Source organism: Ictidomys tridecemlineatus, chromosome 2 (genome assembly GCF_052094955.1).
Source record: "Ictidomys tridecemlineatus isolate mIctTri1 chromosome 2, mIctTri1.hap1, whole genome shotgun sequence".
Lineage (NCBI taxonomy): Eukaryota > Metazoa > Chordata > Mammalia > Rodentia > Sciuridae > Ictidomys > Ictidomys tridecemlineatus.
Genome location: NC_135478.1, coordinates 74,919,976 through 74,992,064, shown reverse-complemented (window position 1 = coordinate 74,992,064; position 72,089 = coordinate 74,919,976). Strand labels below are relative to the sequence as shown.

General features: G+C 45.6%; 1 long non-coding RNA gene and 3 pseudogenes across 1 annotated transcript; 1 reads left to right on the top strand and 3 right to left on the bottom strand.

Annotated features, from left to right (window-relative positions):
* Nucleotides 1–17,444: 17,444 nt before the first annotated feature.
* LOC120891706 (uncharacterized) lies at nucleotides 17,445–23,176 on the bottom strand. Its single transcript, XR_013434654.1, has 5 exons — nucleotides 22,702–23,176; nucleotides 20,163–22,583; nucleotides 19,752–19,837; nucleotides 18,860–19,108; nucleotides 17,445–18,762 (listed from the first exon to the last, which is right to left on the bottom strand). It is a non-coding gene; the product is annotated as an uncharacterized LOC120891706 (long non-coding RNA).
* Nucleotides 23,177–24,234: 1,058 nt separating this feature from the next.
* Nucleotides 24,235–27,602, top strand: LOC101978001 (carnosine N-methyltransferase-like; annotated as a pseudogene).
* A 39,083-nt stretch (nucleotides 27,603–66,685) lies between these two features.
* Nucleotides 66,686–68,205, bottom strand: LOC144368223 (chondroitin sulfate synthase 1 pseudogene; annotated as a pseudogene).
* Nucleotides 68,206–68,235: 30 nt separating this feature from the next.
* On the bottom strand, nucleotides 68,236–68,768 carry LOC144368220 (chondroitin sulfate synthase 1 pseudogene; annotated as a pseudogene).
* Nucleotides 68,769–72,089: the final 3,321 nt, after the last annotated feature.

Sequence of the window (72,089 nt, the reverse complement as noted above, 5' to 3'; positions counted from 1 at the left end):
GAGCACCCACATAAAGAGGGAGTGAGAAGCTTGGTTAATGGACAGCTCTTGGTGTTGCTTTCTAATTTTCTTTCTTTTAGGAGTTATTTTATTTCTACCCCTCCTCCCACCACGAGGCTCCACCAGCAAAGTCATGTCCTTGGGTTGTGTAGGGTTAGAGCCTTACACAGGCTATGCCACTTGGAGTTCTTGCTCAGAGTCAAGAAGAAAATGGAAGCTATTGGGAGCATGACGTGTTCACGTCATGTGCAAGAAAACCAGTAACTCAACTGATTAATATTTTCATGGAATATTGTTTCCATTCTCTTGCTTTCATTCTAACTGCGCCATTGAATTTAAAGTAAGTCTCCTGCCAGCAACAGATAGTCGGGCTGTGATTTCCTACCACTGTGCTGATCTCTGTTATCTCTGATGCATGTATCATTGCAGGTCCTTGTTGCTATGCCAGCCTTTGACTCTGACATTTTATCACTTGTTTCCTGGATCTCATCTCTGTTTTTGCTTTTCTTGATTCCCTATGGGGTACTGGGACATATTCTAGGATCCCATCTTGATATATTTTCAGCATTTTGGAGATTCTGTCTATGGTGGCATAGTTGTTTCTAGATGTCAACACACACACACACACACACACACACACACACACACTACTACAGCAGCCTACTGGTGTCCACAGTCTGCCTCTCCAGGTGAAATGGGGAAACTTTAGTTCCATTTTGGTTTGGGGAATGGAAGTCTTGGCTATGATCATATAAACCCCTTTCTCTTCCCCATGTTTAAATGTCCTTGACTTGGATATCAGAAGGAATTGTGATTTTTGTTCAATCATCAAACATAAGTTGTAGAAATCTCCTGAGGAAAAGGGTATTCCATCACATGTACCCATTTCCCAGATTCTTTCTGTTGTTTCTTCATTCTCCACTATGTTCCGAGGGTCCTTTTATCTTTTCCTCTCCATTTGAAGAATTTCCTTCTGTCAGTCGTAAAGCTAGAAAAAATTATTTTAGTTTTCCCTCATCTCAAAATGTTTTATTTCTTCCTTATTCCCGAAGGGTAGTTTCCCTGGACTACATCCAACAAATTCTGAAATTTGTTCTCAGCAATTCTTTTCTCTATATCCACAAGGGATTGGTTCCAGGACCTCCTGCCCCTGGGGTACCAGATTCTATGAACACCCAAGTTCTTTTTGCAAACTGGTGCAGTATTTGTATATAAGGACACAATCCTCCCAGACACTTTGAATCATCTCTAGGTTACAAACAATATCTAAGGCCAGATGAATACTATATAAACATTTGTCACACTGTATTGTCTAGGGAAAAATGACAAGAAAGAAGACCATCCAGGAATTCAACATATTCAGAATAAAACTGCACTGGCTTGGTTGGTTTGATCCAAGGATTCAGAACCTGGGACATGAAGCCTACTTGTGCTGGCCAGTTCCTCCTGGTCCCCCTGGTTTCTGATGCAAAGTCAGCTGCCATTCACCTTGATGTGTCCCTATAAGCAACGCTGTTTCTAGTTACTACATTTTTTCTGTTCCATATTTTCTATGTGGTTCTTTTTTTATGACTTCTATTTCTTTGCTGAGATAGCTCCATTTTTTCATGTGTTTCAAGAACTTGTGATTGTTGCTGTGCTGGTGTGACAGTCACCAAACGTCCTTGTTGCAGGATCCCAGCACCTCATTCCTCTTGGCATCAGCATTCCTTGATTGTCTTTTCCCATTCAGCTTTTGGTTTCCATAGTTCTTGGTCTGACTGGTGATCGTGAAGAGCACATCCTAAACACGGTGCCTGTGATTGCCAGAGACTCTGGTCTGACTTCAGTCTTTTATCTTTGCAGTGGCCATCCCAGTTAGCCATCTGGTGAGTTTTCCTCTGTGGACTTTGGATCTAGTGCCAGTTGAACTCTCAGAGCACACACAGTGCAGTTTGTGTTCTTGGCTTATCCAGAGCCAGGGGACCTCTAGCTGACCCCTACTTGGACGACCTAAGGGGACAGAAAGGGTTTCCCCAGGCAGGACCTCCGGTGCTTCTCAGTGGTGAGGCCTGTGGTGGAAGGTCTTACAGTTGTCCCCTGGCTGCCACAGAAGCTCACAGTGAGAGAGGAGAATCCTGGACCCACAAGGAAAACGAGGCTCCCAGGACAGGCTGGGGTCCCCTTTACTGGGTCTCCCCCTCCAGTTCCTCCTGCCTTCCTCAGCATTTTCCAATAAAAAGGAATGTTCCAGGCCTGGTGGTGAAGGAGATGGGGTTTTCTGATGTTCTCTGAGGGACCCCCACTCAACACAGGGTGGAATGGACCTGGATGGCCGCTTCCCTTGCTGAGTTGGAGGTTGGGAGTGCTGTGTCTGGGTGGCTTTCCTCTGTTGAGTGGACGTTTCAGGGGACATGAAGTGCTCATCCAGTCTGGGGGTCCCAGATTAGCTTGTCTTCTCTTCATCACCTTTCATAGTTCTCCTTTGTTTATTACTCAGGGTTCTCCCCAGGAACACAACCCACTCTGTGTGTGTGTGAGTGTGTGTGTGTGTGTGTGTGTGTGTGTAAAACAGATGGTCTTCACATTACAATGGCTGGACTTGTGAGTTTTCAGCTTTATATTGGTGTGAAAACACCCACACAAGTTGTTCTTCACTTTTAGTAGAGTGTTCAGTAACTTACATGAGACAGTCAACACTTTATTATGAAATAGGCTTTTTGTGAGATCATTTTGCCCAACCTAGGCTAGTGTAAGAGTCCTGAGCACATGTTAGGTAGGTGGCTAAGCTTTGGTGGGCAGGTGAGGTGCACTTGCAACTTTGATGTATGCAGCTTACGGTGGGGTTATGAGGACACAGTCCATCTTAAGTCGAGAATCATCAACACAGTGAGAGAGAGAAGGGGGCAGAGAGAGAGAGGGAGAGGGAGGGAGGGAAGGTATTTATTTTAAGTACTGAATGCATGCTGTTTAGAGGCTTTGCAAGTCCAAACTCTAGGGTTGGTTCAAAACCCAGGGCAGCTTCAGTTCAAGTCCGAATCTCTTGTTCAGAAACCTCATTACTCCCTTCTGTCCTACATGTGGATGGCCTGAGAGGTGCTTAGCTGTCCAGGGAGGATCCCAGCCATACGTCAGGATCAGAGGCTTTCTCAAAGGGGACCAGGAATTATGCCTGAGGATGGGAGAGAAAAATCAGTCAGGAGAGCAGTCATGGGGCCTGTGTGATAATGAAATCGGGGACCTTGTCGGAAGACAAGGATCGGGAGGCCCCGAGTTGGGCTCTGTGGAGTGCAGAGTGTCGCATTCCCTGGGTCTGGTGGCTACCGGTGAAAGGCCTGCCCACATTATTACCATTGCAAGTTTATTGACAGGTCTGTAATGGCCTCCTCGCCCCAATCCACAGCTTCTATTTCCATGTGGCCCCATTGAATGCACCATAAGAATTTTAAAATATCTTCAACTTTGAACCCGGGGCTATTGGATTTCTGGTGACTCCAAAGCCAATATCAATTGCTCTTCTCAAGAGAAACCATACATGGGAAAATATTCCCAGACCAGTTGGGTCCTTATATCCAGACTTGCTTTTCGATGAGGTGAAAAACGGTAGGAACTGGAGCCCTTAGACTGCATTTGGCAGTTGAACCTTTTACATTTCGGCTTAAAACACCAATGGGAAAAATGGGGGCAGGCAGGGGGGAACAGATGTCTTTCTCAGAGGAGGAGCGAGAGAAAGCACACCACTCTAACCTCAACTTTATTTGCATTTTATACGTTTTCTATATTTTATTTTATAAAAATAGTCAAGCCCCAACCGCAAGATTTCACAGATAAGAAGAAAAAGCCGAACTGTGCTTAATTCAATATTTTAGAGAAATGCTCTTATGAGAAGTCGGTGCATGGCGTCCCGGCCAGACCAGGGCTGCCGAGGGCTCTGAAAAATGCGGCAGCGATTCACTCTGGGACACCACATCCCATAACACGCCGCGTGCAAGAGCCTGTAATTACAAAATGTTTGCACTAAGTAACCTGGGTGCCCAGATGCAGATGTTCCTGGTTGACACTAATTGGACCTGACTGGCTCTGGCTGGCCTCGCAGCAGTTGCCAGGACCTGCAGCCTCCTGGGCGCGTGTCTCCAAAGGCCTCTGTTTCATATCGCCTTTACTATGGGGCGGGGGTGGTGGTGGGGACCAGGACTGCACATTAGCACTGCGCCCTTGTTGTCCCTGAGCTTGGTGAAAAATGCCTTCCTTCCTGTCGGAGGGGCATACCTCTCGGGGGTGCTGGCCACGGGCTTTCATTCAGCTCTTTCTCATTTCATGGTGCAGGGAAGGCTGTCCCCAGTGAAGAATGAGAGGTGTCCCTTGCTTCCATGCTGTTTTTTAATGTGTTCAAGATGTGCAGCCCCCCACCCCCACCAAAAAAGAAAAAAAAAAACCACAAAGGAGACTCCTTCTGCTGTCTCTGAAGCTCCGGTCACTAGCCCTGACCTCCCCTCTGCCACCTGCCCTGGGGGTCCCCACGCCAAGGCTGCCGCAGCAGAGGAGCCAGCCACCCGCTGGCTGCACATCTACTACACCCGCGTTCTGCTGGCCACAGAAAACTGAGCCAGACACTCAGGGGCGTCTGTTGCCCTGAGGGTAGGCGCTTGTTTCCTGCCATTCAGAGGGAGAAGAGGCCGGGGATGAAGATCTCGGTCCAGGAGGTGTCTGGAAAGGTTTCCAGGGGGAAGTGGGACGGCAGGGGTTAGAAGGGTGGGCTGTGGAGTCGCGCTGCTGGGTCACCCCATGTAACCCCTGGGACATGTGACCTCAGCAGCCTGACCCCCCATTTCCTTGTCTGTAATAGGAACTCTAACAGCAGCAGCACAAAAGGATTGGGGGGGGGCAGATGTGGAAAAGCGGATGCATGAAAAGCCCTTCCTGCCCAGCTCCAGAGCCACAGGAAACACGGCTCCCAACAAGTGTGGACCTCGAAGAGTCACCCCCAAACCACTGTCTTTCTGCCTGTGCTCCTCTGTGTCTGTCCATCTGTCCTTCAGTCTCTTGTGCCTGATTTCATCACCCACTCCTTTTTGTATTTAAAATCAATGGGACACTAGATTAAAAGGAGATTCTATTCAAGGTCACACAAAGACACAGTTTTATAGAGCAAATAAACCAAGACGTTAATAGCATCAGAAAGAAATCCAAAGGTCACATGGCATGCAGTGAAAATAGGAACTGGGCCATGAGGGAAGGTGAGGCCCAGCTGTACTGGGCCTGGGGATTGATTTCTGAGACCAGAGATCTCTCTTCTCTTCTCTTCTCTCTCTCTCTCTCTCTCTCTCTCTCTCTCTCTCTCTCTCTCTCTCTCTCTCTCCTCTTCCTTCCCTCCTCCCTCCCTCTTCCCTTCCTTCTTTCCTTTTCTCTCCTTCCCTCCCCCCTTTCTTCCTTTTTTCCTTCCTTTTGATGAAGTCTTGCTGTGTCATCCTGGCTGCCCTCAGATGAGTGGGCTCAAGGGATCCATTTCCCCTCGGCCTCCTTAGTAGCTGGGGCCTGGGGCCTGGGCCCATGCCTCCACAGCCCATCCAGTAGCAATATGTCTTTTGAATGTCCTGCAGTCCTGCCTTCCTTCTGCTTCATTATCTGTTTTCCAGTAACAAACCACCCTAAACCTGATGCCCTGTGACATCGGCAATCATCTGCTCGGATCCAAGCCTGCAGTTCAGGGGCTGGGGCAGCTTGGAGGTGGGGACAGAGTACCAGGAGGCTGGATATTGGGAGCTGCTGGAGACTCTCTCACTGTCCTGTGCCATTGTTGGTCCAGGCCTGTCCTTGTGGTGGCTTCACTTTCTCATGCCATCACCTTTGAGCTCTGGCCGTGAGCACCACCACAGAAAAGGGCAGCACGTGGCATTCTATACCCAGCCCTAAGAGCCACCTGATGCAAGACCCACCATGCTCTCGGCTGAGACACCCAAAGGCATCCCCGGGCTCAAGAGGATGGAGCACAGACTGCACACCAATGATAAAACTGCAATGGCACCTTTGAGAAAGTGCCTGAGGACGGGCTCTTTTGAAAATACAAATTGAATGGATGGGCAGAGAATCGAGGGGATAGAAGTATCTTAAAAATGCACTTTTCTCAATTTGGAAGAACTTTTTTTTTTTTCAATCCCAAGTCTTTAGACCTGAATCTGCCCACGGTTTCAGAGCATTCGCATTCTGATTTCTTTTTAATAAGCATCAATTGGCAATCTTTGTCTTGAGATGTTTACAGTCTAGTGAGAGAGGCGGACAGAGAAGGGGATACCAAGTAATTTGCCCGAAAGAAGCAGGAGAAGCCCCAGCCTGGCCAGAGAGAGGGAAAGTTCCTGGGCAGAGGAGTCTCCAAGATGAGTATCTTAGAATAAAAAGAGAAGATTGGTGGTGGTGGTGGTTAATTTTATGTGTTGATTAACTAGGTCACTTTACCTAGATATTTGGCCAAACACCAATCTAGATGTTGCCATGAAGCATTTTTTTTTAGATGAGATGAACATTTAACTACCAGTGGACTGTGAGCCAAGGAGACAAGCTTCCCCAGTGTGGGTGGGTCTGGTCTGATCAGATGAGAGCCTTATGAGAACAGCACTGAGCTCCTTGGAGAAAGAGAGACTTCTCCAGCTGCCTTCGAAATGGAACTTGAAGTACAGCACAGCTCTCCCCTGGGTCTCCAACCTGCCCAAGTGCCCTTCCAAGTTCGTACCCACCAGCTCCCACAGTCTCACGAACTAACTCCTTAAAATAAATCTGTGTGTGTCTCTCTGCTCCTCTTGGTATTCACAGCATGACACCCAGGAGCACTCAGGAGCACCCCCCCCCTGAGAACCATGGGGGAGGGAGAGGAGGGTTTGCTCTAGGTGGAAGCAGCATGGAGAGAGGGTGGGGAGGGAGACCATGGAGCCCCCGGCACAGGAGCCGGCCGTGTCCTGTAAGATCCTGGGTGAGGGTCTCCCTGCCAGACAGGTGCAAGTGGCAGAAGTGCCACTCAGCTAATTCGGGTCACCACAGCTCCTGTGGAGCAGGGGCAGGATTCAGAAGCCCAGCCCAGCCCAGCGGGTTCTGATTTTTTCTGTTTTGGAGATCTCCAGTCCTTCCATTCTCTCAGATGCTCCATCTGATGCCACTAGGCTAATTTAAAGGAATTAGTTACCTTTATTTTTTTTTCCTGATCATTTTTCAATTCCCCTCAGAAACTAAATCAGTAAATATTTCTGTGTACCTACTATGTGCAGAGCATGGTGCTTGTTTATTTGAGGAGATAAAGAAGAATAAGACAAGTCCCTGCCTTCAAATTGATCACAGCCCAGAAAATGGAGCTGGTAGACTTTGGCCCTCTGTTGTGAGTGAGCCTTCATGCAGGGCTTGACCAAGGTTTTTTCTTACCACCCTCACCTGTCACTGAGTGCCAGACATTGATGGCAGAGTGGGACAGGGGGCACGGAGGGTGTGTGGGTTGATGGATGGTGATTGGATGGAAGAAAGACTGTGTGGATGGATGAATGGAGGAGCGTATGGTGAGAGGGATGGAGTCTCTGAAGGACCGAGATGTGGCCATCTTGCTCTTTAGAGACAAAGAAACCCAGGCAGAAAGAACCCAGAGAGCAGGAGTGAAGAACTCCTTCAGCAGAGGACCCATGAATTCAGCTTCCCGTGTGTTGTTCATTGCAGCCCCTGAAGCAGGTATTGTCTTCCTTATTTTACCAGGGGAGGGACGGCTCTTGCAGCAGGTGGCGCTTCCTAGCTGGTCCTCTGAAGAGGTCCACCCAGTGGGGAAGGTGCCGCAGAGAACGTCAGCTGTATCTCCATAAGATGTGCAAGTTCTGCAGGATTTGGTGGGGGAGGTGGCTTTCTGTGGAGACTGACAATTTTCAACTATCCCTAATCAAACTGGAGGATTTATTGGCTGTCAAGGGCAGCCGTGCATCACAGAAGAGCCTCCCAGGGGTAGGTGATATTTGAAGGGTGCCTAGAGGAATGAAAGGAATTGATCCAGGGAGCGCGGTGGTGGGGTACCACAGGCAGAGTGGGAGTCCTACAGTTGAGGAACAACTTTCTTGAAGAACTTGGGTTTAATCTGTCTGGCAGACAGGAGGGAGAGAGGGCCAAGCTATGTGATGCAGGCTCATGAATGGCATGGTGGGGTCCACCCCAGGGGAAGCAGGAGGCAAAGGCTGTTGAGAGCCACAGCCGAAGGGGCCCCAGCAAACTTCCAGCTGATTGGCTCACCGTGGCCCCAGCAAATTTCCAGCTGCCAGTTAATTGGCTCCTCTGTGGTGATGCTCATTGGGCTGTTTCCCCGCCCTTTCAGACCATGGAGCTGCTCATTGGGGGACTCTTTTTGCTCCGCCCACATGACCCAGCCAATTGGCCTCAAGAGCAGGAGGAGTGGGGGAGTTGAGAGGCTTGTGAGAAGCCCCTGGTGGCAGTTGGGCTCTGAGGGAATTCCTGAAGAGCTGTGTGGTGCAGAGTGTGTGTTCTAAAAATAAAGTTTGTTTGTGCTTAATAAGTGGCTCCTGAATTGTGCCCAGACAGATTGTGGCAGAAGGCAGCAGTGAAGAGAGTTTTTCAAAGTAAGTGAGGTCAGCTGTGCCTCCATGCGATGACACCAGTGTGGGGGTCAGCGCGGACAAAATCAGGAAGGAACCAGGGACAAGGGGCTCAAACTGAAGAGGGGTATTTAAAGAAATGTGATCATCTTAATTCCCCACTTTCCCTTCTCCATGTCTACACAACAGAGAAGGACTTCACAATCCAGTTCAATTGATGATGGGTGGGAGGGTGGATGGGTGTATTGAACCAACCCTCCCAAATTGCTTAACATAAAGTTAGCAAGACTTTCTGACTTGTGGGTGGTTAAACTTAGCCCTGATTGAACTGGTATTTTATTGACTTTTTGGCAAAGCCTGGCCTCATATTTTTGCGGGAAAAACAGGCCTCACGACTTTCACATGAAATCGGATTTTTTGGCCATCAAATCCTTGGTTTTCTTGAGTTTCAAAATTTTTATGTAATGGAATCAAAAACAGTTAAATCAAATTTCCTTTTGAGGAGACACAAACCTTCAAAGGATGGGAAAAGTAGATTGTCGAAGTATTGAAAGGGACTTGGTGGACTAGAATTATTTAGGGAGAAAATAGGTATTTTCAGGAGTTCCTAGTAAAAGCAAAACCCGAGTGCACCCAAATCACAACCCATAGGCCTAGAAGCAGCCAGCAGCCAACACAGGCCTTGAAGTGCAAGTCATTTGAATCCCAGAGGCTAGTATAATGGGTCCATTCATTTGAAAATGATTTTTCTCACCTGTTCTCCTCTGAGGTTAGCAAACAAGCAAAATCCATTTTGTGAGACACCCCCCCCCCCCCGTGGCTGGCAGCCTCTCACATGGTTCCCAGGGCTGCCCACCCCTTGGTATTCTCAACCTCCTGGGGCCTCCACCCAACCATGCCCTGGTTCGCCCCGTGACCAAAGGCATCTGGCAGGGTCAACACGTGGTTTCAGAGCTCCACAGAGTGTGGCCTCCCTCTTGAGGTCTGGTCTCTGTCCCTCAGACTCTCTAGAGAAGCCAGGCTGTGAGCACACCTGTGCAGAGGCCCAGTCAGTGTCCAACAGCCAGGGAGGACACTCAGAACCTGAAGTCGATCCTGAGCTCCAGGTGAGCCTCTGCTGGCTGCACCCAGATGACAGCTTCGTGGCAACCTCAGGAGTAACCCCCACGGAACTGCAGGCCCAGGCCCCTGCAACAACTCCCACCTACCCAGAGCCAGGGCTCCTTGGTTTAAGATGCTGAGCTGCGAGGCGGTTTGCTGTGCAGTGGGGCAATGATCAGGTCTCTGTTAGGGAGATTCTCTTACTCATTAGCATAGTCTGAGTTCCTCCAGAGCAATTGTGATCTCTTTCAGAGTTAGTGTCTTTTCTTTGTTCAAGTTTAATTGAATGCAGGGCTGACTGACAATGTGTCAGTTTTTCAAAAATACTTTTGCAGAGCGCTTGCCTAGCACGTGTGAGGCACTGGGTTCCATGAAGAGCACTGCATCAAAGTAGATAAATAAAATAAAGGTATTCTGTCAGCTCCAACTAAATGCATACAGTAACTACTACTACAACTATTATGCATATAGAATTTTTTTGGATTATATGTAAGTGTGTGTGTATATATATATGTGTATGTATATATGTATACACACACACACACACACATATGAAAGTTGTGAGGCCTATTTTTCTCAAAAATATGAAGTCATGCTTTGCCAAAAAAGTCAGTTTCCTCCTAGGTGTCACTCTAGGTACAGTCCCCATATTTCAGGATTGCTTTCATTCTCTTATGAATATTTAGTAATGTTCATGATAACTTCTTCTTTGACAGATTGTTTGCAATGGTTTTTGTGAGTTTCTAAAAGTGTGAGATACACATGAAGAATCACCTTGTTGCTTTTTGTTTTGAGCTGCACTGTGCTGTGGTTAGAGGATGTCATTTCTATGGTAGTGACCCCTCCGTGTTTGTTGGGGCTCCCCCGAGGCCCACTACTGCTCAGTAGCTGTCAATATTCCAGGCACAGGTGAATGACACATGCCTGCTGCTTGCAGGGACCAGGTTCCCTGTATGTCCACCAGTTTGAGTTTGTGTGCTCAGGCCGATCAGATCTCCTGTATTCTTTTTATTCTTCTGAGGAGTATTGAAATCTCTATGATGGTGTAAACTAACTAATTTCAAACTGAATTTCCAAAGATATTTTTCCCTAATTGGGCAACTATATATTCATTCATTTAAAGGTGGCCAAGTACCCTGTCCTACTGACTGACACAGTTACACATTAGACTGGAAAGAATCCAGGACAGGACTGAGATTTATTGTAGGGGAAAACCAAACAGAAATAGAATCACCTCCCTCTCAAGATCTTCTGGAGACTGCGCCCATCCTTCCTGCCCACTGCAAGTCCTGACACATACATAGACATCAGTTTCTTACCCTGCTCTCATCCACCTTGTGGAAGTAAATGTTAATTGATTTGCATCAAATAATGATCGAATATTTGGAACAAGGATCTGGAGGTTCTGGAAGAATAATGATCGTCATTGTATTTTAAATAGTGGATTTTACACAAAACAACCAAAAAGTGAGTTAATGAAAATCCCATTCCCTATTCCCCCAGGGCACAGTGTAAAACAAATATACCAACAAAATCAATTTTCAGGTCCTAGAAGTTGACCTATAGGGACGAGTAGATCCTACAGATCTGTGAACCAAGGTTCTGGACAGCAAGTTCTGATTGAGGATCAGGTTTGCCACTGTCATTGAATGCTCACTTGAACAGAATCTGGCTCATCATGTTTCCTTGTCATGCTGATTTTGTCATTGTTGACTGCTATGATTGAGCCTAGGAAGGGGGATGATGGACTCTGAGGGCTTGTTTTCTGAACACACATCTCTGTTTCTGAAGTTCTCTCTCTTTCCAGGTGGGTGAAGCTTGTGTCCTTTGTCGGTCTTCACAGTTACCATCTCTGGTCTCCATAGCCCTGCACCCTGCAAGGGGGCTGTGCTCCTGTCCACTCAGCCACTGAGAGAGTGAGGTTCACACTCAGACCCTCCCTGACCACTGGGGCCAGTTTCTGCAATGTTCCTGCCCAGACACCTGCAGTACCTCTGTCCAGGTGTCCGGGCCTCACCGAGGGCTGCCAGGAGAGTCTGCACCAGGCCTGGCAGGCAAGGGCAGGAGAAAGCAGAAAAGGTTGTTCCAAGTCAGGAAAGTGAAGCTCTATCTGGAAATGAGTCGTCTCACAGGGAAAGGTTAGTGATCACCCTCAAATAAGAAGCCTTCTCTCTAGGCCTCTAATTTGCCAGCCCATAACATAATCCGGTTCTTTAGGGTCCTTGAAAAGATGCTTTGTTCACCTAGGGTGACATAACCCCAAGGGAAGGGCCCATGGGATGAGCCAAAGCCATTAGAAATCAAAGGACCTCAGCAGAGCAGGACGCTCACAGAGCCTCTGGAATTCACCAGAGGTGTCATCCCCCAGGAGCCTGGGAGTCTTCAGAGCCTCCTTCTCAGTGTGGGGAGCTGCTCTCTCTCCTGGCAGCTTCCTCGTACCCCACACCTGGACACACCTGGCCTGGGACTGGCTGCCCGAGGCTAGCTCACCGTCTGCTGCAAGCAGGCAGACACACCGAAGGTAACTTCAGCCATCAAGCCGACAGGCCCCTCTTGGGGACATAAACTCGTGATAAGCAACCTGGACTCTCGACTTAGAACTGGGCTCCTCCAAGCCGGCCTCTGCTGGCCAGCAATCCTAGAAAGAACTACATTGTCTTCCTGCTCCACGGTTTTCTCAATTTTAAGTCAGGAAGAACAGGGGAAGCAATCTCACTTAGTGCCAGGAAGGTGCGGGGCCTGCTACGCACCCCTTCGCACACACAGGATAGGAGTGAGCCGCGGGCAGGCTGAGACAGCCAGTGCCTGCTCAGTTCCTCCCTGCTCTTCCAGAGGCCTCCCAGGAAGGAAGTAGAGGAGAAGGGACCCTGGCCCCTCCTAGACAAGAGGTGTCATGCACCTGTGAACCATTGGAACAGCTCAGTGAAGAGTTTCTGGGATCCCACCAACTGGAGGCCCTGAACAGTAGCCACAGTTTAAAGGGCTTGGACCCAGGACATAAGAATCTTCTGGCCAGAGACCAAGGACAAGGACAAAGAGAAAGAACGGGGCCAGTCCCATTGCCTGACTCTGTACTTTGCTGGTCGTACCACTGTGAGCAAGACAGCACTCCTCTCTGAGCCTCAGTTTTCTCATCCATAGAAAGGGCACAATGAGGGGCTGGGGATGTGGCTCAAGTGGTAGCGCGCTCGCCTGGCACACGTGTGGCCCGGGTTCGATCTTCAGCACCACATACAAACAAAGATGTTGTGTCCACTGAAAACTAAAAAATAAATATTAAAATTCTCTCTCTCTCTCTCTTTTTTTTTTTTAAAAAAAAAAGAAAAGAAAGGGCACAATGACATGGACCTCTTGGTTTGATATACTTGCCGCAGTCTGGCTGGGCACAAAATCATGAGCCACTTAAGAAGGAACAAACTTTATTTTTGAAACTCCCCACCAATGCCCCATATGCTGGGGAGTTGGGGGAATGCCAACCGACACACGTGGTGTTCTCCCAGACCCTCCAACAGGAAATCCCTCCTCCGGAATTCCCTCCTACCACACTTCCCCAACCAATGGGAACTCTCCAATAGTCCCAAAGCAGGTCCAGGTGGACAGCAGGTGTCTAATAGCCATATGAATGCAGATCTTAACATAATCATATCATCTCAATGGCTTGCTGGCGTCACCTTTCAACCAAAAATGCCATGCATCATACTACTTGGCTATGGCTCTTAGCAGGTACTGGACAAGGTAATGGTTGGGAAAGCCCACCACAGTTTCTGAAGCAGAATAAGAACCAATAAGCATGGAATCCCACCAGGAAGCACCCATGGCTGTGCACCCAGATCCCCCTCAAGACTGGGTTAATAGGAAGTCGGACCCTGCAGGCTGCCCTTGAGTGCCAGGCGCCCTAGCACAGCTTGGGGGCTCAGGAAGCCACCTTCCCAGCCACCAAGTGGTTCTCTCCCGTTACGTGGGCCTCTCCTTCTCTACGTGGGCCTCTTCTTCTCTGCCTGGTCCTCAGTCCCCCTGTCTTGGGAGGTGGTGACCTCTGAGAGGACTTCTCAGTTCTGAGTACCTTGACCCAGTGACTTGACTGGTCTGTGGTGGGAGGGACACACAGTCATGATGTGCCTGTTATGAAATTCAGCAGGGAAGTGTCCATCTGAACTACCACAGAGAGCAATTCTGTTCCCCTAAGACTTAGATCTTGGAGTCGGATAATGCCTGGGTTCTAAGGGGAGCCTTGGAGACCCACATTCTCTCTGGAGCTCTGTAGGGAAAGGGAAGGGGTAAATCTGGGCAGGCGTTTGAGGATCTGTTAGAATTTTGCAAAATGCAAATCAGACTGTCACTGTCTAAGTTCCCAAATCAAGTCACAATGGTGCCTACGCTCTCTCAGGACAGCCAGGACACGGACCTCCTGTGGCAACTGTCTTCGGAGAAACCTCAACAACCGAGCCTCTCCCCCGGACAGATGGCGGTGGCTGCCACTCCTACTTCTTGACACACACTGCTGTACCTTTGAAGTGCTCACGGCCCCATGCTTGGTTGCTCCAAGTCCTCCAAGAAGCTTAAGGTTCAGGGTGACAGGATTTGTCAGGCTCCTGTTGAGGGCTGAGGGAGTGGGTGATAGGAGTTGAGGAAGGAGACCCGCTACAGACATTCTACAGAGAGTCACCTCTTTAAATGTGGTTATTCTAGGTGCCTCACCTAAGTGAAGTCAGATGCCATCTGCCCTTGCGTGCCGGGCTTGGTTCCCCTTCCTCCACGTCCACTCACCTTGCAGCGTAAGAATTCCCTCCCTTTTAAAGGCTGAATAATATTCCCTTGCATGTGCCTGGCACTTTGGTTTGGCCATCTGTCCACTGATGGCCACCTGGGTTGCTTCCCAGCTTCTGTGAGGAACTCTGGGACGAGCTGCGTATTCTGATGTGTCTCGGAGGCTCTCGTATCAACTCTTTTGTGAACTTGCCCAGGAGTGACATCAATCCTGAACCATGCTGAGGCAATACCTGTACCATTTGGCTGCACCCTTTGGACCCCACCAGCAGAGCTGGGGGATCCTATTCCTCCGCCTTTGCCAACACTTGTTATTTTCTGGTTTTGTAGTTTTTAAAAATCGCCGTCCAAATGGCATCTCCAAGAGTTCACAGCATTTTAAGCACTCTGGCAGTCCTCAAAAGCCACTCTCAGCCGCTGCCCAGCAAGTGTCCCTTGAGTGCAGAGGGCTCTCGGAGGCCCTCTGCCCTAGGGCTGGCGGCCCATCTGCCACCTTTAAAGCGCACCATGCTGCCCCTCTTCTGTAAGTGTGGGGGCACTGGGCAAGTATCGGTTCCCTAGAAACACCCCGTCGAACAGCCTCAAGCCGAGGCTCAGGGCTTCTTGAGAGGGGGCTGCAGGGGGAGCAGCAACCCGTGTCCAAAAATCTTCATTCAGAATGGTCCTTCCGGGTTGGCCCCTCACCGATCCTCTCACCCAGGCAGCTACGGGCGTGCACAGGCCACTTGGGGCCTGCAAAGGCCCCAGTGCCCTTCCCTGGAGCCAAGCCCATGCAGCCCGCATTCCTGCGCCTGAGGCTGGCAGACCTGGGGGAGCCGCGGTTTCCCAGAGTCCATGAATCACTGTAAGCAGGTGAGGTCACCAGTGGGGTCAGGGCAGCGGCTCTGGAGTCGCAATAAAGTTTGGAATCTGAAATCAAGGCCTCCTCGTGCTCAGGAAATCGAACAGCTGCCCACAAAGGTGTCTGTAGACAAACTCTCTGTGGGTCACCCGCCTGTGCGTGCAGTGACCCAGTGACTCACCCTCTAAAGAGCGCTTTTGGCCACTGTGACTGATTTACCAGCAGGTCCCCAAGGCTCACATCAGGCTGCAAGATTGACACAGAGACCCAGGCAGACTTCCAGATAAGATCTCACGGTCAGGGCTGGCGCAGGGGTGGGGACAAAGGGCTCAGGAGTGTCCCCTCCCCAAGGAGTGTAGAGTGTGTGTTCCGCCTTCCCTCCCCAGGCGTCCCATGGCTCTGTGCAGGATGCAGAACTCACTGTTGCTGAAGGGGCACAGCCTCATTCCCCAGCAGCACTGGGAGGGACCCCCACACCGTGGGACGAGAGTGACTGTGAAGGGAAAGATTGGGGGCTGAGGACTGAGGAAGGGCTGCAGGCAGGGTTCCTGGGAGATGCAATGACATGTCCCAGCAGAGGTGAGAGCTGGGTGAAGCTTAGAGGACAGCCCACGTGCAAAGGCACTGTGACGTTCCTTCAGGGGCCCTGGGCACAGAGAGGAGGATGAAGGAAGAATGTCTGGCACATGAAACGTGGTGACGCCAAGGGACACATCAGTGAGACACGGCAACATCGGAGCTGGAAGTGACAGGCTGCGATTTGGGTTTTGAGATGACTTGGGTAAAAGGGTGGAGAGCCGGGCAGACTTCAGGCAGGAGGACTAGTGAAGAAGCTGTCCCGTGGGCAGGAGACCTTCCGTGTGGGGATAAGTGCATAGAATACTTTATACATGGCATACAGTAAGGACTCTGGGTGGCAGGCCACTCCCCTGTGCTAGGGGTGTGAGCAGCAGGCCGCTTATCCCATAGGCACAGACCTGGGCATGAGGTCATGTGTTGTAGTCCCTGTGCTTGCTCCACAGCCCACTCCTCGATTGGTGGCTGCAAGGACAGTTAGCAGACATTGCATTGGTGGCTGCCTGTAATCAGCTTAGCTGCTGCCTGAGTATATATACATGGTAACTGCACAATAAAATCAGACCTGCTTCCTGCTTGGTCTCTGGAGGTCTTGATTTGCGACTGCAGCCCCACTCTCCTCTACCCTGTTCCATGGACCTCCTCAATAGGTGGGAGAGAGCCCATGCCCCTCGGAGGGTGGGAGCAGAGAGGGAGCCAAGAGACCAGATTAGAAGAGCATTAATGGAGCTTCCTTGGTAATGACAGGGATGGGAGGGAGGGGAGAAGTCTGGACACCTGGGGAGCTGGCCCCACCTCCACCTGAGCCAGGGAGGATGTGGGGAAGGGAGACCATGGCCCTAGGGATGGCAGGGAGACCTGCAGTGGTGTGAATACAGTGTACCCCCCCAACACTCACGGAGTTGAGTCCTCAGTGGGTAAACATGCAGTGGGTGGAAATGTGATTCTACTGCAGTGTTCAGAGGTGGGGCCTCTGAGATGGTTAAGATTAGGGAAGATCATCAAGATGGAGCCACATGTTCAAATCCTGGAGTTCAATCATGAAGACCCATGATTGAATTCAGACCACGATATGCATATACTTATGTTCCCTGTCCCACCTTGTGATCTCTCTGTTTGGAGGCCATCCCCTGTGAGGTCCTCACCAAAGCCAAATTGATGCCAGCACCACAGCCTTGAACCACTGGAACTGGGAGTTAAATGAAACTTTTTTTTTATAAAGTTACTTAGCCTCAGGTATTTCATTATACTCCCAGAAAATGGACTAGTACAGGTCTGTTAAAACAGGGGGATGATATTGTTTCACAGAGCCATCATTCAAGGGCCTGTGATGCTTGCTGAGCAGTTGCAAGATGTCACACGTGGGGAGCCCAGCGCATGTGCCTAAGGTGACCAAATCTTAGAGTCCTGCAGTCAATGAACAATTATAAAACAAAGTGCAATTAATCTGAGCTCTCATTTGTGGATGTGTGTTCTTGTCTGGTGACCTGGAACATGTTTTAACAACCCAGAGAGAGGCCAGCCATCCTGGCAAGACACATTTCCCAATTTCCTTCCACATGAAGAGGTGTCACATCCCACGACTAAACACTCAGGGTCACCCCAGGTGAACTGGGCTGCACAAAATAATCACACAGAGATGGAGAAATAACTTTTTTGGGGGGTTCTGTGATGGCTCCTCTGACCTAGGTCTTCTGGATGTCCTAAAGCACTGCTACATGGCACCAGAGCTCATAGTTCTTTCCATATGCCATGCCCCGGTGCCGCTTTGCATCATTACTCTTGGGCTTTGGGCTATTATTAAGTCAAATAGGAGTTACTTAAACACAAGTTCTGCTATAACATGACAATAACCAAGACAACCGCTAAGTGACTAACAGGCAGGTAGTGCATACAGTGTGGACACACTGCACAAGAGTTGCTTCCTAGTGGGCAAGGAGCAACCACCCAAGATTTTAGCTCACTACTCAGAACAGGGCACAATTTTAAACTGGAATTGTTCATTATTTCAGAAATTATTCATTTAATATTTTCAGGCTTCAGGCAACTAAAACTGGGAAATAAAACTGCAATGACGAGGGGCTACTGCATCCAATACTCTGAGCCTCAAGAGCTCACCTTGTCCAGTGGGGATAGCAGTGGTCACTGTAGGCTTGGTAGCAGAGCTGTGCAGCCCAGAGGGCTAGCAGACCAGCTCTGGGGTACGTAGCCCTAGCTTGACTCTTAGATGCTGGAGACCAAATTCTTTGCCACCTTCCTCAGCAGGAATGTTAGCAGCATCAGGCTTATCAGTTATTGTCAGGTCTGGATGGGCTAAAACACCAAATAGGCAGCACAGTGCCTGCCTCCTCATCAGCATCCCTGAACCTCAGATGCTATCATCATCATCCACAGAAGTTACATACACAGAGTTCACAGCACTTAGTAAGTGCCCAGTAAATTATAGAATTCCCACCCCCATTGTTGATAAGTGTTGAAGGTTCTTTTCTTACACAATTTGCTGCCCGCACCTTGTTTACCAGCACACCTAATCAGACAAGAATGCACCACTGCATGCAGGGTCATGGAAAATCCAGAAGCAAAAGTCCCTGAGGTGGGGGAAGCCTATCCCAGACCACAGAAGCGGCAGAAACGGACCCAGGGCCACCACATTGGACTTCCAAAGTGTTTGTCCTCTTCCTCCGCGAGTTTTGCCCCTCTGAACCTCAGTGTCCTCTTCTGTGAAGTGGGATCCTCTCAGTTCATAAGACCACAGTGAAGGCAGTGAGCATGTAGAATGGTCTAGACTCAGTTCTCCAGGAACAAAGGCTAAGGCAGAGTGGTGGGGTGTGCGGTGGTTAATTCTGGAGTCAGCTTGCCTGAGGGTTGGTCCTGGAGACATCTGTGGAGCAGGGTGGGCGGGAGGATCTGTCCTCAATGCATGTGGCCCTGGATAGAAATGGAGCAAAGAACAAGCATTAACACCCTCTGGCTCTGTCTCCTGAGCGGGAAGCCCATCTCCTCCTGACCCTGGTCACCAGGATACCAGGTTCTTTGGCCTCTGGACGCTGAGTCCCAGATCAGCAGCTCCAGGTGGCTCTCAGGATGCGGGTGTCCGGCTGGGGACTGTCCCATCCATTGCCTTTGCTGGTTCCCAGCTGGGACTGACCATGCTACTGACTTTTCTGATTCTTCAGATCACAGATGGCCTGTTAGGAGACCTCTGCACTCCAGGATCGTGGGTGGTGTCACCTCCAACAGAGTTCCCCACATGCATCCTACCGGCTCTGTGTCTCTGGAGAACAAGATCTTAGATGCAAGATGTTCTCTAGGAATCAATACCTGGGACAGGAAGGAGGGGTAGCAGACGAGGTAGAGAGAGCAGAGCCGCTGTGCCCCAGTCTGAGGAAGCTGGGGTCACCAGGGCGGGGGCTCTGGGTGCAGATTGTCCATCAGAGCATCCTATGTCTAGCTGTTGACCCCTGCCTTGCTCTGCCACCGTGGGCTGCACTGGGAAGGCTGTGACCTCCAGTGACCAGGCTCTCTGCTGCTGAGGTGGACCCTGAAGAAGATGAGGGCAGGAGGCCACATCAGTCACAGCTGCCTGGCCTGTTCTGCCTTGAAGGGTGTCTGGGTGGCCCTGCTGCTCATCTCCGCCCAGGAGACATGCTGGTACTAAGGGTGCTAAGGGCACTAAGGTCACTAAGGGTACTGTGGGTACTAAGGGTACTAAAAGTACTAAGGGTACTGAGGGTAATAAGGGCCTTAGTCTATATTCAATGTGTTACTAGAATATTAGCAATTGCTGTTGCCAGATCCCTCCATGGTGAGCTCCGAAAATGTCTCCCTTTCCTACTGACTCTGCAGAAGGGCCTTTAGGGGTCTCACTCCCATGGCCAGGCCCTCTGCATGCCTGCTTCCTTGAAGATGTGCCTTACCTGCCCACTGTGGTGGGGGGGCTGTGGTCTGCCAGCTCCTAGTGTCCGTTGGCCTCTGAAGGTTTCAGTGGGCAAAATTCTACAACCTGGAATAAACCATGGTCGGGGCACATGTGGAGTGTTCCTTTCACCCTGGCCACTGTACACCCCTGAAGGCCATCAATCCAGCAACACCAGACCCCCTGGGCTAGCGCTCCCAAGTCAGAGCTCGCCACATCGAGCCCACAGGGCAGCGATCCCCTGTCTCTGTCCCCAGGCTTGCCCTCTTTGGAGTTCATCAAAAATACCAACATTTTCTCTTTTCCCCCCTCAAATGGTTTGGGCTTGAGAAAACCCCAAGCAAAAGCTACCAAAATATTTATATTATTTCGTTTGTGCCCAATTTAATGCACATGTTTCTCGTTGGCTCACGTTAGCTCCTCCAGTGCCGATGCCTGGGAGGCTGTGTGTCCCAGCCTTCATCTGAAGCGCGTCCTTCTCAAACCACGTGCAACAACAGGTCTCAAATCTTGGAGGCGGTGGTAGAACTGGGGCGAGGGCTTATCCTTTCAGAAAAACACACCTGCATGCGGAACTCACAGTCTCGGGAGTCAGGTAGTAATCTTACTCTAGAAGCCAGAGTTTGGAGACCAACACCTGTCTCAGAAAATCACTGGGAGAATAATGGACAAAAGAAACATCCTATCCCTGACTAGGTGGTTACCCCCCCAAATAAAGCACCTGTCCACCCACCTGGTCCCCCAGGCCTCTGAGAACCACTTTCTCTGTTCACAAGTGGCAATCACCACATAGCTATTAAGAGGGCCTCTGAGGACCAGCTAGGATTGGGAGCTTTCAGATCTTACCACCTTTGTTACTTTTATAGCCCACAACATTTATGGATTTCCCCCCTGGGAGCTTGGCCTGGACACCTGGAATGGATCTGAGCACCTTCCAGGACTCCCAGCCACATTTTGGAAGCCATTTCTCTGGGTCCCTTCCAAAAATGTCTAAGATCATTAAACAAATATTTTCAAAATAATGCAATTTGGGTTTCCTTGTTATAAAAGTAGCATCTACTCATTTTAGATAAAATCAAAATGCAAAACCTATCCAGAAGAAATGAAAATCTGTTGCTATCCTACCACCCAAGGAAACTGCTGGTATTTGGATATATTTATAAACATAAATGTTACTTTACAATTTTCCATGCCAGTGTGTGTTTTCAGATGAGGTCACATGAACCCCAATAGAACTGTCCTCTGTGTCTCCATGAAAACTTCCCGAGTTGTCCCAGAGGGCCCCAGAGGGCCACATGGTCTGCATTCTGCTGCAGCAGGGTCTACATGAGTCCATGTTGGGGACCACAGAGACATGGTGACACCTGGGCCAAGAGGTGATCTCCTGATGTCCCTGATGAAACCAAAGGCGTCTTGTGGCCCGGGAGCTCCCTCCAGACCCAGGCCAGCACGGAGGTGGGGAGGCTCCTCTTCCACACCCTTCCAGGCAGTCCTGGAGCACAGCCCTCAGGGTCTCCATGAGCCCTGTGGTGCCCAACAAGTTTGTGCCAGGGCTGCCCAGGAAACCCCAGGTACCTTGCTGTGCTCCATATCCCCTTCTTTATTCTTCCAATCTGTCTTCTTTAATGTGTCCTCCTCCTCGCTATGATAAGACAAACCAATTAAACACTAGCTGATGAATTGATGTCCCTTGTAAGGACATGTCTAAATTCCAGAGGATCAGGCTCAGCTGGACACAGGCTAGTTTATAAAACAGGACTGGTGTTTTACATGCTTCTATGCATTCAAAGATTCTTCTAAAACACGACTTTTAATTTGCTGCTTAGTGTTATTGCATCTAATACTTAACACCACTCAAGCAAAACCACATGCTTGGTCTTCCCCTGCTTTTCAGTGTTTGTATGGAGGACTGCGGTAGCAGATTCTGCATCCCCAGGCTCTGCCACAGAGTGGCAGGATCCCGGTTCCTCCGGGGGGCCTCTGTGACTGGCAGCACGTCCTCCCTCTGAGAGTTGAAGTTCTCATTCACAAATGACTTCTCTCCAAGATCCCTTTTACTTCTCCAACTCAAACTGAAGAGCAGGGGTTCTTCAAGCTCTTGACCCATAAAGCCTCATTTCAGAAAGACAGACGTGTCTCCAGGGTTGACAAGGCTGATCCCTTAGGACAAGATTGCAGATTGGTGGCCCCTGGGATGAGCCTCTCAGGCTGGCTTTGTTGGGCTAAATTACTCTTCAAATGTTACAGCTGAAGTGTGGAGATTCCTTAGAAAACTGGGAATGGAACGACCATTTGACCCAGCTATCCCATTCCTTGTCTATGTCCAAAGGGCTTGAAATCAGCATACTATAGTGACGCAGCCACATCAATGTTCATAGCAGCTCAATTCACAATAGCTGGACTATGGGACCAACCTAGGTGTCCCTCAATAGGTGAATGGATAAAGAAACTGTGGTATATATACATAATGGAATATTACTCAGCATTAAAAGAGAATAAAATTTGCAGGTAAATAGATGGAGTTGGACAATTCCATGCTAAGTGAAGTAAGCCAATCCCCAAAACCAAAGGCCGAATGTTCTCATAAGTGGATGCTGATCCATAATGGGGAGGAGGGACACATGGGAAAAACGGAAGAACTTTGGGCAAAGGGGAGGGTGGAAGGGAGGGTGCAGGGGGCAGGAAGATGGTAGAACAAGATGGACATCATTACCCTAGGTACATGTGTGACTGCACATAGGGTGTGACGCTATATCGTGGACAACTAGAGAAATGTCAAGTTGTGCTGCAATCTTGGACAATGAATCAAAATTCGTTCTTCTGTCATATAGACCTAATTAAAATAAATTAATTAATTAAAAATTAATTTTTTTGGTCTGTTACCCATGCCCCATTGTACCATCACCTCCTGCCCCTGCATCATACAGCAGACTTTCCAGAGGTTACCTTACCTGCCGGGCCCCAACATCATCGGGGTTCGATGCACCTGCTTCATAGCTCAGTCCATCATTCCTGTCTTGCCCACGTGGACTTCCAACTAATCACTCAATGGCCAGATGTTCCATGAGCTTGCCCCTTGCTCCTCTTGATGCCGAGGATGAGCCTGTGAACTTCATGTCTGTGCTTCCACAGAGTTCACGGGCCCACAAGACGGAGACAGAGAGAGAGATAGAAAGGAAAAGAGAGACCTCATCCTTTACTAAAGAACACACTCCCTCAGTGGCGTTAGTCCACTCATAAGAATAGAACCGTTCTGGCCCTGACCACCCCCTAGGGTTTTCCTATTGATACTGTTACAATAACAATTCAATTTCAACATGAGTTTGGGAGGAAACAACATGCCAACCTTAGCAGCCATCCACATCAGCACCATCACCAATCACTAACACCACCATGACCACCACCACCCTCATCACCAATCACTAACACCACCATGACCACCACAGCCCTCATCACCAATCACTAACACCACCATGACCACCACCACCCTCATCACCAATCACTTACATCACCATGACCACCACCACCCTCATCACCAATCACTAACACCACCATGACCACCATGACCACCCTTATCACCAATCACTAACACCACCATGACCACCATGACCACCCTCATCCCCAATCACTAACACCACTGCAATCACTATGACCATCCTCATCACTAATCATTAACATCACCATGACCACCATGACCACCCTCATCACCAGTCACTAACACCACCATGACTACCATCACCCCCCTCATCACCACCACCTGACACATGAGTCATGAGGCCACCTGGCCATTGTGAGCAGAGCAGGTGACAGAGCCACAGCAGGTGTAGGGATGTGGCAGGACTATCCCCTGTTTTCCAGCAACAGAGGCTGATGGCTTGGTCTAGAAGGGGAGCCCTGGAGGCAGAGCACTGGGCACGTTCTGCATGCATCCTGCAGGTAGGACCCAATGGAATCGCTCACACAGAGGTAGGCAGGTAGGGCCATCAGAGCACTGAGGTTACTCCTCATGCCTGGGAAGGTGGCAGGCTCCCGGGGTAAACTGCAGAACCCCAAAGCCATGCCCTGCTCTCCTCCTTTCTCTTTTTCCTACAATCTGCCTACTTGTCTCCATGATCTCATTGCTTTTCCATGACTACCACAGGAAGGCATGGACATCAGCCCAGCTTGCCCTCCTCCTGGCAGCATGAGCCTGGGCTAATCCCTGTCCCTGAGAACTCGGCTCCACCACCTCTACTTCCATAATCTCCTTAAGAATGTTCAACTGTGACTCAGCTCAAAAGACTCTTCTGTCAGAGGAGAATTAAGGTTATTTTCCACTTTTGGTGTATCGGTTTCCTACGTGTTCTTATTCTCATAAAGAAAACCTGAGACTGATTTTTTTCCAGATAATGTTATTTCTTTCTCCTTCTAGATATGCCTTTGCTTTCTCTGCAATCCATTGGAGCTTTTAAGGTGACCCTTTTCCAGTCCATCAGTTGGCCGTGATGTACCACACACTGATGGAGTGGGACCTGTGGGTCAGCATGCAGCACTTTCTAGGAACCTCCCATCTGGCAAGTGTGGAAAGCCCTCAGAGGCTGAGAGATAGTCCTGGGTCACCAGAATCCAAACTGCCACAGCTGGTTTCCAGCGGTCACTCTTAAACCCGCTCTCCTGTGGTGTCCTAGAGTCTTCTGCATATAGTCCGGTTAGGAAGGTCATGTTTCATTTTAAATGGATTTATTGCTTATTTTTTTTCTTTTCTTAAAATTTATTTGATTTGTTATCTTTAAAACTTCTGACATGTGATGTAATTCACCCGAAGTATAGCATACAATCGACGACTCCTATACGTACATGGAGTTGTGTACTCATGGATGCAATAAATTTAGAACTCATTTTTATGATCTCAGAAAAGGAAATCCTATACCTCTTATCTATCATCTCCATCGGCTGCTCTTGGCAATCTCTAGTGCACTCATACAATGCTGGCTAAATATTTTTCATTCTGAATATTTCATATAAATAAAATCATACACTATGGGATCCCGTGTGACTGTTTTTTTCACTTTGCATGTTTTCAGGCCTCATCCATGTTGTATCCAGACTTCATTCCTTCTTATGGCCGAATAATATTCCATTGTATGGATAGAACACATTCTGTTTATCCATTGGTCTGTTGTTTGCACATTTGGGCAAGTATGAATACTACTGCTGTGTGAACACTTAGTTTCAATTCTCTTAACTATTGCTATAATTCGAATACGAGCTGTCTCCTTGGAAATCCATTTTGAAATATATTTGCCCCTCTGGGGGTGTTGGGAGTCGGGGCTTTTAAGAGGTGATCAGAACATTCAAAGGGACTAATGCCTTTCTCATGGGATTAGGCTGTTGCTAAGCGCTGTGATTCAGTTCTCGCTCTAATAGAACTGGATTAGTTACTTGAGAGCGGGTTTGGAAAAACAAGGCTGCCCCTGGTGTTTTGCCTTCATACACACACACACACACACACACACACACACACACACATACACACACACACACACACACGTTGCCTTCATCACATTATAATACAGCCGAGGCTCCAGAACAGGCTGCTCAAATTTAGACTTCTGGCCTCCAGCACTATGAGATAAATAGACTGTTTTCCTTTATAAAGTACCAGCCTCAGATACTTTATTATGACAACAGAAAACAGGTTGAGTCAGCTATATTCCTAGGACACTTTCTAGGTCCTGCGGTAACTTCGTTCCCCGTTTTAAGGAACTGGCAATCGTTTTCCAAAGTGGTTGCACCATTTCATGTCCTCACTGACAGCGTTTGGGAGTGCCAGCTTCCCAGGTGCTGGCCGACACTTGCTACTAGCTGTCTTGGTTGCAGCCACACTAATCGGTGGAAAGTGGCCTTTTATGGTGAGTTTGATTGGCATTTCCCTGAAGGCTGATGATGGTGAACACCTTTCTTGTGCTGAGAATCCACTGGTGTGGTTATTCTTTTCTTCTTCGTTTTGTTTCTTTTCAGTGCTAAGGGATTGAATGAATACTACTGCTGTATCTTGAAGCCCAGGGCTTCAAGAATGCCAGGCAAGCCCTCTGCCTCAGAGATGCACAAACGAACCCATTTGTATGTGGTATTTATAATAATGTCACTTCAGCTCTCTTGCTCATTTTTTTTGGTTTTTGCTTATTTTTGTTGTTGTTGTTTATTTTTTTTTCCTTTTATGCACGTGTCCCCTTGCCGTAGCTTAGCCTGCTCATCCTTTAGATACTCAGGTCCAGGCCCCTTTCTCTGGCTTACCAGAGGGTGGCCCCTGAGCTCCCAGGGGCCCTGCACCCCCTGCTCCCCTGCCCTCACACTTGCCCACCCCTTCCAGGCAGGCTGGGAGCTCCCCAGGGAGCGGCTGTGGTTTTCACCCTCCAAGGTGGGTTCCCGGGCCTGGTGCAGAGTAGCTCTCCATGATGTCAAAGGAAACGAGGAAGGAAAGAGACAGAAAGAGGAGCAGGACAGAGGACTACGGAGGCAGGAAGGGCTCTTTGGCAAGAGGGGATGGTTTAGGGTCATGGAGAAGCTGGATTATTGTTATTCCAGAAGAATCTGGAATCTGAAACTTCTGGTCCCAAATGTAAATGGTTTGTTTGGGGAAGGGACAACTGGAGACTTGGGCAGCAGCTGTGCCAGGGGCATTGAAAGCCAGTCCATGGGAACAGGCCTCAAACCCTGGAGAAGAAGCATCACACACTTGAGCCGGAATTTCATCTGATTCTGTCAAGTGGACAGGAGGTCAGAGAGGATGGGAAGGGATGTAAATCAAGACATCTTATCTAGCTGCCCCTGGACCCCCAGTGTTTATTTATTTATCTGGGAGCTGTGAACATGAAAGAGCTCTAGACCCGGAGTCAGCCATGCTCTGAGGTCTGCTGAACACCCCAGGGGCCCTTGTGCAGGTCACTTAACTTCTCTGGTTCCAATTCTGCACTGCTGTATTAATAGCATGCTTTGGCTCTCAGCTAGCAATCAAAGAGGGTTGTCTTGGAAGACTGACAGGGTTAGCAGGCTCCAGGGGTGGCTAAAGGACAAGCACAGAAGGGATGCACCCCCCACCCCTGCTCCAGAGGCTTGGGCAACCTCCGTGAGAGTAAGAAAAATGCAAGTGCAGTTCTCTGCCTGGCTTTTGAGCTAATCATTAAAGAAATTTTGAGTTTTTCTAAGACCGATGGGATCCTACTAAAGAACTTATTCTGATACCTGTTGCTGAACTAGGAAATATGGACTGGGAATTAGCTGTGCTAGGTGATCCTTGTCAAGGATAGGAATTAAGTGTTCTTGTTGTTGTTGTTGTTGTTTTAGGCTCTTTTATCTCAACCTTGTTCTGAACACATGTTCTAAAATTAATAAACATACACTTTATTCCTGGATCTACCTGTTTAGCAATAATGGGAGATCAGAAGATCAGATGCCACCCATTTTTTTCCTGATATTGACCCCCACAGTCTTCCTCCTGGTTCTAAATTTTGTTTGACAGCAGAAGATTTTCAGGAGATTTATTCATAATGCAGTAGGTGGCACTATATTGCCCCCTGTTTCTGCATAGGCACAGCTCACAATGTAATTGACTATATTGACACAATATGAAACACATTCAAGCCAGGTGAATTTTGATAAATCTTGGTTCTCTGCTGTACTACTTTGAAAATTTGGCAAAAAATTTTCCATAGAATTGAGCTATGAGGATATAAACAATGTTGTTCTGCAAAATAGATTCCAGGTACAGGTGGACAAAGAATCCGTATTGTCAACATAGACTGTGAAGGATTTCTCTATGATGAAATACTATTATGAATTTGTCTTATTTGTAGTTCATAAGCCACAATAATGGTTTTAGGTTATATCACTCAGAAAAGTTTAATAAGAACAAATGCTGAGATAAACAACTCAAAATCAACTATCAGTGATTATAAGACATCAAATCAGTGGTGCCTTCTTATTCCTAATAATATGTAGAAATAGTGTCTATTCACTTTAGGTTACCAATTCTTTTGTTCCTAAATAAAGTATGCAATGCAGATTTCCATTGCACAAGTAAAAATGGAGGAAATAACCTTCATATATACTTTTTCACTGAAGCCCACAATTGTCTTTCAGTTGAAAAAAACTAATCTCCAGTGTCTTCATGAAACTGTCACAAGTCTGCCATTGTAAAGACTTATTGTATTGAAGTCTATAATAATCGCGTTTCTATTGTTTTATATGCATTTCATATGCTATTTTTGGAAGTTCAAGATTCTGTTACATTCAACATGTGGAATTGTCATTTTATTTGCTTTCTTCCTGAGCAATCTATATATAAAATATAAATTTATTCATTTTTCTTCCAAATTAATTGATTGCATTTTATTCTGGTTCACCTGAATTTAGAGAAGAATCAGCTATTTAATTTGTAGGAAATATTAAAGTTAATCAGTAAAATATAATTGGGTAATTAAGTCTTCTATGCACATTAAATAGAACATTTTATGAAAGCAAACTCATCATGGATCACTTTGAAATGATCTCAACATTCCAAGTAAGGCACAAAAGTCTTTTTAAAAGTAGCACTACAAGAATGGAAAATAAACATCTGCCCATTCGAAATGTATGATTTCAAACTAAAAGTGAATACACTTTGTCCAGTGTGATGTTTACAATAATGGATTTTTTAAAATTTTTGGATTACCAGGATCATGAAAGGAAGCACTTTTTTAGTTAATCATATACTAGTAAAAACTGTCATAATGTTATTAATGTGGAAAATCTTGACTATGAAATTCAGGGATCAATTATCCCCTGTGGTGTGTCCTTAAGAAGAAGGCATTCATGTCATTTCATATTAACACAATTTTGTTCCTTGATAGATGGAGCTTAAAAATTACATATGCTGCCATAAATTACTACCTTTAGCAGATCTTTATTAGGTGGAGTTTTTCTTTCTCTCTCTCTTTCTTCCTTTCTTTCTTCTTTTTTTAATTTTAATGTGTATAATTCTGTTTTCAATCTCTTGGAGAGTAAATGTGAAAAATGTTTTAACCTTTTCTTGGAGAAAAGAAAGAACTTTTATTGAATATATTTATAGACGATTATGATTGCTTTAAATTATCTCTTTGGCAGTTGGATTAGAGGGACTTAATGTGCTGGTAACATAAGTGTCATGGTTTTTATAAGAAAATTAATTGTGAATCATTAGATCTGAGGGCGGGTTCTGTATAGAGTGAGGGAGCACTTTGATCTTTATTCCTGGTATGCAGGGTAGGGTTCCACGAAGTTAATTTGACTTGTCAATTTAGAGAAATCTGAAACCTGAGGTTTTTCAAAACAAAATAAAACTATGATATTTTTATGTCCCTCAGTACTTGGCAGGCATATATTTGGTAGAAATTCTTATCACTTATTCGAAAAAAAACTTGAAATTAACTGCAAAATGGGAAAAAACAAAATTATTTTTAAGAAAAAAATAAGGAGCATATATATTTAAAAACATCCGTTGAACAGCAAGGAATGCATGCTGGTTTTGAATAACTTTAAAAATGCCTTTTATTCGCTCACTAGTGTTTTCTCAACTTGTATCAAAGCAAAACATCTTTTTCTCACAAAGTCAAAAACAGATCAAAACTGATGGATTGTTTTTGTTACCTAATTTTTTTTACTATCAGGTTTTGTCCTTTAATAATGTTACCTACATTTTCAAATTATAGATATTAGTTAACTAAATATTAGTTAACTCCGAAGTTAGATATTTTATTTGTTTTAATTTCTCACTCATGAGTGTTGATTTTAAATGTTCTATAAATATTTGCATCACTTTTTTTCTTGTAGCTTTTCAGTTAAGATATTCTAAACTCAAAAATGTGGTATATAGAAGAGTCATTGGAGGACTTACTTACTTCTGTATTTCTTAAGTTTAGTCCTAGCTGCTAAACTCTGTAAGCCTTAACATTTCTTTCTTAAATTAGCTTTAACCACAAATGAATAATTTTCAAAATGATGAGGTGTTGATTTATGGGTGGCAGGACCATTCTGTCTTGGTATTTTCTAGGCTGGGGCATAGGCACAAAAGACAACCTGACCAAAAGGAAAATCAGGGGCAGACATCTGTTCAGTGATCATGATCTTGGATTCTAAAGGTGGTGATTCTCCACCCCTTCGCCCAAGTGAATAGGTCAGAGGACATAACTTATTAAGGCTGTGTTAACCATGTTTATACTTACTGCATAGGTAAGTTCCTCCTCCCAGAATCTGGATGTCACAGCAGCATCAAGTCTAGTGAGGCAACTAGAGAAATTACACACTCATCACAGAGTGGACAAGACAAAGAAGTTGGCTATAGGTCTTCTTGTACACATCCTGGGGATGGCTCTAGAACTAGGACCAGGTCCCTGTAACATAAAACCATCTACTCACGACATAGGGACCCTCTTCTAGCCTATGCACATAATAAAACCATCACTGCCCTTGTGTGCATCTGAGTGTGTGCATATATGTATATGTGTGCATCATTATAAAGTGTGTGCCCAGCTGTGCCTCCCATCCTGGCCTCATGCCCTCCCCTTACCCTAGATGACCTGTACAAATCCTGCTACAACAAAATCAATACCTATGTTTAGCATAATTTTCTTAGTTTGAAAGAAATGTTCTCAGTTATCCTGTCAATAGAGTCTCCTTGAGCCTCAACTATATCTACATGTATGGCTTTTTAATTTTGTTTTCAAATTAAATGATATAATAACAGAAAGGGTCTCATTAATTGAGAAAAGTTTCCCCTAGATCTCAGTGAGTGAGATGATTTTTGGAGTCTTGACCTTCTTCTAGAGAAATTTGGAAAATGGGATCAACAAATAGTTGTTTTTATGTGTGGTGAGAGAACACTTCCCCCATAGAGATGGGAAGGAAGTCCCCAGTTTGAAGAAAGGACACACTGAGTTGATGGGGAAGTCCTCCACTATGCACTGCAAATGTGTGTGGTGGAGTAAAATAGTTGTAGCAGAGGTGATAATGAGGAGGAGGAAGAAGATGGTGATGGTGATGGTGATGGTGATATACACACAGTTGGCCTGCTGTGCCAGAGCAACACTTCTTCTGATGACATTGCTACTACTGCTATTGGAGCAGAGGAAAGCATCAGTCTTGATTCCTGCATAAAATGTGAAGGTGGTAAATGCACCAAAATGTGTCACAAAAATTTCTGTAGCCCTGGATACACTAAAGAATAGCTATAGTTTATTCAATAGGCTCCACTTTCTATTAAACACAAGGCTGAGAGACAGATTTTCATACTAAGACTCAGTTACAGGAAATACACCAGTGTTCCTCCATGCATGGGACAGAAGCTACCTCTTTGTGCTGTGCAGGACAGGGTGCAGCTGGCACAGTGAGGCAGCACTCCTGTCCACATTATTGCAGGTGACAGAGGCTTTTGGTGTCATCTAGAGGGAAAGGAAAGCTCTTGGTCTCCTCCATCAACAGATAGCAGCAGAGGTACTACTCCAGGTCAGAGGATAGAGCTGCCCAAGAGAGACAAAGAGGAGGCCAGGGTGGGGGTTTAGAACAGAAGGTTAAGAGTCAGGCATTGAACTGGAAGTCAGGACAGTCCATCCTATGCCCTGGACTATAACCTGAGTCTGAGGGCCAGATCTCTGGGTCTCTCCAGGACATTTAAAGAAGCCCAGGACATAGAACAAGACTCACCTAAGAAAGGCACTGGAGGAACCTGGCCTCAGATATCAGCCTCAGTAAATTTTGTAGGGCTGAAAATCACACAAGACACAAAGCTGAGGTGCAGTACCTTAGAAGGGATCTCTGGAAGGTAGGTGTATAAATATCCCTTAAGCAAAGAGGATCCTTTCACTTAAGCAAGTTCAGGCCCATGATCATACCTGAGGCCCTGAGGCAAATAAGATTGTAGAGCACTCTGCAGAGTCTCCTCAAGGAGGCTGTGCATGCTTCATCCAGGGAAGGGGCCCAACTCTCCCCTCCTCCACCTGTTACTGAACATAATCAAAGAGCCTTAAGGGATGATGTGAGTGGCCATGGAAGGAGAGGCCAGGGATGAGTGGGAAGGCATCTCTTCCAGTTCAGCAGCAGGCTTCCTGAATGTGCCTTCAGAGCCAAAAACATCTGGATCTCCTGCTCTATGCTGTCATAATGGTCCACAAAGCTGCTGTTCCCATTAGATGGGAAGGCATATTGGAGGAGCAGAAGAGTGTGCTCACAGATGCAGGTCCATTGCTGCCCTCCACGGGTGGTCGTGGAAATACCCTGGATTGCTTCAGTGCACATCTGCTCAGCAGAAGTGTCTGCCCCGCCAAGGTCACTTCCATAGGCTCCCTCCTGGTGGTGGTGCTTCCTGGAGGTGCAGCAGCTGTGGCATCCTTTGGTGGCTTGGAGAGGTGGTAAGAGTCCAAGCTCCTTGGGATGAGGTCTGTGTCCCTGGGGACTGCTGAGTTCCTCTTGCTGGGTGTTCTCCTGGGAGCTTCAGGGAAGGCACTTTTCAGTGAGGTGCCCAGGCTTCTAGCAACTTTCAGCCCCTTCTTGCTGAGCTGGGCTCTTTGTGGCTTTTCTGCTGGCCTCCTTCCTGGTTTTCTCCAACTGACACAGCTGGATGGCATCTTAGATGCCATCATTGCTGCTGGAGTTAGAGACCTTGTGCTGGGGGTCCAGGGTCCTGGAGCTGCTGCAGCCCTCCCATCAGCCCCACAGTTCCTATTGCCCGTGTCCCTATTCTGTGCTGCCTGGGATTTGGGGACAACAGGCCTTGTGCTGCCCAGGTTCTCAGCTCTGTGGTAACCTTAGGCCTGAGGCTGCTGGGTGCTGTGCTCATCTTTGCTCACCTGAAAGTTCATGGAAGACAAACTCCTAACAGGCTCCATCAGACTGTGGCAGGCAGCGCATGACAGGGGGCTCCTGGGTGGATTTCAGTGTGGATTGGGCAGAATTTTCATTTGAGTCTGCTTTCTTATCTACAGACCTGTCACACTTTCGGTTTTCATGTCGTCTTTTCTCATTCAGAAATGGTTCTATTTCTGCCTGGATGCTCTGCTCAAAGGAGTCATCATTGCTCACCCTGACTGGGGAGGCTGAGCCCTGTTTCCCGCCGGCCTCCATGGGGCTGCCAGGAACATTGCATGATGCTGGGGTAAGTTTGGGGGGACACAGGGTGGGCAGGGTGCCACGGTGTGGAGGGTCTGTTTTGCCTCCGCTGTCCTCCCTGCAGCCCTGCCAGGCTGGGCCCCATTGGGCATGGGCTATTGTTCTAAAGAGAACAAGAACCAGAATCCTTGTACATAGCCCTGCACAAATGAACACTAACATGATGTTTTTATTTAACAGATGTGTCCGGGTAAATATGATTTTTATAGCTTTTGTAAATTAGTTATACTGCTGTAAAAAATATTTTTTGGAAAATGTTGTATTTTGATTTTGGAGGGTGTTCCTAACTGCAGCTTTCTGTGGTCCACTCAGGAGCCATTGCTAGACATGCAGTTTGATTCTTAACCTCACAGTGAGGGTCACCCTGGCTGGAACTCTGGTCAGTTGGTAGGTCAGATGCTCAAGGCTGAGGAGGCAGTGGCCGCCTTCTAGGAAGCACTAAAATGCCCTAGTGTCTGTCAGAAGCTCCCAGAACAATGCTTTTAATAAAAGACACGATGGTCCCTGGCAGCCAGAGCAGTTCCTCTTAAAATTGTAATCACATCCTTGGATTAGTAAAATTTTCTAAGCACAGTGACTAGAAAGCAAACTGACCAGCCAGTGTGTGCCTCTTGAGACCCCATTGAGACAGTGGCTCTCTCTGCAGCCCAGTCCTTCTGTGTCCAGTCTCCTGCAGTCACTAGGTGATTCTAACATCTACAAAAACCTCTTTTTGTAGGAGAGCTGCTCTTCTCCTCTTTTGATCATGATTCTAAGAGATCACACCGCATGTGCATTTTAACTGTCCTTTTCTTGATTTGTGCACAGAAGTGAATAAGTACAGCAATTGGGTGGTTTGTTCCACAGACAACTTGGCCAGAGCTCAGTGCTCATTTGCCTTGCATATCCCCACACCTGCCATCCAGGAGCTGCAGCCCAGTCAGGGCTCTGACCGTTGACAGAGCCAGTGCTGTCAATGCCTCCTGCAGCCCACCTCCTGGGACAGAAAGGTGCTGGTTGTAGGTTATGGCCTCTGGTCCCCTGAGTCAAGGCCAGGTGTTGCTGCCTTGGTTTTCTTACCTTCTGCCCTGTGGTACTAATTTATCCATGGTCACTGAGGGAACAGGGTACACTGGCCACTGATGTCCTCCAGTCACCTAATGTTCTGCAACTCTGATTTAGCTGTGAGGCAGAGTCTACCATGTATCCAGAGGATGCTGTTGGTATTCTAATGTGGATGTGAGTCTTGTACACCTCCTGCACCCCTGGGTATAAACAGAAACCCAATTCTGTACCCAAGTGCAGACCCCCACCCACAGTGAGCATCACCTGGCTTAAGCTGCAGTCCTGAGTATCCCAATATACCTGTGATAGCTTCCTTGTGGTGCATTCACTCACTTAAGTGCTTATGAGAAAAACATGTAATCCATGTTCTTTTATTTAATTTTTTGAAGAGTACTTTTAACTCTTAGAAACAAAAATCTGCTTGTTTCTCCATAAGCGCTTTTTTAAAAGATGAATAAATCAAACATCACACACATAAAAAGATCACAAACAGGCCACTTTTGTTGATTAAAATCTGGAGTATTTCTTTTTTTTAAATTTTTTTATTGTTGGTTGTTTAAAACATTACATAATTCTTGATATATCATATTTCACATTTTGATTCAAGTGGGTTATGAGCTCCCATTTTTACCCCGTATACAGCTTGCAGAATCACATCAGTTACACTTCCATTGATTTACATATTGACATACTCATGTCTGTTGTATTCTGCTGCCTTTCCTATCCTCTACTATCCCCCCTCCCCTCCCCTCTCCTCTTCTCTCTCTACCCCCTCTACTGTAATTCATTCCTCCCCCTTTTATTATTTTTTCCCTTTCCCCTCACTTCCTCTTGTATGCAATTTTGTATAACCCTGAGGGTCTCCTTCCATTTCCATGCACTTTCCCTTCTCTCTCCCTTTCCCTCCCACCTCTCATCCTTGTTTAATGTTGGTCTTCTTCTTGTGCTCTTCTTCCCTAGTCTGTTCTTAGTTACTCTCTTTATATCAAAGAAGACATTAGGAATTTAATTTTTAGGGCTTGGCTAGCTTCACTTAGCATAATCTGCTCTAATGCCATCCATTTCCCTCCAAATTCTATGATTTTGTCATTTTTTTATTGATTGTTCAAAACATTATAGAGCTCTTGATAAATCATCTTTCATACATTTGACTCCATTGGGTTTTTAACTCTCATTTCTACCCCCAATACAGATTGCAGAATCACGTCTGTTACATACTCACATTTTTACATAATGGCATATTAGTGACTGTTGTATTCTGCTACCTTTCCTATCCCCTACTATCCCCCCTCCCCTCCCCTCTCATCTTCCCTCTATGCCTCCTCTGCTGTTGTTTAATTCTCTCCCTTTTTTCCCCCTCCTCCTTGCTCATCATAACCTCTTATGGGAGGTTTTCTGGGATTGGCTTATTTTACTTTTGCTTTCAAAAATATATTTTTTATATTTTTTAATCATAGATGGACACAATACCTGTATTAAATTTATTGTTTTAATGAGGTGCTAATGATCAAACCCAGTGCTTCACACATACTAGGCAGTGCTCTGCCACTGAACTACAGTTCCAGCCCCTTGCTTTAATTTTTGAGATGGAGTTTCACTATACTTTTCTGGCTAGCCTCCAACTTGTGGTCTTCCTGTCTGAGCCACTGAGTAGCTGGGATCATAGGCCTAGCCACCATTCTTGGCTCAAGATGCAAATTTTAAATGAAAGAAAATGTTTGAGTTGACAAGTATTTTTATGTTATGGTTTGTACGTGTGTGTGGAGGGGGTGGTTTAATGTGGTAAGGGAGACCCAACCCAGATCCTGCCTCACATGTGCTTGGCAAGTGATTTACCACTTAAGTATGACACAGTCCTTGTATGGGGCTTTGTTTACTACATAACATAATAACTCTATGAATTCATATGATAACAACCAAGAATTCAAAAAACTTTTTGTATTTGAAAACTACAAAAAAATTTAAAATATATGATGCTAAGATCAATAAATTAATGAAACAAAACATCCACACACAGACCTAGAATTTAATATTCAGGATATTTACAAGGAATGATTTGGGGATAAACACCCATGGAAGGAAGGAAAGGGGATGGGAAGATGCAAGACTGAGCAGAGGGGAGTCACCTGAGGTAGGGGCACAACAAATCTCAGGACACCCAAAAGTCACATGGCCTTTCAAAATTGTCCTTCTTTGAGGTACAGTGGCTGGGCCTGTATGTAGGCAGACCAGACTCATCCTTCCCATTGGACAGCCCAACTAGGAGACCGAAATACACCCTGGCAGAGAACTGATGTCACCAGAGTTCTGTGGATGGATTGCTCCGCAGCAAAATTGGTGACCACAGGTTTCTGACCCTCTACTCTCCCTCTCCATAAAGCTGGGAAATCTCAAAAATCTCTCCCTAGCCCTCCATGAGCATGATTATCAGAGCCGAGGAAATCAGGAGGGACACCTGACCTCCAACTCCCCCTCCCACCAGCACTGACAGCTGAGTAGGCCTTTTTCGCCAGCTCTCGGGGCGTGGCTACAGGGGGGAATCAGGCAAAATAGGCTGATGGCCCCCAGCCCCCACAGTCCACAACCTTGGGGTCTGGGTGAATGGTAAACAGAGAGAGTGCCCAGTCGTTCAAGAGAACAGGGCACCCAGGGGGCTGCAGGCTAGAAGTGTAGCTAGTTCTGTGGAGACCACCATTGGGGAGTGGGGCCTGGCTGGTAGGAGAAGCGGGAGGGGGTTCTGGAGACCAGGATTGGAGACCCGCCCAGTGGGGGAACAATAGCTGCCTCACAGGGATTGTTTCCTGTGTATTGAAGGCAGAAGCTTGGCCCAGAGGGCACAGCTCCACCTACTGGAAGAAAAGATAATGGAACTCTAATACTGCATTTATCTTTTTTTCTTTTCTTTTTAATTTTTCCCATTTTCTTTTATTTTTCCTACTTTTCTTTCTCTCTTTCTCTTTAGTGACTTCGTCCTTCCCCTTCTCCTACCTTTCCTCCCAAGCATTATGACTTCTATTATGTGTAATTTACTAAATGCTTATTGGTGAATGTTCAGAGGGAGTCTATACTGCTCCCAAGTACCTAGCTACCCCCAAATACTTCGGTCCATTCTCCTGTTTATATCCCCATTCAGTAGAGCAATCTTCCAAAGTTGCTAAGGTATACCAACCCCAATACCATCACATAATCTGACCTAAACATAAACTCCTAAAACCAAACCACAGATCACTATATACCTTTAGAATCTGTATGCCTTTTCTGAAATAAATGTATTTGCTTTAAAGTACAATAAAACCCACCATCTTTAGACATAGTCTCCAATCACAAAGGAGAGATCCCAGAGATAGACAAACCAAAACAAATCTATAGGAGTAAATAGTAACACAGCAGTCAAACAGAGCTGGAAATTAATGTGAACATCATGAAAAAAAAAAAAACAGAGGAAAAAAGGATTACAAACAATGCAAGACATACCTGACTCAGATGGAATGGAATCTTTAAGAGGTCATTATACAGCAAATGCAAACAATGAAAGAACACTTCAACAACAAATTACATAAATAAATTCAAGAAGCAAAAGAACAACTCTACTGGGATATAGAGGTTATAAAAAAATCAAACAATAATCCTAGAAATTAAAAAACTATAAACCATATTTGAAGGGCAGCAGAATACAACAGACAATAGTATGGCAGTATGTAAAAAAGTGGATGTGGAATCGATGTGAATCTGCAATATGTATATAGGGTAAAAATCCAGAGTTTATAATCTGCTTGAATAAAATGTATGAAATATGATATGTCAAGAGGTTTGTAATGTTTCGAACAACTAATAATAAAAACATTTAAAAAATAAAAAAACTCAAATGAGAGTATTACTAGTAGAGTAGATTAAGTAGAAGTCAAAACATCAGACAATGAAGATAAAATATATCATCTCAAACAGAGTCTAGTCAATTCAGAAATTCTGGTAAGAAATCATGAGCAAAACATCCAAAATATATGGAATATTATGAAAAAAACAAACTTAAGAGTTCTTGAGATAGAGGAAGGTATAGAAGTCCAAATTAAAGGAATGAGAATTCTGTTGAGTGAAATAATTTTAGAAATCTTTCCAGACATGAAAAATAAAATGGATGTTCAAATCCTAGAAGCCTACAGGATGCTGAACATACAAAACCACAATAGACCAAACCCAAGATACATTATTATGAAGATATCCAACATAGAGAACAAGGAGAGAATATTGAAAGCAACCAGAGAAAGGAGGCAGATTTTATTCAGGGGTAAACCAATTAGGTTAACAGCTGATTTTTCATCACAGATGCTGAAAGCAAGAAGATACTGGAACAACGAGCTGAAAGATAATGGGTGCCAAACAAGAATATTGTATCCAGCAAAATTAAGCTTCAGGTTTGATAATGAAATAAAAATCTTTCATGACAAACAAAAGTTAAAAGAATTTGCAGCCAGAAAACAGCACTGGAAAGCATTTTGGGCAAAATAATATACAAATAGGAAATGAAAAACAACAACCAAAAACCAACAGTGGGAAGTACCTCAGTAAAGGGGGGGAGACTAATCAAAGAGGGAAAAACAAACCAAATTAAATAAATAAATCAACAAACATGACTGGAAGTACAAACCATATATCAATAGTAACCGTAAACATTAATGGCTTAAACTCACCAATAAAGCAACATAGGCTGGTAACCTGGATTAAAAAACAGATCCAACAATATGATTCCTTAAGGAGACTCATCTGATAGGAAAAGACATACACAGGCTGAAGGTGAAAGGTTGGAAAAAATCATTCCACTCACATGGTCCTCGGAAGCAAGCAGGGATGGCCATCTTCATATGGAATAAAATGAACTTCAAGCCTAAGTCAATCAAAAGGGATAAAGAAGGACACTACATACTGTTAAAGGGAACCATTCACCTACAAGACATAACAATTATCAATATTTATGCACCAAATAATGGTGCTGCTACATTCATAAAACAAACTCTCCTCAAGTTGAAGAGTAAAATAGACTACAACACAATAATTATGGGTGACTTCAACACACCTCTCTCACCATTGGACAGATCTTCCAAACCAAAGTTAAATAAAGAAACTATCGAATACAATAACACAATAAATAACCTAGACTTAACCGACTTGTAGAGAATATATCAACTATCATCAAGCAGATATACTTCTTTCTTAGCAGCACATGGATTCTTCTCAAAAATAGACCATATATCATGCCATAGGGCAACTCTTAGAAATTATAAAGGAATGGAGATAATACCATTCATCTTATCTGATCATAATGGAATTAAACTGGAAATCAACAATAAAAGAAGGGAAGAAAAATCCTACATCACTTGGAGAATGAACAATATGTTACTGAATGATCAATGGGTTACAGAAGACATAAAGGAGGAAATAAAAAAATTCTTAGAGATAAGTGAAAATACAGTTACAACATATCAGAATCTATGGGACACAATGAAAGCAGTTCTAAGAGGAAAATTAATTGCTTGGAGTTCATTTCTCAAAAAAAGTAAAAAAACAACAAATAAATGATCTCACACTCCATCTCAAAACCCTAGAAAAAGAAGAGTAAAACAACAGAAAATGTAGTAGAAGGCAAGAAATAATTAAAATCAGAGCTGAAATCAATGAAATTGAATCAAAAGAAACAATTGAAAAAATTGACAAAACTATTAAAATAAAAAGTGATCCAGCAACTAAAAAAGAGAAACCCATACTTAGGTCAAAAATACAATGAGCTACCACTAGAATGGCTTTTATCAAATAACCAACCAACACGAGGAAACAAAAAGTATTATCAAGTATGTGGAGAAATGGTATCCCTCATGCATAGGTAATTGGAATATGAAATCGTAGGGCTACCATGGAAAACACTATGGCAATTCCTCAAAGAATTAAGCAGGTAATTCCCATATGATCCAGCAATTCCACTTCTTCAGATACATCTGAAAGCACTAAATGCATGGACTTGAACAGGTGTTTGCATATCAATGTTCACAGCAACATTATTTATAGTAGCCAAAATGTAGAAGCAACTGTAATGTTCATTGGCAGATGAATGGATAACAAAATATGATATAGAATGGAATGTTATTTATTGTATTCATCTATATAGAAAGGAGTATAATTCAGCTTGAATAGTAATAAATTCTAACTTATGCTTCAATATGGACAAACTTGAAAAAACTATTATGCTAATGAAGTAAACCATACCCAAAAGGATATTTTGTATGATCTACCCATTTATCTGAGATCCCTAGAATAGTCACACTTACAGAGAAAGGAAGTAGAGTAGTGCAAGTAGAGGGAAGGAGGAAGTGATGAATGGGCACAGAGTTTCTGTTGGGGTGATGAAAAAGTTCTGGAGGTAGATGGTGATGATGGTTGCCTAACAAGGGAAAGGTACTTTATGCTGCAGAACAAGACACTTATAAATGGTTAAAATGGTAAATTCTATGTTAGATATGTTTACCATGATAAGAAAAGAAAATCCCAGCACATCCACACCAGAATGTGTCCAATCTTGCTTCTAACTTGTGATCCTCCTGCCTCAGGCTTCTTAGTTGCTGGGATTACAGGTGTGCACCACTATGCCTGGCCATTAAAATTTTAAAATAAAAATTTAAAAAACAAAGGAAAAAAAGGAAAGGAAAAGAAAAAAGCTCAAGGTAAAACATTAAAGCATAGTCTAGGAAGAAGATCTTGTAGATGACTGAATTCCTGTGATCCCAGAAGAAAAGCTAGGTTTCCCAGGTTCACCATCAGTCACTGGGAGACTGAGCACACTCTGATGAACAAGGGGTGAAAGCCAGAGGAGGTTAAGGTAGAAGTAAAAAGCAAGGGCAGCAGACAATGGATGTGCATTTAAGGCTGTTGGTAAAACTCTAATCTCTTTTCTGTTCTTTTCTTGCTCCTTGCACACAGGAAAAACATTTCTTAGCTCCTTGGACTTAGAAGTGGTTATTTCTTCTCCTTCTGTAGTAAGAGGAGGAAGCCTGGCTTTGAGAAGATGGTGGGCACTTCAGATTAAAGTAGCTTGTATCTCTGGGTGCCTGAGCCAAGGACAGTTGCTCTAAGGAGTAACTTTAGTCTATAGAAGAAATTGCCTGAATGAAGAAAGATTTGGGGCATTTCTGTGCTCAATGTGGGGCTGTTTGACATAGCAGCATAATGCAGCCTATTTTAACTAAAGCAGACAGAGCCTTGCTGAGAGGATTAATAGGATGAGGAAGAGCTTTTTTTAAAAACTACTATTATACTATTGAAATAAACCATACCCAAAAGGATAGCTTGTATAATTTATCCATTTATCTGAGATCCCTAGAATATTCATACTAACAGAGACAGGAAGTAGAGCAGTGGGGATAGAGGGAAGGAGGAGGTGATGAATGGGAGAGTGAGCACACCTGAAGAACACGCAAGAATGAAAACAACCTTCCTAGTTACCATTTCTACCTCTCTATTTGTTCCTTTTCCCTGAGAGAAGCCGTTTGAATTGTCACACTCCCTAGGAGAGGCATTCTTAAGTATAGGAAAGGCTTGAAAATTTTTCTGTACTGAGAATGATCTGCAAGAGATGGAGAAGAAGGCTTGCCTGGTCATGAAAATTTAACAGATGACAGCAGGTATACAATTCCCCCCCAAAGAGGAATGGTTACTTTGCCTTAAGAAGAGAGACACTTCTTTCTTGGTGTCTTGGTCTATTTTGTACTTCTATAACAGAATACCTGACACTGGGTAATTCATAAAAAAGAGACAGTTGTTAGGATTCTGGAGGGTGAAAGTTCAAGGTCAAGGGGCACTTATTTTGCTAGGGCTTTCCTGCTGTGCCATCCCACAGAGAACAGTCAAGAAAGTGGGAGAAAAAGATCAAGAGAGAAATAGGGTTGAAGAGAATGTACTTCTGTGATACTCAGCCCATGTATGCTATAAGGGCTTTAGTCCCCTCATCACCTCTTCAAGGCCTCACATCCCAACACTGCCATATTTGGGAATGATCTTTCAACAGCTGACTTTGGAGGACACATACAGATCACAGTACTTGGGTACAAGTAGGAAAGTACAAGATGAACAATGGATGAGAGCAAGAGGGAAAGAGAGCTAATGACTTTTGTTTGTGGTCTTAATTTCCTCTGGAAATAATGGTGCCCAGTGAGAGGCAGGACAAAGTGATGTGACGGGACTTGAGACAAAGGGAAAATGTTTGGGGGAACTCCCAGGAAATCAGTCAATGGTGAACAAAGCAGAGAAGCCTGTGCCAATAGCTCAGCATCAAATTATAGGGAATCTGATGTGCGAGAAACTGTGGTCTGGTGAGCAACAGGTAATCCCTCCAGCCTGCTGGGAGGAGGGGTGGGCCCTGTCACTGAAGCTGGTGAGGCTGAGCTGGTAGGGCCATTGGCAGGGATATAATGAAGAAGATCACTAATGAGATGGGAATAATGACCTTTAAATTCTCTTCCAACCTTAAGATTTTATGATTCTTTATTTCCATGTGTTGTAAGGAACTTAACAAAATCAAATGACTTCCATCTTATTCAATTTATAGTGGCCTGCCTTTCAGCTTCCCAGAGGGAGTGGATTTAAGAACATTGAGCACTCAGAGTTGATTATGCGGATGTCATACTCTCATTCCAGGTTGGTTCTCCTAAGTACCAGGATAATTGGAGGGCACATCTGCTCCTTATCGTGAGGACTGATGAGTTAGCTCAGTATTTATCTCTCCTGTGCAGACATGATGGAGAAACCTAACAGGGAGCAGCAACATTCTGGTGAATATTCTTTTGGTATGCAAATAACTTTTCAAATTCTATTATTAAAGTTACATTTTCCTTGTTGACTCTGGGTTGTTAAAATTTTGTGTTCTTTAAAAAAAATTTATATTGCTTTTATATCTTACAAGCAGCTTTCTAAAGTTACCAAAAAGCAAGATTGGAGATGCCCTGGATTGCCCTCACTGCAGAGGTACCACAGCCTCTCCTGATAACAGCACCACATCTGAGTACTGTATATCCCATTTTTTCTGGAAAGAGAGAGAGGAAGAAAAATCTTCCTAATGTCATGAGGTTGCTTCATACTGGGTGACCCCAGCCTGGCTCAGAGTAACATTACAACAAAGGCTCACTTTGGAAGTCACATGATCACTGAACAGTTTGCAATTTTATTCTATTTTCAGTGACCCCTGCCCCTGCCAACTACTTCCATCACTCTAACAACAGTTCACTTGCTGACCAGCAGAAATTGATTTTTTTAGGAGAAATGAGAGGCATCGGCTCATTAATAAGCCCTCCAGCCCCATGAGGAGAGGTTTAAGCCCTCTTCTTTCTAAAGTGGCTTGTCACTTCTCCCAAACCCTGACATGTTTCACACAGAACAGGGCCGCCAAAAGCTCTCCAGAATAAGAAATGAATACTTCAGTCCTCATCAGAAACTAGGAGATAGCAACAATGCATGAGTCCCTCATCCATTGAGAGTCAAATGTTCTAGGAGTACAGGGATTTTTGTCCTGTTGAATACAGTGAACTTGGGTACATCATGATAAAGAATGAAAGGGCACAACTGTTCATCAAAACCCCAATCTGCTGAAGTCAGGGCCAAAAAGAGCTCCTCATTTCTGATGAAGGTCAGCCCCACCAATGTGGCCTAAAGTATTTCATTACACCCTCTTGACCTTCTGTTCCCTCTGAAAACATTGAGATTGAATGAGTATCTCTCTACTGATATCATCCTTGGATGTTTTGACAATGGATGTTGAATGACTAAGTAAAAGAGCCACAATCCACATGATTCTTTAACCAGAATCATAGAAGGAGGACAGAGTAGCTAAATGAGATGAGAAAATAGATGTATTGGATTTCTGGTCCAACTAGAGGAACCATAACAGCCACCAAAATTAACATTTCATGTGTTTTTTAACTATCAGTGAGATTCTCCACTAGCCTACATCCCTACAGTTCTCATAAGGAATAGTAACTTGTGTTTTTCAAACATGTCCTGGACAGACAGAAGCTAGAGTGGTGATATAAATCACCATAAGGCCCAGGAAGAAAAAGGACCATAGGAAATGTTGGATAATATAAACTCTTCTGCCCACATAACTAGATAAGACATTACCAGAGTTATTAAAAATAAATGGACAAGTGCATAAGTCAGAAAGGAAGAACACCAGCACCACAAGCAAGGAGGGAATTGATAGCTCTTCCAGACATGACTGAGATCTGCCTATTCCTGGAGAATTTGGGAGGAGCTGCTGGGAGAGATTGATGATGGAGAAGCATATGGTGGTCATGATATCACAGCTCCTGAAACTCAGGTATAGGGCTTCATACTCACACAGTAGCAGGAGAAGGGTCCTGGGCCCTGTAGAGGGAAGTCAGCTGGAACTAGACCTTTTAGCTGGTATGCTGGAGGTCACACCCCCAGGGAGAATATAGATTAGGAAAAGTCCTGTGCACTGGTACAGCTGGGTGACAAGGAAGCATGTCTGTGTCTGCCGGGGCTCAAGGTGAAAAATTGTCCCTTGAGAAATCAAAACTCAGGTCCTGTGTGTCATGTAAATTCAAGTTAGTATTTGTTATTCAGAAGTGTGGGAAACTCCCAAGCTTTAATAGAAGATTGTTCCTGGGCTGCTATTTTGAATTTGCATGGAAGTAAAGAAAGCAAGCTTTGGAGGAACTCATTCATAAAGTAGGATGAAAGGAGTTTTGCAAAACACACAGATACATTGAAGCTGAAGAGAATACACACTGTGCACAAAAAAATGAGTACACAGCAAATGGAAGGACTAGAGTTCCAGAAAATCAGGGGAATAGAAAGATAGATGAAGAATGCAAGTTTGTCAACAATTAATGAAGAAAGATATTGTCGTGGTCAAGAAGTGACCATGTACAAGAAGACTACAGTACTATTTGTAAGAGAAAGAAAAAAAAAAGGAAACAGTCTACATTCTTCTTTTGAAGACTGATTTAACAAAAACCAAAAAACAAAAACACATGATCCATCTACACAAAGCACTATTAGGAATACTCTGTGTCTGATGCATGCATATCAATGTGAAGAGAGAGATGTGTTGTTAACTGAAAAAAGCAACCAAAGAAAACAGTATATATAGTTAGTCAATTTTTATCTAAGAAAAAGGGCTAGGAAAACAACAAAAATTTATATCTGGGTCTGTATTTATATTAACACTGAAAAATACATATAAAAATTATACATATTTTTGCCCACAGAATTTGAGATATAGATGTTTATGAGCAATGTGGCCAGAAGTGAGACTTTTAAATGTTTATGTTTTATGCTATTTTGATTTTTGAACCATGAGAATAAGTTACATATAAAAAACTTAAAATTTGTTTTATGAAGGAAGAAATAAAATTCCAAAATAATAATTAAGCTTAGAAAAATTATAAAAAAGATTTGAAAAAGGAGCAAATATAACTTATGAAAAAGTTGTATTTGAATTAAAACAAATTCTAGATAGTTAGAAGACTAAATAAGTTTTCAGAGAAAATTAATAAAGTGGAGGGCAGTTCCAAGAAACTTACCAAAATGAAGCACAAGGAGGTTGAAAAGATGGAACTCACAGGAAACTTTAAGAATTTTAAAGAGCAGAAGGGTAAGTGAAATGTAGGAGTCCAAGAAAATATAGAAACAACAAGGGCAATAAAAAATTAAAGAGATAATGGCTGCATATTTTTAAGAATTCACAAACCTTAAATAAAAGAAACACAGGCGATCCCAGGCAGGATAAATAAAACAAGGCCCACACTTAGAGACATTAAAGGAAACCTCAGGACAACAAGAACAAAGATAAAAATTTAAAAACAACTTGTGAGAAAGAGAGATTGCCTACAAGGGAGAACAAGAAGGTGGAAGACTTCTAGACATTATCCTAATCATCCAATGGAATAATACTTCAAGGATGAGGGCAAAATAAAGACATACACAGGATCTAATAAAAATTTCCACTCAAACCTTAAATATTTCAGAAGAAGGAAAATCAAATGGGAAGAAAAAAGAGTAATAGAGGAAACAATGATGAGCAGGAAAAAGTGGTGAACAACAATAGGAAATCTAAAAAATCAATGACTATCAAAAAATAGCAAGGATAGAATATTTGGAAAATCAAATGAAGTCAAACTAAAATAGTGGCAAAACTAATATACAACATGGAAACAGAGGTAAAGTTATAAGTAGGGCTAGAAATAAATGTTACTTACCTTGGGCCCAAAAGGTAAAGGAACATCCAAAAAGTCAAAATTAAGATAAAGGACATTATTACGGCGATATTTTAAAACCAAAACTAAAACAAAAATCCATGATGCACAAATATTAAAATTTCAATAAACACAAGATCAATATGACTGATTGTTTTTCCTTTTGTCTCATATTCCAATCTGGCCTAACATGGTTCTGATTCTAAGGTTCTTATTTTTTTCTGGAAAAGGCTTTAGAGTAATTAATGACCTTAACACATTGTATATCAAGTATGAGTCTTAAAAATTTTTAAGCGAAACAAATAGAATAATAAAAACATAATGAAAAAAACATTAAGCTGTTAAATAGGTCAATAAAGAAAAATTCACTCAGTTCATTGGAAGCTAGAAAAGAAGTGGAAAAAATCTGACAAAAAATAACACAACATGATAAAAAAATAAAATTACTTCAATTAATAGAGTAAACAAAAGTGAAATGATCCTAACCAGTTAAAAGTCAGAAGCTCGCAAATTGGATTAAAAAATAATTAAAAACCTAAAGGCAGCTATATGCTATTGATCAAATGCAAACCTAAAACACTGTGGCACAGAAGGATTAAATAAAACAAATGAAAAATACTGCATCAGGCAATTATTACTAAAAAAAAATAGTGAGCTAATAAAACTAATAGCAGATGAAACAGACTTTAAGACATAAAGCATTTATAAGAATTGTGAGTCAGAACATAAAGTGAAATGGACAATTTACTGGAAAAGAAATAACATTTTTGAACTTGCATGAACCTAATAATAAAGTTCCAAATTGTATAACTCAAACTTGTCAGAATTACAATGAGAAATTGGCAAAGACACAACCAAAGTTTTTTAACACATAACCTGAAAATTAAGGATCCAGTATATCATTTAAGGAATCAGCATAAGCATAAAAGAAAAGAGTACTTAAAGAAAGTAGGAAAAAAAGAAATCAATAAATGTGAGGAAATAAATAATGAAACTAAATAAACACAGGAGTGATGTTTGCAAAAATTAATAAAAAAGATATGCCTTAGGCGAGACTGTTAAACAATACATGAGAGAAGGCCCAAATAAATCATATTAGGAATGAAAAAGGGGCTGTCACCAAGGTGCTGAGATATTGGAAAGATAGCATAAGGATATTATGAGTACAATTGTGCCAATAAGTTAGGACAATTGAAAATAAATAGGAATTCACCCCAAACTTCTCTAGTCTGAGAAATAACAGGGCTGTCAGGCTTTTGAACATGGAGCAGTTTAAGTTACTGGGATGAGAATGCTTATCCTGGAAACAGAATAAACTTGGATGTGGGATGTCGCGACCCCCGGCCGGCAAAGGAGACGCAACACAGGATTCTTCTTTCAGCAGTTTATTCAGGCCTTTATTCAAAATGTATCTTTAAGCTTCTCCTCCTCCACCCGTGCCTCCTAGCCTTAATAAAGCATCCTAAGCCCCAATGCAAAGCTGCCACGTGGATCTTTCTCATAGGGTGTTATCTCAAAACGCACCAACTCTCCCTAATAAGGAGTTGTTTATCACTGACCACAGTGGCAGCCAGCGCCATATTGTAATGGTGGCTATGGTTCGCAGAAACGGCTCACCACAGTGGGAAGAGGCAGGGTAGGGTACATCTGGGTAGAGCACCTTGGAGGGAGGGATGTGGCACTGGGACACCAATGGGCACTGGGGCCTGGAGAGAGTTCCATGAGAGGATGAAGGACTTTAGTGGTCATTTTCTTGTTGTCTGGGTCACTTTTGCAGTGCTTGCCTTCTCTGCCCTGAATTGTTGTCCTGCTCTGCTGTCACCTGGCCTGCAGTCTCAGGAAGCTCCTTCTCCTGTTGGGGTTTCTGGTTTCCTTCTTTTGTCAAGTGAAATAATTGGGCCAGATGATGTTCATGGTTCTTACAAATCCCAGATTCTATGAGTCTGAATTGTCCTATTTTCTAGTAAGAGATATAAAATATTAAGTGTTTGGTGGCAATGCATGTCCTCCATAAGTCCAAGTGGGACGAGAAGTTGGAAGGGACATTGTACAACTCTCCTGCTTCTAATTAGGGGCTTCATCTTTTGTGCAGCCTCAGTTGCTATGAGGGCTCCAAGGAGGCAGAACCCCCAAGACTGTCAGAGGGCTTCATCTGGCAGTCATCTGTGAAGACACATGTCCAGCTGCCATGTTCCAGGTGGCGTCTTCTGAATCCTGGGAAACAACCAGAAAATGATGGTACAGGAAACTACACTGTGACCCCTGGGACCCTGGGTGTGAGATACCATAAGGAGATGAGCTGGGCAGTGAGGCCTGGTGGGCTCAATAATTGGAGCCATCACACAGGCCCAGTTAGCTTGGCTCTGCACTGTCTAAGCAGTGCTCTGGGCCAAAGGCACATTTATGAAATGCCCCCATTCATTTCCTGCCAGAGATCTTATCTGAATCCAGGGTTCTGGCCTCCTAGAAATTTAGCTGTTCTTATAACACACTCCCTCCCACTAAGATGCTGAGGGAGTCTTGGAAAGGAAAAATCCCCATTTGGCAAAGCCAACTCCATTGTGGTATGTTTCCCATATATTTCCTTAAGTATACCTCTTTGCTTGCTTAAACATCTGGAATAAACTATTCCCAATAATGTATGCCCAATTTAATCCTGAATCATTTCCTATCTCATATTTATGTTGATCTGAGAGATTGGACTTAAAAGTGCTGAAAACAATCTGAGTCACTGTAAATGCTGCTGCCACCAGTCACAAAAAAGCAACTGGGTTCTGAAATTGCAGATGTAAAGTTTTCTGAGATGTTTCCCCTCTCTGCTAGTTGCTCTCACTGAGACTGCTAATATTCCCAGAAGTGGAGGCAGGGTTGTGAGTAATGTCTCAGTTTTTGCAAAGCAACCTTGCAGGTAACCACTGATGTCAACCAGCTCACAGAAATGGTTAATAGCATGGAGTATTGCTCTTGGCCATCTATCCTATAATGACAGAAGGATCAATAAAATCCAGTCATTAAAATAGGGTTGGCTAACTAGTCCCTGGCCTGGGCCTGTGGGAAATCCTTCATTGTGTAAATCTGGTAGAAATTCTCTGGATTCAAAGTCAAGAACCAAGGTTCAGAAGTCAGAGCTTTGGTTGACAATCCTGAGTGACTCCTGAGTTTGAGTCCTGGGATAACCATGTGCTTCCCAGCCTCAGCCTGGATTGGGCAAGAGCTGGGGGAAACAGATATTCCCCTACTCTGCCCATGGCTTCCCTGAGGCAGCACAAGCAGCAGAGGGACCAGAATTGCAAACCCAGGTCAATGCCCAGGGGGACTGCCATGGAGGCTGGGTATTGAAATGGAGGGACAATGAGTGTTTCTGAGATTACAATATGATGTATGGGAAAATAGAAAAAATTAGACAGCCTTTCCCCAAAACAGTACCTCCAAGAAAAGTGAGGCCACCTGCCCAATTCTGCCCTGATCTCCTTGTATCCTGTAGCTCTTATTTTAAGTGAAATAAGCCAATTCCAAAAACCAAAGGCTGAATGTTCTCTCTGAAAAGTTGATGCTGATAATAATGGGGTTGGGGACATAGGAAAAATGGATGCGCTTTAGTGGAACAAAGTGGAGGCAGAGTTTGGGAGGGGGCATGGTGGTAGGAATGACGGTGCAATGAGATGGAAATCATTACCCTAATGAGATGTATGACTGCATATATGGTGTGACACTACACCCTATACAACCATAGAAATGTAAAGTTGTGCTGCAATTGTGTATGGTGAATTAAAATGCATTCTGCCGTCACATATATCTAATTAAAAAAAAAACTAAGGCTAGCATGGCCTGCTCCAAAGCTCAATAGACCTGGCTATTATGATTCCAGTACCACTCCTGACCTTCTTCCATGTCCTAATGCACATCATCCCTCCTTCCTGTGCTACAACAGAAATCAACATAAAAGTTGATGGTATATTGTGACACAAACATTACTGCATTCTCAGTAGAAACCCAACTGGCCAACAGAAATCTGAAAAAGATGCTCAACATTCCTAATCATTAGAGAAATGCAAATTAAAACCATAATGAGACACCATTTCACAACTATTGAATAGATATTATTAAAAAGACAAAAGAAGCAGGCTTGGTGGCACATGCCTTTAATCCCAGTAACTCAGGAGGCTGATGCAAGTGGATTACAAATTCAAGATAAACCTCAACAATATATTGAGACCTGGTCTCCGAGTAAAAAGGAAAAAAGGCTACAGATATATCTCAGGGTTACCCTGGGTATAATTCCCAGTATAAATAAAAGAAAAAGAAAGAAAGACAAAAGAAGATTGAGGTCTGCTTAGGATGTGGAGAAACTGGAATTTGTATGCAATGTTTGAGGGAATGTAAATTGGCACAGTCATTATAGAAATCATTACGGGAAATTTCTTTAAAAATTACATATAGAGCTCACTTGGGAGAGTGCTTGCCTTGCATGCACAAGGCCCTGGGTTCGATCCCCAGCACGCACACATACACACACACACACACACACACACACACACACACACACACACACACACACACACGGGCAGCTTCTGGCCCAAAATTCTCTGTGCTCAAGCTTTCTTTGCCACTCCTCCTTGATCTGCCTGATGTTCCTTCATGGCCACCTGGCCCAGCCCCTAACTTCCTGACAAATACTCACTCCTGGACCCCTCTTCATCTTTGCCTGCTCCTGTCCTCTGTCACAAGGCACCTCCCCCACCAGGCTGGTGGGTCACCCAGCAGGGGTCACCTTCCACTGGAATAGGGTCTGCAGCCACTGGGCCTTAGACCTGACCTTGGCTGGAAATGAAGAGGCATCTTCCACTTCTGTGAGAGACCCCAGTGCATTCCTGCAACAGAGCTTGCTATGTGCTCAGGCAAGGACAATGTGAATAAGTAATTGCTCTTTTATTAACGAGTGATAAATTATTCCTATATGATTGTGTGTGATAAGTCTGTTTATTAGAAATCAAATCTGTGCAGGTGAGAGGCCCAGACGCCACTGCCCTTAGAAAAGGAGGTCAGTGTATTTGGCTACCTCCCTACATCCTGAGGCTGACACGTGTACTGGGTGCTCCTGCAGGAATGAGGGAAAGAGGGTGGGATGCTCTAGGGCTGTGGAGTAGGTGGAGGCAGGGAACTTCCAGCTTCATTTCCTTAGCACCTTGGTCTAGGACTCAGGAGGGGGTCAGTTCAGGCTCCCAGCACTGCCTCTCCCACCCACCTTACCCCCTTGCAGTTCTTAAAAGAGGCTGATCCAGTCTACTGGCCCAGGACACAGATGCTCCTAGGGCTGAGGAAGGACCAGCCTCAGAAAGGAGACTCTAAGCCAAGGGACCATCACAGGCACCAGTAGCCATAGCTGAGCCACCAGGAATCAGTGGCTATCCCCACATCTTACTGTACTCATTTCTCCCAAGTGACCCCCGAGGATCTATACTGTTTGATTTTTTACCCAGAGGACACACCTACCTCCTAGTTGCCCTCCCTGGACCCCTTTCTCAGGTTACATCAGATGCTCTCAATTATCAAACCTGGAAGAGCTTCTGTCTTTTCCCTAGTAATTGTCATAACGATTTTACAACACAGCCACCCTATCCCTTCCATTTCTCTCCTAGCCAAATACAAAAGGGTCCCTGGAAAGCCTAGGTCTGGATCAGATATGCACCTAATATCCTCCCTGCACCCAATGTCCCTTGAATGTCTACAACTTTCAGAGATTCCCAATCCTCAGCCTGCTAGGAGTAGTGCCCTGCACCCTAGCCCATACCTCAGTACCTAGTCCTGAGAATGCACATTTAAAACGTTATATCCCACCCACAAGCAGTGACACCTCCCTGCCAGGCCAGGCCCTCAGGGAGCCAAGCCCTGCTCACTTGCTCCTATGAACATTCCTTCATCCCCTCATTGTGGCTGCAGCAAACCAGTGAGACTCAGATACCTCCAAGCCCACCTGTGTGACCCAGCGCAGGCCCATCTGGAGCCTGGGTTTCTTATCTGTGAAATGAGAGGACTAGGGATACAGATGGGGCACATCAGTGGATTAATCCCAGGGTCCTCCTGACATCCACCCTCTAATTCCTGTCCACTGCCAGGGTACCCATTCTACCTCATTCTTCCTGCTGCTCAACCTAGCAGGCCTCTGCATGGCTTGTTTCTGTTGACTGTCCCTGGTCTGTGGGCTCCATGCGTGCAATATCATGGTTGACTAGCATGCTGTGAAATGTCGCAAAGGTGCTTTTGGCTTATTCTGTATTGTCTCATGCCAATGCTAGAACAGGTGAAAGGATGGTGATTCATGAGTCCCTATGGCACCAGGTCCCTACATGTAACCCTGCAGGGAGGCCCTGAACTCTGTCTCAGGCAGGTCATTCCATCACATGAAAAATGGAGATCACAAGATTCACCTCACAGGGTGCTATAGGGCCACATATATACAGGGCAAATGCAAAGAGGAAATGCCTGGCTCATCAGCCCAGGAGTTGGCAGCCTTCACCATTGTCCCCACTCTATAGAGAAGAAAGCCAAACTCAGATTCCAAGGTCAAGTTGGAGCTAGAAGGGGCATTGCTGGCATCTGATGTAACCCTAACTCTGGCACACTAACTGTTCTGCGAGGCTCTGGCTTTCTCATGCCTGCTTTGCTCAGGCAACTCCGCTCCTCCAGTGCCTGCCACAGTCTCAGGCATATTCCCCCCCAGGCCGCTCTTCTCCTTGACCCCTCAGGAGGCTGGACTCTTCCATCTCCCCTTTTCATCTTACAACAGTCTTGCTCCAAGGATGTGGAAAGCCTGCCTGGGGCCATTATCCATTCCCATCTGTGGATTACTTGGTGGGGACAGAGCATCAATCTGGCTGAGTGAGGTCTACATACACACTGGACCTGGTAGCCCCACACAAGGTAGGGAAATGAACATGATGTCTGGTACCTAGCAGGAAATGAGCCATTAAGATTGGGAGCATATAGGCCTATAGTTTCCACTGCAGAGCAACATCCTGCTACCCCCAAGGGCCCTTATTACAGCTGAAACCCAGTGACAGCATGATGAAGATTGTCATGTGACCTCTGTGCTTGGGATCCCAACTTCCAGAGTTCCCTGGATATCCTGGGACAGTCATGGTACCCCAGGTGGGGTCATTAGAATGACTAACTGGAGGGAGTTTAGCCAGAGAAAGGAACAAAGGTGTTGCTACCTTGTGCCAAAGCTGAGGCTCAAATGTGCTCTGTCTGAAAAGCAGGGGGTAGAGATGCTGGGACCCTGGGGTCCGACTGTGACAGAAGTTCTGTGAGTATGGAGGGAATGGGCAGGCCAGTGTCAGGGAGGGCTCCATTGCCTTTTGGCTGGATCACAGCTCCAGCAGCAGGTGAAGAATGGAGTCCATTAGGGCCACCATCTGTCTTGTCCATGACAGGTCCTCCCAGTGACATCCGGGAGGTATGTAGATGGAATATCTTTTTGGGGAGAGTTTTTCTTTTGCCAATTTTTGAACAGGTAGCCAGACATTTATCACATCTGTCCTGTGTCAGCCTCTGCCTGACATAAATTGGGGATGAGGCAAGGAGATGAAAGACAGCCTGGACACAGTCCAGTGTGCAGGGGCCATGTGTCAGGCCACGGAGCCCAAAGAATTACTGGCAGGTCTCTCACTGAAATGGTGGTGGGAGAGTAAGTCATTCATCTATTGCTCTCCCCCAATATTTTCCCTCCCCACCTGAGGCCAGGCTTACCACATCCTCCACATCCTCATGCAGTGCCTCACTTACTGCCTCAGAATGAAGACTGTTCAGCATCTTTTAGCCTTCTCTTTAGCTCTGAAAAATCTGGCAGCCTAGGACCCCTCCCCTTTGGCCAGCAGCTTCAGTACCTCCATGAGACCTGGTGGGGGCCCTAGAGTTCTCTCCACAAGCCCTGTTGGCACTCACACCAACACTGCTCTTTCTCACGGATTTTTGCAGCATCTCTTTGGAACCTGGGGAAATCTTGAAAGCAGACTATGTTGCAAGATTCTCAGGGTCCCTGCTGCCCAGCACAGGACTGACCTAGAGCTGATGCCAGGAATAATTCACTGAGAGAATAGGGGGAGAGGTCATTGACTCTAGAGACTCCTTCATGGTAGAACCTGCCCAGGATCTGTTCTCTCTCCACTGTATGTGCATCATGATACCTGTTAATCCCACAGAGGATTGTGGGGGTGTGCTCCCCAGGGGATGCTGCCAATTAACCTGCTAAGCCACACTCAAGATCATAGCCCTCATGGACTCTGCAGGTGGGGCAGGAGAATCTCCCAGCTAAGAGGATATGATTAGTCCTGTTGCTTCCTTAGATGTCCCTGGAGGGTTCATTTGTAGCCCTCAAGGAGACCTGAGAGGCAAGTCCCGGGCACATAGGCCACATACCTCATCCCTTGTAGGCCAGTGAGTACTGGAAGATAGGGGCTGGGCAAGGTGTAACTAGCCAGCTGTGTGCTCTCTGAGGACAAAGGAGACTGAATGTATCCAGGGGACCTGAGGCCTCCACCAGGGTAGATGAGAGAAGCTGATAGTTGAGAACATGTGGGGAGGACACTTGATTGGGCTTAATAAAAGGGGAGGTACACTAGGGCCAACTCCTAGGTTCCTGGCTGGGTACAGCATGCAGACAGGTAGGGCCAAGAAAGCTGGGTGTGGCACCTCTTGGGATGGACCACAATCTTCCCTTAGTCATTTTGGTGGCTGGCCAATGCTGGGAAGCAACATAACCCATAGCCCAAGGAAAGAGTTTCTGGGGTAGAGGCCATACCTAGAGGACAGGTGGGCCAGCCTCCCAATGCCCAGACCTCCTACAAGGACTAGGCAGAATACATACAGCCCCTCCCATGGCACCATCAACCAAACTAACTCAAAGTGAATGGTGGGACAAAAGTCTCCAAACTGTTAAAAGAGAAAATTTCAAATGTCCCTCTAAGTACAAAGTTCCTATGGCTCAAGTCTGTTCAGGGGCTTGAGCTAAACCTCAGTTTCCTCACTGAGAAGTGGAAACACCCCTCTCCTCTGGAATCCCCAGATGCTAGACCTGCCTGGAACCTATGCAGCCCCACCCTCATCCTACTATGACTTAGGTCCCATTTGGGCTCTCCACAGCTTGAACCAATGCTTTACTCCTCATAAATGGCCAGCATAGACCTTGATGGAAAAGAACCTGTGTGGGAGAGGCCAGACAAGAGTTCCTTCTATGTGCCTTCCACAGCCCAGCAGAGGTTTTTGCTCCAGGAATCTTTGTAGGATACACATGCCTATCTCCTTTGGCTGCCTGGGTTCTACCCTGGATTTCCTTGGAGCAGGACAGGTGGGAAGGAGGCTCAGGGAGATAGGGGCCTCATTTCCTACTAAGGGGCCTGACGTGCCATCAACAGTCTCAGTTTCCTCAGTGAGTTCCCAAGCTCAGGGCATGAAGTATAGGAGGTTTTCTAGAGTGCATAGGAAGGAGTCCCAGGAACTGGCCAGAGCATCCAAAAGAATTTCTCAGGGTCCAGGCACTATAGGCAGCACTCCCTCACCAGTGAATCCACCTTCATACCATCCATGTACGGAAAGGAGGCTGGGGGTAGAGCCTGAAGCACACCAACTAGCCCGTGCTAGACAGCCAGCCCTAAGGGACCCTGACTTTGGCATCTCTCAGAGCTGACTCGGGGGCATAGAGGAACCCAGGCATGGTTACACCTGTGAGAATGCCGCTTGTAACTGACAGTTGTTTCTTGGGCTCTCCCTATATGGGGTGCTGTAGATATATCCACCCAAATTTTAATGGCTCTCTGCACCCTCATGCCAGGGTTAGACTGTTTGGGAGACATGGAGATGGGGTGACAGAAAATAGCACCTGGAGTTTCCCCCAGCAAAGGTGGAAGAAAAGGTTCTTACATGAGATCCTCTGGCCCAGGCCCTGAAAGTAAGGAGAAAAAGCTTCACCTAATGGCATCCTTGGGAGGGTTTAGGCAGGAAGGGTGGAAAATACCATCTTATTGGAAATAAGATGGTAGGCAGGCGTGACTGTGATCTTGAGCCAGGAGGTAGAGGGGGTGATCTAATAAGGCATGTCTGCCATGAGGAATAAAAGGGAATGGACAGGGAGAAGGTCAGACTTTGTAAAATGAACCTGTCTTTGGGGATAGGTAGAGTGGGCAGGCCAGGATTGTGGGGTTGGATGTTCAATACAAAGGATATGATATCACATAGACTGAATTTGGGGATCCTGGATGCCCAGTGGAGTGCAGCTGTGTACAGGGGTGATGTGGAGCTGTTAGGAGGAAGTAGCTAAGGGAGTCAAGACTCTCTGTTCAGCTGCATAGGTTCCACATGTGGCAGGGAGGTGGTCAGCATTCACTGGACAACCTTCCAGATCTGAGAACCAGTGCAGAGCCCAGTGACAAGACAGGCTGAGCTGTATGTGGTGGGGGAGGGATAGGGGACGAAGTAACCATGGTGAACATGGATTCTCAGCTAGCTTAAGACTTTTTCTGCCTTCCATGTTACTCACTATTTTTTACTGAGCATCTACAAGGTGCAGGGTCTACTCCAGGCCCTGGGGCTACTGTGGGATGCTACAAGCCAATCTTCATCCTGGCCTTGCACCCATCCCCACCTAGCTCACCCAGAGCCCCACACTCAACAATCCTAGGACTTGGAGTATTTCCTACTCATGAGGGCACTGATCCAGGAACACCATCTCTGGTCAACAGCCGTGGATTATAGATGAGGCCTCCAGTGACCAGGGAAGGGCGGTGCTACCCAATGTCACACAGCCAGCCAGTACTGCACAAGCTGATCCTATGGCTGCACAGATTTGGGGGAGGGGGGGACTTCTGGCATGTCCCAGAGCCCGCCCCATTTGGGCGCTGGCAGGAGGGCGAACAAAAGCAACATCTTAAGAAGGTCACAATGGCTGGGACAAATTGAGGACACAGTGTTGGAGACCAAGGCAAGCAAGGAGCAATCTGAGATGGCTTCTGGGAGATGGTGAGGGGCCTGAAGTCTCACCCTGGCTTAAGTCCCTGGGTCCTCCAGCCTCCTCATCCTCACCCTCTTTCTTGATGGGCCCCTCTCCCAGCTTCAGCCTTGGCCTGACATTTCCCGTGACATTTGCTGCAAAGAAATAGAGTCATAAATCCAAAGGTTAAATTTGCACAGTGCCTTGCATGGATGGTAAAAACTATGGTCCCTCCACCCATCAGGAACCCCATGGGTGGAGGTTTGTGTTGGATGGCCCACCTATCTCACCACTTCTCTAAGGCAACCCAGTCACCGGGTCCCCAAATGGGTACCTGGGCCCACCAGGCCCTGAAGTTGGGCTCATAGGGATGTTTATCAGAGAGAATATTACCTTCCCTACTCTAAAACCAAGACCTTGAGATGCCCTGCAGTAAAGAAGAAAAGAAAGGATTTCAGCATGATTTAACACAGCTGATCCCAAATTTGACCATAAAACCCTTGTTTGACATCTGCCAATTGTGAAGCTTCAAATCCATGGACTGTGATTCATGAGGGCCAGTTAAGAATGTTGAGGTGTTGACTGGAGGGCCAAAGAGCACCCCTGGGCATGAGACAGGCTATCTGAATGAGGCTAAGTCAGTTCCTAACACCCCTACATCCCAGATCAGCCCAGGTCCATGGATCAGAGTGCTGAACGGGGCTCACTGCCTGCTAGGGTCCAACTGGGCTGACCTGGGAACTCTGGTTTCTGTTCACTCTGCATCTCTCCAAGGCTGCTTAGGAAGGTCTTCCAATAGCCTCTGCCTCCTGGCCCCATTGACTGGGTCTGGCTACCCTGAGGAGGGTCATCAGGGTCCATGGACAGCCTCCATCAGAACAAGACAGTCAGAAGAAAGCATCAGACTGCCATCAAAACAGGCAGGTCAGTGCCACCATCATTTCAGTCTATCTTACCACAGCAGAGCAAGGCCATGGACTCGACCCAGAGATAGGGAAGACTATTAGACTCAGCTAATGAGGCTGGAAGCTATGTAACAAGGGTTGGAGAGAAGGGGCCCTGAAGCAACCCCTGCAGAGATGGCCATCCTTAGAGCTGAGAACCTGCTGGGTTATGTGCATGAGAGGGGAGCTGCATCTCTAGAGTCCTGCTACATGGCCATGGCCAGTATAAGAGGCCAAGGCAGGTTTGAATAAGTAAATTATCTTGCATTTTCTGGAAGGGATTCCACACATATCAATAAAGCATGATGAACAAGATTAATTTCTGATGTGCAAAATACTTAAAATACAGTGACAATAGAAGAAAATGCAGCACAAAACACCTGGTATGGTGGGACCCAGCCAGGCCAATGCACTCTGGAGATGGTGTAGAGTGATACAGGGGTGTGGGACTGTGGGCCCACCCTGCTGGCTTAGCATCCAGTGGTGGCTCTGTAACTGTCTGTGCTTTAAAGCACTTAACCCTCGGGGAAGATCACTTTCCTTCATTTGTCTGGTTCAGATTAAGGTCTGCAGACCAGGAATGAATGAACAAATAAGTAGATGGTGGTTAGCAAATGCAATATCTAGAATTTGGTCACAAGGAGGATGTTAGTGACGTTGATCAAGCTGTGGGTGCACTTAGCTACAGGGCAAGGGCACTAAGAGGTGCAGAAACTGGCCCCTGAGAGAGTACTCATGGGGCTGGAGAGGAGGTAGGGTGCACAGTTCTTAGGGCTTATACCATGGGTGGTTACTGAAGGTTGAGCAGTCCTGCTTGAGGGTCAGAGGTCAGGGCTCACCAGGCTGGGTACCTGGAAGCATGAACTTCACTGATGAGGCACAACCAAGTACCTAGGGCCCTCAGTAACCCTATGACAGGGTTAGGGTAGGTGTCACTTGCTCATACACTCCCTCCACTGAGGGCACACACACACACACACACATTCTCTCTCTCTCTCTCTCTCTCTCTCTCTCTCTCTCTCTCTCTCTCTCTCTTTCTCTCCCTTCTACTGACCCTTCTTCCGGATGCACAGACTGAGAACCCCTGAGGAGAAATTCTAGGCCACAGGCCCAGGACTGCAGGAGGGCTCATTCTGCCTCTCTACCATCCTGGCTTTGCCAGCTGGACCCCTCTTGGTGCTGTACTGACTGCCATAGGCATCCAGGCCACAAAGCCAGAATTTCAAGCCAGGGCAGGAGCAGCAGGGCGGGGGGGGGGCGATATAGTCAGGACTGGGTAGCATAGGGAGGGTGAGCCCAGTGCCTGAAGAGTTTTGGAAGTCTTGTATCCACAATCCCTGACCCTCACAGACAGCTTATCACTTGCATTAAAATAAAGGGCAATAAATTGTGCTCCTCTATTCAGGGATGGACTCTTGGAATACCCTCCTCCTCTTTGCCCAACTCAGATTCTACCCACACATATTCACCTTCCCCATCACTCCTGAGAACTAGGCTGTCCACAGAGTTCAGGGCACACCAATGCCATTGGCTTCCCAAATTCTTAAATTCAGAGCTCACTTCAATTCCTTATCCAATGGTAGGTGTGGGTACAAAAGAGAAATAGGAGGAAGCTAAGAAGGAAACTGCCAGACAAAAGGCCTGCCAAGAACTTCAGACATGTGCCAACAATGAGCTCCTAACTCCCAGGGAACCATGTGCCCAAGGAAACAGGTGCTCATAATTTCTAAGACCTTGCTGGAGGGAAATGAGACAGGACATCTTGCACCACAATTACAGGTGGAGACGTGTTTTATCTGAGGCTTCCACACTAATGGGACTTGGGTTATGATGTACACACAGGTGACCAATTTGTGGCCTGAGAACATAGTGAACCTTTAAAGTGTGTGGCACAGAAGGTCACCTGCCATCTTCCTTTGGTGACAGGGAAGTCATTATTTATTGTGAGTATTTCATTCAATTGTGGACATCAGCAGGAAAACTAGGTCCTGTATTGGGACTTTCTCCATGAGGCAGTGACTAGCAGGGTTGGATATCCAGCCACTCTCTGACCATGAAGGAATGGTGAGTCTGTGGCCCAGCCCCACCCTACATGCTCATGCAGTCCCTGAGCTCCAGTCTCTTTATTCTACCATGGAAGTTAGCAGGGTTGGGCTCAGGGCCTAGGATCATGCCTCTGTCACCATGGGCAGGGGCTGTGGAGGGGCCACAATCAGTGCCCTGCTCCTCTGGGAGTTTTCTGTGGCTGCTGAAATAGATCACTGCTATACAGTGGCTCAAAACAACATGCATTTATTCTCTCACAGGTCTGGAGGTCAGAAGTCCAAAATGCATCCTGGGGATTAGAACCAAGGTGTTGGGAGGCCAGGCTCCTTCGAGGGACTAAGGAAGAGACCATTGCCTTACGTTTTCCAGCTCCTAGAGGATACCACATCCCTGGGCTCCTATCCCTTCCTCCAGTTTCAAAGCCAGCTCTGCAGCACCTACAAATCTCTCTTTCTGGGTTTCTCTTCCCCTCTTCCCTCTCTCCTTCTCTTCTCTTCTCTCTCCCTCATCCCTCTTCTCTTCTTTCCATTCCCCTTCTCTCTCTCTCTCTCTCTCTCTCTCTCTCTCTCTCTCTCTCTTTCATCTCCTTCCATTCCCACATTCCTTCTCTTATTCTGACCTCCCACCTCTCTCTTTCCATTACCTTGGACCACCCAGATAAACTAGCATAATCCTCCATCTCAAGCACTTTAACATCATCCCCTGGGTAAGGTCCCTTTTGTTACAGACCATAATATATTCACAGGTTCCAGGATTAGGAAGTAATATTCTTAGGGCCCCTCATTCAGTCTCAAGCTCAGCTTTGATCCTAATTCCATGGAGATCTGGGAAGACATCTCCCCAACTTCTCTCCCTTTCTAACTCTTTCCATCCCCAATCTGGGTATTTCTGGGACCACCCCAGACTCAACCCTGCCCACATGTCTGGTCTTCCACAGTCCCTACTTTGTCTAGGATCACAGGGAAGGGACTATGATTTCAGTCATATTGCTGAGACGTTTTCTTCCCATGACCCCCTGGTCTGCTTCTCTGTCACCAAGATGCTCTTGGAGGAAGACCTTATGAGGATCTTCAGTCTACAATGGAGACACCATGGCCCAGAGACTCTGAGTGATTTGTCAGAAGTAGATCACTGGGCTGTCACTTTTCTGCTCCTACCATTATCAGCGTGTCTCTAAGAACTCCTGGACTCCATGTCCTCCCTTTCCAAGTTAAGCCCAGAATTATGTCCTCTCTGTACACTTCCCATGGCACTGATGGCCTTCAAGTGGCTTGATTCAAGGATTCTCTCACTGTCCTCCTCTGTTGTTATTGGCCCTGAACACCCCATGTCACTCTCACCACTTTGAATCTCCTCACCCTGCTGGGCCCCTCTGTCTGGTCCTCTATGCTGGTGCTGCCCTGTCAGGACTATTGGGAACTGGCTCCCTGTGTACTCTGGGCCTTTTTCTTCTTTGCCTGTTCAATCCTTAGCCTTGCTGGGGCTTGAAGGCTGCTGGAAGCTGTAATTTGGCTTTCCTGGTGGCAGCCCTGCCCCAGGATTGGGTTACCATTCATTCTGAGTCCCTACTGGAGGCAGGCACCCTGTGACAAGGGCTGTGTCTCTAGCAGCCTGTCCCTCAGAGGTTCAGCTGGGTTCTGGACTGGACCTTACTGAGCCCTCCATGTTTGCTGTTTCACTGTAATGTTGCTCCCAGTTCTGCTGCAGATATGATCCCACCTGCCACCACCTGTCAACAGAGTGACCTTGGCTGAGGGTTGCTTTCAGGGAAATGCTGAGCTGGTATCTGACATGTTTTATATTTTGTGATTCAGACCACCTTGGAGGCAGATGTCCATACTCCCACACCTTGTGAATGAGGAGACAGAGGTTCCAAGAGTGAAGACAGGTCGTCTGAGTCCCACAGCTACACAGATGGTGAGCACCTGGGTCCATTAGCCCAAGGGCAACCCAAGGTGACTACGTCTTCCCCCATGCCTGACTGTAAGGGCCAAGCCAGCTTAGGTGGCATAGGTGTTAAAGACCACATGTATGTTGGGTCACTCTCCCTCCTAGGCAGGCTGTGCCTATACAAGGCCAAGAGAAGATTCTGAGCATATGAATATTTGTGGTTCTGTGGAGTTGGAGGACCTGGATTCTTCTGTCTACCCTGGCTCAATGGATCCAAAAATCAAAGCAAACAAGATATTTGTGTGCCTATTTCTGAGATGAGAGGATGGAGGCTCCAACAGTAAGTGAATGATCCATTCAGGGTCACAGTGAATTGTGGGGTGACCTATTCCCAGGCTCTTTCCACATATCCTCATCCCTGTGACTCATTGTCATTTAATCATTAGTTCACTCACACATTCATTTAACAAGCCCTGAGTGAGCATAGCTGTAAAATGGACCAAGTGCTGGGTGGAGGGACATGAGGACCACCTGCACTGGAGGAATTCACAAGCTGCTAGGGGACAATTTGGAATTTACTACTTCTCCCCTCCTCAAGTTCCTGGAGGTCAACACCATTTAGGCAGACCAGGGAATGTCAGATACAGGAAAGGAATCTCCCCATAATCTTGAGATGAATTTAACAAACAGAAGCATCTATGAGATGCCTCATCTGCCAGCCATGGGCCACTTAGGGCAAGTCACAGTACCTCATTGACCCTCCAGTGGCTCTGAGATGTGGGGGCTATGATTGCCCATTTCACAGATGAACTCAGAGACATACACAGTCTACCCAGGTTCTACATAGCCCAAAGGCAGCGGATCCAGACCTAATCCCATGCATCTGCTCCCATCTCTGTGCCCAACCCAGACCTATATTTTCCCTAGGGAGTAACAGCCCCACCACACAGGGCAGGTCTATGCTGGGCAAGCCCCTCAATGTACAAGGAAGAATGTCAGCATCCAGTAGCTGATGGCCATGGGCTGAGACAAAATTCACAGAGTCAGAAGAGGGAGGGAGACTGGCTTCTCTACAGCAAAAGTCATAGCCCAGAATGGCATGAGTGGTTGTTGGGGAGCCCTAGGGAGCAGACTCTGGGGCTGTAGAAGAGGGACAATGAAGTGGCTGCTCTGGCCTGGGAGATGGGAAGCAAATGGCTGTTTGGGGTCCCTAGGGAAGGGAGAAGCAGAGTCAGCAGCTCCTGCTGAGTTGAGCTGGGTGACTCTCTCATCTTCCCCAACCCCCCTGTGAGATCTGCAAAGGCACCAGGAGAATATCCTCCTCCAGGTCTGGACAGGAGACACCCATATCCTTCATCCCACAGTACTCATGGCCCCCAGCATGTACTTCCCAACACACAGGTCCAAAACAAAGTTTTCAAGCCAACTAGAAATGTGAACTTCTAGAAGTATGGATGACATAGGCAATGTCCACTGTAGTGCCCACTGACATTTAATGACAGCATAATGTTAATGGACTTTGCCCTTTCTTCCTGACACATCAGCTTCTTCACCAGGGTGTCTGTCATTCCTGGGCCAGTTTTCCTGGCTCACACCTCATTTCCAGAGCATTTCCCTGATGCTGTCTGAATCCTTGAGATCTCACAGAAACCCCAGACTTCATCCCCCATTCAGGATGGGTTTCCATGGCTCTGAAGAAGCCACATGTCTTGGCCTTGAATCAATGCTCCCCCTTAGGCTCCTCAATGAGATATGCACGAGGAACAGTTCCAAATCAACCTGGATCCTCAGACACATGAGATTGGATGACTTTTCCTGAATACCTGCCTAGTTACTTAGAATCTGAAACCTAATCTGTTAGGGCAATAGTTCCACAGAACCACTCTAGACCAGATCAGCTCTATGAAGAAGGGCTCTAGCCCTAGATCCTGGGTTTCCTCAGACCTTCCTAATTTGTGCCTGTTGTACTCACATAATTATTACTAGTGTCTTCTCCACTCCCAGAAAGACCCAATATAGATGATGAATTTTTATCATTCTATCTCAAATAACTGTCAAATGACTCAATGATGATCATGATGAGAAGGAAGAATGAGATAAGGTCAAGGATGGTGATCATGACTGAATGATTTCCCTCAACTCATAAGATCCGCTGTCCTTATCTCTAGGCTGGATCTTTCCATTCCACAATGTTCTTTCTTCCTTTTCTGAGGGCCAGGCCTGATGCTGAAGGCTAATAAACTCCACATGTCAATGACCTTGTAGATGAAAAAGATGGCATAAAAGATATCATGCTGGGTTCAGGGGGGAGCCCCTGGGAGTTCCCTGAGACAGTTCTGCTTCTCTCCTGTTGGGATGCATGTCTCACTCCTGCCTCTGGCCTTGGAATCCACACATTCTGGGGACTGGTGGCAGGTTCCATCTTAGGAGTCTGGGCTATAGCTTCTCCTTCCACAGCACCCCCATATGGGCATGACTTTCCCACTACTCAGGATCCAGAAGCTGTGGTTCCCCCTAGGAACTGTCCCAGGTATCAGGGAGAGAAAAAAAGAGACTGTGCCTAAACATAGCATCCCAGCTATACCAATGCCCAGCCTCAGCTCCCCTCCCGCCACCATCTCCTGCACCTGCAGCAGATGTCTCACCACAGACCACATCCTCACATGGTGGACACACTCAGAAATTCAGAAATTTGGGGTTGGCTGGATCCTGGAAATCCTCAGGGGGCTTGGCAGGGGACCTCCCCAGCTGTTGCAGCTGCAGCTCTTGAGGCCCTTGCACTCCCTGCTCCATACTGACATACACTGAGAGCTGAATTCTGGCAGTGACAGAGGAGTTTTGGTCTAGCTGGCCCTTTTTTCAGTGTTCATGGGGCCTGGATTTTCTCTCTTGGGTTAAACATGTAGGTATGCCCTTGTAGTTTCTCCTCTGTCAGAAGGACTTGCCCTAGCTTCCTGCTGCTTCCTTTACTCACAGGCCTCAGCGACTCCCTGTGAGTATAGGGTGCTCGTCCTTCCCAGGCCCAGGTGTCCTCAGCTTCCTGCTCCATGCCACCCCCTATGGTTCTTCTTATGTCATGTCATTGCCCCACTGTAGAGTGGGGAATTGGGGATTCTGAGGCAGAGGATGACAGTATTGTTCTGGGAACGTAAGAATGGTTCTGAGCCTCTGAATTCTCAGTTTGGGGCTAGCTCTGTGTATTCAAGCCCCATTAGAGAGGCCTCCAAGATCTTAAGAACGTTGCCTCCTCTGGTAATATTTGGGGAGGAGAGTATCCCCTACCCCAGCTCTCCCTAGGAATTGGAAGACTCTTCTGCCCTAGTAGAATATGGTAACACACACTCACTGACCTGACATGGATATTCTAGTTCCTTCTATTGATGACTCCATGTAGGAAGGGAGAGGGAGTTTTTCTTGCCTAAGACACCCAGCAACTTTGTATAAAGTCTGCGTCCTGGGACTTGACCAGTACCAGCCAAGACCTGGGAGGGCCAGACATTTTAAAGCACCTGGGACGAAGCCAGACTGAAACTGGATGCTGTTTTTTTTTGGGGGGGGGGGCAATTTTAATTCCTTAACTTCAATCTCTCCATCCAAGTGCTTAGAGTGCAACCTGACATGGACAGTCCAATATGGGGCAGCAGAGACCAGTGATGTGGAGCTGAGAGCCAGAAAGTGTTGAAGCTCTTCTTCATGGGGGAGGCTGGACATCAGGTGGAAGGCTGCAGGGGTGGTTACAGGAGGAGGGATATATGTATATGCTACTCGTTCTGCATTCCTGCAGTGATAGATTTCTATCATTCTAACAAACACCAGAAATAATCAACTTGCATGGATGAAAGATCTCTTCTACCTGTCAGGTGTGGACATTTTGGTCCATGATCAGTTGACTCCATCACTTTGGTCCTGAAGTAAGGAAGTCGACCACGTTGGGCAGCACATGGTAGAGAGGATGTGCCCACTTCATGGTGGTAAGGGAAAGAGAAAAGAGAGGGGAACAGGGACTCCATAATCCCCTTGAAGGCCACACCATCCACAAGCCCCAGATCTTGAAGGTTTCACCGTCTCAACACTGCCATAAGACCAGACTGCAAATCAGTGACCTTTCTGCCTACACTCACTGCTCAACTTGCAGCTCAAGAACTTGAGATGGCTTTAAAAAAACTTTTGAAAAAAAGTTAGAAACTGTGCATTGTTAACAAAACAGAATGTTACAGTGTTTTGTTTCTTTTTGTTACAATAATACTTCACGAGAATGTGTATGTTTTTTGCCATAGGACTGTAGAGGAAAGGCCTGAAAGGAAATTAAAAAAATATCAATGACCTTTCAAATCAAAATTAACATGGTCTGCGACATAATGTTCAAAGGAAGATGCATTCAAAGGCAAACACTAACCACAATTTTGTTCACAAAGCTCAATGTTAAATGAATCCTATGTAAAAACTCACTTAGAAATTATATCCCAGCGTGGACTTCAAAAGCTGATCTTACAATTTTTTTTGAAAAATATTTAACTAAAGAATGTTTTGTTCAGCAGAGCTAGTCATTAGGCTGGCTTTTTCATCATTTTAACAATTTCCATCTTTTCTCCAGTCACATTTCAGCTAACTACTACATGGGACCATGTGATGATGCTTTGGACCCCAAGCACATTTTGTATTGTTTGGGATCCAGATTGGGGTCATGGCAGACAGGAGGGCATTGGACATGCACTACACCTGCTTTCTGGCTTCTGAACATCTTCTAACCTGTTTGAGAACACTGTTGAAGATGTCCACATCCTTCAGCCCTCGCCATGGATGGAAATTGCCACCCACTTGGACAAGATGTCCCTTATAAGTACAACTCATGCCAAACCTATGGTTTCTCCAGAAGCCAGTTTTTGAGTAAAAGGAAAAATGGTTGTCCCTGGTAACTTTTCCGCCATGAATAATCTTTTAATCATACTGTCTAAAGATGAGTGGGGAATGTGTTTATTGGCCCCAAACTCCATTGGCTCCACACTGTTGCAGGAGTTCCATGGTAAACACCAGGTCAACTTCACAGAAGAAGTGAAAATATTTGTTATGAAATGGCAAGATCCCACTCTGAGGGCCACAACAATTTAAAATTCAACAGACAGGCAAAATCTTCATAACACCTTTAGGGTACTTAACTGCTATAATCTCATCAGTTCCACTAGTTTGGCCTAATCAGGGTTGGAGTTAGAATTAAAAACTAGTACAACCAATTTGGCATGATGATTTGGGGTGGGACATGTCTTCCCCAAGTTTCCCAGAAACCTCACAAACATGTCAGAACGTCCAGACAATGGCATCAGTATATGACATTTTCATCTTTGGGCTCTTTGCTTTTGTTCATGGATCCAGGGAACTGGAAAGGAACAAGCTTCTTCAGGGAATTGGAGAGGAAGTATAGGTATCCAGACTTCTGGTTGATTCTGCTGGCCAGCTCCTGAGTCTCCAGTTCTTCATGCTCCACAAACTGGATCTTGCTGAAACTCTGCTGTAGGTATGCATGCCTCCTCATAGGAACTGTCATCTTCTTGCCTTTATACTTCCTGCATAGAAGCAGAAGGTTCAGAATGTACTCTGCCCTATACATGGGATTCACCACAGGATGATAGCCACAATGTATCTCCTTTAAGTCCATGATGCATTCGCGGGTCTTGATGGTGGCCTTGATCATTTCCACTACCTACATGAAGATGTCATCCAAGGCTTCCATCTAGGCTGAGTCCATTCTCTTTGGAAGGGAGGGATGCAGGTTGGCTAATGGTCCACAGCCAAGTGCAAATTCTTCCCATTCAGAAATTCCCATAGCAGGATTTCCTCTTGAGGGCAGACCTGAAACCTCATGAAGGAAGCAAGGATTCCCAGATGTTGGTCTTCTTTATGCATCTCTGTGTTTCTGTATTTGTTCATTAGGCTGATTTCTCAGTGGAGCTGTATTGTGTGATGCTGCTGCTCTGCAATCTGGCAACTGAGAATGTAGCTGTGCAGTTTGTACTTGTAGCTTGGGTTTTTGTTCAGGTTGTATGTGATAGCTTGGTGAATCTTACTGTTCTGGGGATCTCAGATGTACCCTTTTTTGGTTTTTTTCTCATTAAAAAAAAGCTGATGCATCTCAAAAGACCCATGACACTTCTGTAGAGCTGAGTCCTATCTGCCTGAGAAACAGGGCTCACTGATATTCAAGCTCCTCAGGAATCTCTTCAGATGAACTCCTTTGATGTAAAGATCATCATCTGCTTCTAGATCACAGTCCAAGCAGTGCTCATGCATATACTTGAGCATCATAAATGTCTTGTGGGATGAGTAAGTACCATCCACGCCTCATAGTGGCACTACTGGAATTGGTACAGATGTGTCTGAACACTCACTAGAGAAAAACACCACTATTCCATGAATTGTTTTGGATCCTGTTCTGAAGACGGCCACAGAAGGAGTCTGAAGTATTTCTGGGTGGTCATGACTAAGACACAGAGAAGTTTCCTGTCATGTGAGGCCACCAACTGGGCCAAGCCTAGTGGCCACAGCTGAGCCGCAGACATCTTCTTGTGTCCTGCAGGCCTGGGATCCTTTTGCTGTGCCCACATTTATCCAGTCTGGTGCAGCGCCACAGAAACACTGGTTTCAGCTCTGAAGCATGGGGCATGACAAACCTGTGAGGCCAGCACAAAGCCCAGCAGGAGTCAGATCTGAGGCAATAAGCAGAGCTAGGCTCGCCAACTTGCCTGGAGTCATGCCCATGCCATTCTGACTGCGGGGCTGCTTCCACCACCTCTGTTTAGGAGCCCGCCCACCAAGCTCCCAGTGGCAGACAACAGCTTTCCCTTGTGCCAGAAGGCCTGGTCCCAGATGCTCAGTGGGTGCCTAAGGCCAGCTATGCCCATAACAGCCACAGAACTGACAGCAGGCCTTGTACTGAAGCTTCATTATACACACCTGTCTGCACCACAGTGACCTGCTCCTTTAAGAGGGGAACATGTCCTGCACATGCAATCTGCATATCCTGAGCAAGGCCACCATGACTATTCTTGCTTTGGCACAGAAGTGAATGAGCAGTACAAAGGCAATAGCAATGACATCTGCTCAGAGACTTTGTCCTGCCCTGATGGTGCCTCAGCAGGCTCTGCCTCTGTTCTCCTTGTGGCCTAGACTGCTGCTGCTGCTACACATCCTCACACCTGGCTCACCATTGCCCTTTGATATATTTTGAGTTAATTTTTGTGCATTGTGAGAAATAAGGGTCTAGTTTTATTCTTCTACATATTCTACCATGTTTTTCTGTGATAGAGTCAGAAGCTCATGGAGACCTGTGAAGCCATGGGCCAAAAATTAATGCTCCCTTCTAACTTGTTCCTGTTAGGTATAATGGTCACAGTGAAAAAAAGCTGACAACCACAAATGGAACAGTTACAAAGCACATTTGGGGTTCTGGTAGTCCTGCCCAGCATGCAATACTGAGGGGAGTCCTAAGACGTAAAAAGGGTAAGAGATGGGAACTTGAGAACTTGAAGAATTAATATCTCTGCTAAAGGTACTTACATAGCTGATCATAAATACTAACAATGATATAGTTTTGTACTTTAGTTTCTAACATATTACCATGTGAATTAAAGACAGGAGAAATTAAGTTCACAGTTTGAATCAATAATGGAAATGAACACAAGAATGCCAGTATGCACATTATACTTGTGACCACAGCATCATAAACAAGAAGGAATAGATGAGGGTAGGAGGAGAGGGAACATGGTAATAGAACTCAGGTAGCATCATTGCAAACTATGTTGATAATGATGTAAAGCATATAGAAACCACTGTAAAATTAAATTTCAAATAGAGATAAAAGGAAATGAAAGGTAACAAAAGTGGTATGATGGGAAAAATAAACCAATCACAATATAAGCTGCTAGTGGAGCAGTGAGGAATCTAAAAAAAAAGGATAAAACACATGTAGAAAACAGCACATTGACAGAAGTGTATCATTATCTGTGATGACATTAAATGGAACACATGAGTCTTCGTTTCTCAATACCTAAGAAGCCTGCATCCACACAAAGTTTCACACAATTTCTCTACACTATTGCATGTGTGGAGATAGGCTTGGGTTTGATGGATTCTCTTCTAACAGAAACATAGCATTTGGTGCGTGAACTTGACTTCCATGACTTCCTATGCACTGTCAATGCCATCAATCTGAGACATAGGACAGGGTACATTTTGGCACAACTGGCACAGAGTGAGGCTGGACATACTGAAAATAGGCTCTCCAGTGACAGAAGATTTGGGGTCCTCAGGAGCGGGGCTGCTACTCTGTGAATCCTCAACCAGCAAGTGTCAGTGGAGGGGCATTCAGAGGAATCCAGAAGAGAAGCTGGGGTTGCACAGAGTTCAGGATCACTCCTGAACTGGGGGTGAAAAGGAGGAGTCCAACTATAGTCCCTGACTGGACATCAGGAGAATTTAAACTGTGTCTGGGTTTGCAGTGACATTACAGTGATATTCTGAGGGTCTGAGTAACACAGGGTCACCCCCAGGACACTGGAAATAGCCAAGGCACAAAGAGGACCTCACCTGGGAAGTGCACTGAAGGAGGCTGATTGTATGTGTAAGCATGGCAGACCAGCTGGTTGAATTTCATAAGGGAGAACACACTAAGCTCAGATGCTGTAGGAGGGAGCACAGTGTGAGAAGATGGGGCTCCTGGGGTCTATTTTCTTCTCCCAGCATGACTGCATGTGCCTCCTGCTAATCTCAGGGAACTATTTACCACTGTCCAGAAGTCAATGCTGGGAAGGCTTCTCTATCCTAAGGTCTTCCAATGATGCTTGTACAGTCTTTTCTGGAATTTCCTCCCACCTCCAGCCATACATACCTTTCCTCAGGAAGAATTTCCTATGTGGTCTTGCATGAGGGAAGAGTGTACTTGGTCACTTCTCCTTGCATGGACAGGCTCCCTGAGGAGAATCTCAGATTGACACCGACTTTCACCTGCCTCAGTTCATAGCCCTGAACCTGGAATTCACCTTAGTTCAGAGGCAGGATCCTCTCTGCTTGAGGAATACTTGACAACTCATTTTTAAAGTTCATCCATGGAAACTGTGACACTGATGAACTTCACAGAAAATAAGGGACCTAAATTTGTTTTTTTTTTTTTGTCTGATAGGACTGGATTGTGGTGCTTTTTAACATGTCACATAAAGCATGGAAAATTAAAAAATAAGAATAAACATGGCCACTTATGGTACACTACAGAATGAGATGTGTCAAACACAATGTTTGAGACTAAAATTGGTGGCAAATCCACAAAAGTAGGCAGTTGATTAATTTAAAAATGTATATAATGTGAAATGCATAAAAGCATGTCAACAAGAACAGAAATATGAAATGAAATGCCAAAGATGAAACCAAAGTCCATGTAGGAGATACTGAGAGGACTATGAGGAATGTGAGAGTCCATGGTGACCTTATGCTGAGTCACTTGTCATCAGTGGTCTCTCAGCAGGAAGTTGCCTTACCCTTGAACAGGAACAAGAAAGGGCAGCAGCCCATCTGAAGTAGACCCAGATGAAAAGCAAACAAACAAATAAACAAACAAACAACAACAACAACAACAAAAAACAGCTCAGAAGAATTGGAAAAGTGGCAAAAGGGTCAACACCTGGAAAGTGACTCTAACCAGCGGTCAGGGAAGTCAAGGTTATATTTTGCCCAAAGCAGCTTGAAGCAAGTTGAATGCTGAACCTCCAACTCCTCTTTTTTTGTCTCTTCTTTTGTCCCCACAGCTGATTTGATGGGCTTCCTATTAGTAGTACACCCAGAGGATTTATAACTTCCATGTTGACCAAACACACACTTACCCCAAAAATCTAGAGATGAACGAGAGTGGTCTCAGGGAGCCTGGCTGTAACTGTGCATTTGAGGAAAGAAACCAATGAAGAAAGTTGTCCAGCAAAGGCACCTCAGGGACTCTTATGGTAATGTGCCACAAATACCATGGGGGAGGAAAT